General features: G+C 42.8%; 1 protein-coding gene and 2 long non-coding RNA genes across 3 annotated transcripts; all 3 read right to left on the bottom strand.

Moving 5' to 3' along the window:
* Nucleotides 1-29,334: 29,334 nt before the first annotated feature.
* Nucleotides 29,335-33,599, bottom strand: LOC129856993 (uncharacterized). The gene is made up of 5 exons (XR_008759846.1): nt 32,421-33,599; nt 32,177-32,205; nt 31,829-31,911; nt 31,489-31,530; nt 29,335-31,333 (listed from the first exon to the last, which is right to left on the bottom strand). It is a non-coding gene; the product is annotated as an uncharacterized LOC129856993 (long non-coding RNA).
* Nucleotides 33,600-35,207: 1,608 nt separating this feature from the next.
* On the bottom strand, nt 35,208-49,245 carry LOC129856992 (carcinoembryonic antigen-related cell adhesion molecule 2-like). The gene is made up of 3 exons (XM_055924830.1): nt 49,151-49,245; nt 48,244-48,567; nt 35,208-35,629 (listed from the first exon to the last, which is right to left on the bottom strand). The coding sequence occupies exons 1-3, from the start codon at nt 49,194-49,196 to the stop codon at nt 35,223-35,225; spliced, it is 777 nt and encodes a 258-aa protein (XP_055780805.1). The 5' UTR covers nt 49,197-49,245; the 3' UTR covers nt 35,208-35,222.
* A 3,700-nt stretch (nt 49,246-52,945) lies between these two features.
* Nucleotides 52,946-54,111, bottom strand: LOC129856994 (uncharacterized). Its single transcript, XR_008759847.1, has 3 exons — nt 53,363-54,111; nt 53,099-53,275; nt 52,946-53,008 (listed from the first exon to the last, which is right to left on the bottom strand). It is a non-coding gene; the product is annotated as an uncharacterized LOC129856994 (long non-coding RNA).
* Between the last annotated feature and the right edge of the window lie 17,978 nt (nt 54,112-72,089).

Below are 72,089 nucleotides of genomic sequence, written 5' to 3'. Positions count from 1 at the left end.
CAGGTTATACAATACACTTATGTTTTGTTCGAAAATGTGCATATTTAGAGCTGAAATCCGTGGTTATACATTGTGAAAACGTAGCATTTTTTTCCCAGAATCTCCGGATATATTTCTGACACTCACCTAATCTGACCAAATAACTCATCATAAACTTTACAAAAAAATACATGTCGTACAGCAAATGAAAGATACACTAGTTCTTAATGCAATCGCCATGTTAGAATTCTAAAAATAACTTTAGTACAACATACAGCTTACGTTATAGCGAGACAGCGCCTGCAATGAGGGCGGAAATTAGTACGAAATAACATCATAAATGGTTCCTACTTTTGCTGAGCTTCCATCAGAATCTTGTACAAGGGGTCCTTTGTCCAGAACAATCGTTGTTTGGTTTTAGAATGTCATTTTCTCCTGTTGAATTAGCAACCAAAGCTAGCCAAGTGGCGCGAAGCTGTCCATCTTCACCAAACGCAGAGAACGGAAGAAGCCAAAACTCCCGATAAACTTTCAATAATCTGATAAAACTATATTGAAAAAACATACTTTACGATGATATTATCACGTGTATCAAATAAAATCAAAGCCGGAGATATTAGCCGTCTATAACGAAAGCTTTTCAGAAGGCAATCCAGGGTTCCTTCCCGCGCCTTGCTGAACAAAGGAAATAGTCGCTCTGGATAAGAGCGTCTGCTAAATGACTTAAATGTAATGTAATGTAGTGGTCACGTCATTCCAAGAGCTCTTATTCGACCTCAGATCTAGCTAGACACCCCATTTCACCTCTCACTGCCTGTTGACATCTAGTGGAAGGTGTATGAAGTGCATGTACAGTGGGGCAAAAAAGTATTTAGTCAGCCACCAATTGTGCAAGTTCTCCCACTTAAAAAGATGAGAGAGGCCTGTCATTTTCATCATAGGTACACTTCAACTATGACAGACAAAATGAGAAAAAATTTCCAGAGAATCACATTGTAGGATTTTCTATGAATTCATTTGCAAATTATGGTGGAAAATAAGTATTTGGTCAATAACAAAAGTTTCTCAATACTTTGTTAGATACCCTTTGTTGGCAATGACAGAGGTCAAACGTTTTCTGTAAGTCTTCACAAGGTTTTCACACACTGTTGCTGGTATTTTGGCCCATTCCTCCATGCAGATCTCCTCTAGAGCAGTGATGTTTTGGGGCTGTTGGGCAACACGGACTTTCAACTCCCTCCAAAGATTTTCTATGGGGTTGAGATCTGGAGACTGGCTGTTATGCTGATGAATGAGGACCCAACAGCGACGTAATAGTAACAGAGTCTTTATTCCAGTATCAAACAAACAATGATTCTCCTGGATATATCAAAGGTAAATCCAAAACAGGAAACTGAAATCCTCTCGTCAGTAGAGAGGAACGACAGGAGACGCGACCACAGACTGCAGGTCGCTTCAGGAAGGCACAGGCCGTAGCTGACATAGACACCTGCTCACACGCAGCATCTGAAGAAGGCAAAAACACGACAGGGCGGAACAAGGACACAGGAACAGCAAACATCAAACAAGAATCCGACCAGGCAGAAGCGGAAAACAGAGGGAGAAATAGGGACTCTAATCAGAGGGCAAAATAGGGGACAGGTGTGAAAGAGTAAATGAGGTCGTTAGGAGAATGAGAAACAGCTGGGAGCAGGAACGGAACGATAGAGAGAGAGAGCGGGAGAGGGAGAGAGGGAGGAGGAGAGAGAGAGAGAGAAAGAGGGAAAGAACCTAATAAGACCAGCAGAGGGAAGCACAGGGACAAGACATGAAGATCAAAGACAAAACATGACACTGGCTAGGCCACTCCAGGACCTTGAAATGCTTCTTACGAAGCCACTCCTTCGTTGCCCAGGCGGTGTGTTTGGGATCATTGTCATGCTGAAAGACCCAGCCACGTTTCATCTTCAATGCCCTTGCTGATGGAAGGAGGTTTTCACTCAAAATCTCACGATACATGGCCCCATTCATTCTGTCCTTTACACAGATCAGTCGTCCTGGTCCCTTTGCAGCCCCAAAGCAGCCCCAAAGCATGATGTTTCCACCCCCATGCTTCACAGTAGGTATGGTGTTCTTTGGATGCAACTCAGCATTCTTTGTCCTCCAAACACGACGAGTTGCGTTTTTACCAAAAAGTTATATTTTGGTTTCATCTGACCATATGACATTCTCCCAATCTTCTTCTGGATCATCCAAATGCTCTCTAGCAAACTTCAGACGGGCCTGGACATGTACTGGCTTAAGCAGGGGGACACGTCTGGCACTTCAAGATTTGAGTCCCTGGCGGCGTAGTGTGTTACTGATGGTAGGCTTTGTTACTTTGGTCCCAACTCTCTGCAGGTCATTCACTAGGTCCCCCCGTGTGGTTCTGGGATTTTTGCTCACCGTTCTTGTGATCATTTTGACCCCACGGGGTGAGATCTTGCGTGGAGCCCCAGATCGAGGGAGATTATCAGTGGTATTGTATGTCTTCCATTTCCTAATAATTGCTCCCACAGTTGATTTCTTCAAACCAATCTGCTTACCTATTGCAGATTCAGTCTTCCCAGCCTGGTGCAGGTCTACAATTTTGTTTCTGGTGTCCTTTGACAGCTCTTTGGTCTTGGCCATAGTGGAGTTTGGAGTGTGACTCTTTGAGGTTGTGGACAGGTGTCTTTTATACTGATAACAAGTTCAAACAGGTGCCATTAATACAGGTAACGAGTGGAGGACAGAGGAGCCTCTTAAAGAAGAAGTTACAGGTCTGTGAGAGCCAGAAATCTTGCTTGTTTGTAGGTGACCAAATACTTATTTTCCACCATAATTTGCAAATAAATTAATAAAAAATCCTACAATGTGATTTTCTGGATTTCTTTTTCTCATTTTGTCTGTCATAGTTGAAGTGTACCTATGATGAAAATGACAGGCCTCTCTCATCTTTTTAAGTGGGAGAACTTGCACAATTGGTGGCTGACTAAATACTTTTTTGCCCCACTGTTTATCCATAGATTTCAAGCAAATGAATAGGAAGGCCCTGGAACAGAGCCTCGTTTTCAGATTTTTCACTTCCTTACAGGAAGTTTGCTGCAAAATGAGTTCTGTTTTACTCACAGATATAATTCAAACGGTTTTAGAAACTTGAGAGTGTTTTCTATCCAATAGTAATAATAATATGCATATTGTACGAAATAGAATAGAGTACGAGGCCGTTTAAATTGGGCACGATTTTTTCCCAAAGTGAAAACAGCGCCCCCCTATCCCAAAGAAGTTAACCTGTTGAGGATGGGGGCGCTGTTGTGGCTATTTATGCTAATCGTGTAATTTTTTGAAACGGCTTCCCACAAAGTTCTTGATCGTACAATATGCATATTATTATTATTATTGGATAGAAAACAGTCTATAGTTTCTATAGGAGTTGAAATTTTGTCTCTAAGTGGAACAGAGCCCATTCTACAGCAATTTCCCTGACATGGAGTCAGATTTCAGAAATTTTGGCCACTGTTCTGGAGTCAGTTAAAAGGGCACTGTTATTGCTATGACTATACGGACACTGCTTACGTCTTCCCCTGGATGTCTTTACGTGATGACGATTTGAATGGGGTCGATTGCGCGTTCACAGGCACTATAAATTAAAAAACCCTGAGGCTAGTCACTCTTTTGGAGCTGCGTCATGCGCCTAGAGGACACCGACCCGCACCTGTTCCAAGCATTAGTGGAGGGAGTAATATTACTCTGGTCATGTTTCTACTCGTTATGGGAGTTAAAAACATCATAAGGTAGTTAATTTAAAGCGTTTTATAGCAATTTATATCCGTTTAGTGCGATTTTGGGACATTTATTTCTGAAACGCTGTGAATTGCTGGGCACGCTTCCAGTTCATCCCGAACGCAGTTGGCATTTCCACATGGCAAGAGGACAGCTTTCCACCAAAAGACGATTGGACCCAAGAAAGGATCCTTTGCCCAAGATACCGATGGAAGAACAGCTCAAAGTAGGACATTTTTATTATGATAAATCGTGTTTCTGTCGAAAAATGTTAGTGGCTTCGGACGCCATGTTTTTTGACGTAGCTTCGCTTGGCGCAAGCTGTATTGAAAAGTAAGGATAATTTAAAAAATGTAATTCCGCGATTGTATTAAGAATTAAATTGTCTATCAATCCCTGTCCACCCTATATTTTTTAGTCACGTTTATGAGTATTTATGTATAAGAGTAGATCACTGTCTAAGTGGCGCACAGACTTTTTCTGACCAGCTGAGCTACATTTCACATTGTCTAACCATGATTTTGGTGGCTAAATATAAACATTTTCGATCAAACTCTATATGGATTGTGTAATATGATGTTACAGGAGTGTCATCTGAAGAATTCTGAGAAGGTTAGTGAAAAAATTTATATATTTTGGCGATGTTTACTTTTATCGCTCACTTTGGCTATAATCAATGCTGGGCTGCTATGTGCTATGCTAATATAACGATTTATTGTGTTTTCGCTGTAAGACACTTAGAAAATCTGAAATATTGTCTGTATTCACAGGATCTGTGTCTTTCGATTCGTGTATGCTGTGTATTTTTACGAAATGTTTGATGATTAGTAAGTAGGTAAACACGTTGCTCTAAGTAGTTTTTCTATTCCATTTGTGACGGTGGGTGCAATTGTAACCTATGCCATCTACCTGAAATATGCACTTTTTTCTAACAAAACCTATCCCATACCATAAATATGTTATCAGACTGTCATCTGATGAGTTTTTTTCTTGGTTAGGGGCTATAAATATCTTAGTTTAGCCGAATTGGTGATAGCTACTGGTGTTGGTGGACAAATAAAAGATGGTGGATTATGCTAATGTGTTTTTAGGTAATAGATGTACATCTTTACATATTGTGTCTTCCCTGTAAAACATTTTAAAAATCGGACATGTTGACTGGATTCACAAGATCTGTGTCTTTCATTAGCTGTATTGGACTTTAATGTGTGAAAGTTAAATATTTTAAAAAAATATTGTTTTTGAATTTCGCGGCACTGGTTTTTCAGTGGGGGTGGGGGGGGAGTGCCGCTAGCGCCACTCTCATCCTAGACAGGTTAAGACACTAACAGCTTACAGACGGTAGGCAATTAAGGTCACAGTTATGACTGACATCAATTCCCAGACGCCCAGTGTCCCTGCTCATCTGTGTGAACGTGCCTTAGGCATTCTGCAAGGAGGCATGAGGACTGCAGATATGGCCAGGGCAATAAATTGTAATGTGAGATGCCTAAGACAGCACTACAGGGAGACAGGACAGACAGCTGATCGTCCTCGCAGTGGCAGACCACGTGTAACACCACCTGCACAGGATCGGTACATCTGAGCATCACACCTGTGGGACAGGTACAGGATGGCAACAACAGCTGTCGAGTTACACCAGTAATGCACAATTAGTGCTCATTAGTGCTCACACTGTACGCAATAAGCTGAGAGAGGCTGGACTGAGGGCTTGTAGGCCTGTTGTAAGGCAGGTCCTCACCAGACATTATCAGCAACAACATCGCCTATGGGCACAAACCCACCTTCGCTGGACCAGACAGGACTGGCAAAAAGTGCTCTTCACTGGCGAGTCGCAGTTTTGTCTCACTAGGGATGATGGTCGTATTCACGTTTATCGTTGAAGGAATGAGCGTTACACTGAGGCCTGTACTCTGGAGCGGGATTGATTTGGAGGTGGAGAGTCCGTCATGGTCTGTGTCACAGCATCATCGGACTGAGCTTGTTGTCATTGCAGGCAATCTCAACGCTGTGCGTTACAGGGAAGACATCCTCCTCCCTCATGTGGTACCCTTCCTGCAGGCTCATCTTGACATGACCTTCCAGCATGACAATGCCACCAGCCATACTGCTCATTCTGTGCATGATTTCCTGCAAGACAGGAATGTCAGTGTTCTGCCATGGCCAGCGAAGAGCCCGGATCTCAAACCCATTGAGCACATCTGGGACCTGTTGGATCGGAGGGTGAGGGCTATGGCCATTCCCCCCAGAAATGTCCGGGAACTTGCAGGTGCCTTGGTGGAAGAGTGGGGTAACATCTCACAGCAAGAACTGGCAAATCTGGTGCAGTCCATGAGGAGAAGATGCACTGCAGTACTTAATGCAGCTGGTGGCCACACCAGATACTGACTGTTACTTTTGATTTTGACCCTCCCTTTGTTCAGGGACACATTATTCCATTTATGTTAGTCACTTGTTCAGTTTATGTCTCAGTTGTTGAATCTTGTTATGTTCATTCAAATATTTACACACGTTGAGTTTGCTGAAAATAAACGCTGTTGACAGTGAGAGGACGTTTCTTTTTTTGCTGAGTTTATATCCTCTTAAATATCATATAATATAATTTTCATGAAATCAGAAGTCCAATACAGCAAATGAAAGATAAACATCTTGTGAATTCCAGCCATCATTTCCGATTTTTAAAATGTTTTACAGCGAACACACAATATGTATTTATATTAGCTCACCACAATAGCCAAACACACAACGTCATGTTTTCACCATGTTTCCACCGCATAGGTAGCTTTCACAAAACCCACAAATAGAGATAAAATTAATCACTAACCTTGAACAACTTCATCAGATGACAGTCTTATAACATCATGTTATACAATACATTTATGTTTTGTTCGAAAATGTGCATATTTGAGGTATAAATCGTAGTTTTACATTGCAGGCACCATCACAAATAGCACCAAAACAGCCAGAATAATTACAGAGAGCAACGTGAAATACCTAAATACTCATCATAAAACATTTATGAAAAATACATGGTGTACAGCAAATGAAAGATAAACATCTTGTGAATCCAGACAATATTTCAGATTTTTTAAGTGTTTTACAGCGAAAACACAATATGTATTTATATTAGCTCACCACAATAGCCAAACACACAACGCCATTTATTCACCGCCAACATAGCTTTCACAAAACCCAGCAATAGAGATAAAATTAACATACATAATCGATAATATTTCAACCGGACGGTAACCTATTCAATACTACAGTTAAAGAAAATGTCGAACTACATCTCTCGCGCGCAGGAACTAATCTAAGGACACCTGACGCGTTTTGAAAAATCTCGCTCATTTTTCAAAATAAAAGCTTGAAACTATGTCTAAAGCCTGGTCACAGCCTAAGGAAGCCATTGGAAAAGGAATCTGGTTGATACCCCGTTAAATGGAGGAGGGGCAGGCAACGGAACAGGGATTTTTCCAAATAAAAGGCACTTCCGGGTTGGATTTCCTCAGGTTTTCGCCTGCAAAATCAGTTCTGTTATATTCACAGACAATATTTTGACAGTTTTGGAAACTTTAGAGTGTTTTCTATCCTAATCTGTCAAGTATGCATATTCTAGCATCTGGACCTGAGAAATAGTCCGTTTACCTTGGGAACGTTATTTTTTCAAACATAAAAACTCTGCCCGCTAGCTGAAAGAAGTTAAAGGTACAACCCTTTTTTTCAATTTTCGCCTGAAATGACATATCCAAATCTAACTGCCTGTAGCTCAGGACCTGAAGCAAGGATATGCATATTCTTGATACCATTTGAAAGGAAACACTTTGAATTTTGTGGAAATATAGGAGAAAATAACACATTAGATCTGGTAAAAGATTATACAAAGAAAATAATATTTATTTAATTTATTTTTTATACCATCATTTTCTGAAATGCGAGAGAAAGGCCATAATGTATTATTCCAGCCCAGGCGCAATTTATATGTTGGCCACTAGATGGCAGCAGTGTATGTGCAACGTTTTAGACTGATCCAATGAACCATTGCATATATGTTCAAAATGTTGTATCAAGACTACCCAAATGTGCCTAATTGGTCTATTAATACATTTTCAAGTTCATAATTGTGCATTTTCCTCAAACGATAGCATGGTATTCTTCCACTGTAATAGCTACTCTAAAGATTAACAAGAACGTAAGCTTTCTGCCCATATCAGATATGTAAATGTCCTGGGAAAATGTTTTGTTACTTACAACCTCGTCACATTAGCCAATGTTAGCTCAACGGGGGGACGAAACACACACACACACACACGCACACGCACACACACACACACACACACACACACACACACACACACACACACACACACACACACACACACACACACACACACACACACTGATCCCGGGGGGTAGAGGATATGTACAAATAAGCACAATGTTTATATGTACTAATTGACAAGAATCAAGGTAAGACCAAGATGCAGACTCGTCGAATTGACAGTGGTTTAATATTCCAACAGGGGCAGGCAATAGACAGGTCAAGTCAGGCAGGGTTCAGTAAACCAGAGGTGGGTCAACGGTACCGGACAGCAGGCAGGCTCAGGGTCAGGGTAGGCAGAGGTCAACAATCCAGAGGTGGGGCAAAGGTACAGGTCGGCAGGAAGGGTCAGTGGCAGGCAGAGTGGTCAGGCAGGCGGGCTCAGAGTCAGGACAGGCAAGGGTCAAAACCAGGAGGGCAAGAAAAAGGGAGACTGGGTGGGCTTGGAAACAGGAAACAAAGGGCTGTGAGACATAGGTTTGACTCTGGACACATGAAAGATGGGATGTATACGGAGAGGCAACAGAAGACGAACGAACAGCAGAGGGGCTAAAAATCTTGGAGATGGGAAATGGGCAGATAAACCGGGGGAGAGTTTGCGGGATTCCATCCGGAGGGAGAGATCCCGGATGGATAGCCATACCTTCTGCCTGAGACGATCACGGGGTCTGATGGGAATCCGCTTGTCGCCGATACCTGGAGATGGTCTTGAGGAGGGCCGACTGGGCTCTCCTCCAGGTACGACGGCAGAAGCGGACAAATATCTGGGCAGAAGGTACGCCGACCTCTTCCTCCTGCTCGAGGAAGAGTGGGGGCTGATACCCCAGGGAACACTCAAACGGAGATTGGCCCATGGCAGAGCAGGGAAGGGTGCTGCGGGTGTACTCGAACAACATAAGCTGCTGACTCCAGGAGGTGGGGTTGGCGGAGACCTGACAGCGCTGAGTAGTTTCAAGATCCTGGTTGGCTCACTCCGACTGGCCATTGGACTGGGGGTGGAACCCAGGTACAGGCTGGCCGACGACCCAATGAGGTCGCAGAACGCCTTCCAGAAACGGGACGAGAACTGAGGCCCCTGGTCGGAGACCATGTCCACGGGCAGTCCATGGATCCGGAGACGTGATGCACCATGAGCTGGGCCGAGTCCTTGGCAAAGGGTAGTTTGGGGAGAGGAATGAAGTGAGCGGCCTTGGAAAACCGGTTGACCACAGTCAGGATGGCAGTGATTCCCTCAGATGGGGGGAAATCCAGGGATATGTGGGACCAGGGACGGTGAGGGACAGGCAGCTGTTTTTTCCCCGGTCTGCCCAAGAACAGGTTCTTCATGTCAGACAGGTCCTTCAGCGCCTCCTGGAGAACCAAATGTTTGTGAAAGCCGAGAAGTGTGAGTTCCACCGCTCCACAAACTACTTTCTGGAATATGTCATCGCTGAGGGAAATGTCCGGATGGATCCTGGAAAGGTGAAAGCAGTGGTGGATTGGCCTCAACCTACATCCAGGGTGCAGTTGCAACGCTTCCTGGGTTTTGCTAACTTCTGCCTCCATTTAGTTCGGGGTTACAGCACCCTGGTGGACCCCCTCTCTGCACTCACCTCTCCCAAAGTATGGTTTACATGGTCTCCAGCTGTCGACAGAGCCTTTGTGGAACTGGAGCATCGGTTCACCACAGCACCCATCCTCATCCATCCGGACCCGTCCCGTCAATTTGTGGTCGAGGTTGATGCTTCTGATGTTGGAGTGGGGGCCATCCTGTCCCAGCGATCTGCCAGGACCAAAAGCTTCATCCCTGTGCCTTCCTGTCCCATCATCTCAATCCTGCAGAGAGGAACTACGATGTAGGCAACCGAGAACTCCTGGAGCAGAACAGCCATTCCTGGTCTGGACCGACCATCCAGGCAGGCCCGGTGGGCTCTCTTGTCAAAGAATGTGAAGCCTGACACCCTCTCCCGCCTATACAGTTCCTCTGCCATACCCTCAGTCTCCGAAACCATTCTCCCTACCTCATGCCTTGCAGCCTCAATGGGTTGGGGTTTATTGAGACACTGGTTCACAAGGCACAACGTTCCCAGCCTGGACCTGAAGGGGGCCCGGCTAACCGGCTGTTTGTCCCTAATTCAGTCCGGTCCCGGATCCTGGAATGGGAACATTCCTCCAGGCTGACCTGTCATCCCAGTTCCCGCCGTACCCTAGCATTCCTCCGACAACGTGTCTGGTGGCCCACAATAGTTCCTGACGTCTCTGCCTTCGTCGCCGCGTGCACAGTGTGTGCCCAGAACAAGATTTCACGGCAAGCTCCTTCTGGATTTCTTCAGCCACTACCGGTCCTCATCGTCCCTGGTCTCATAGCTCTCTTGACTTTGTCACTGGGCTTCCCCCGTCTGATGGCAACACCGTCATTCTGACAGTGGTGGAATGGTTCTCAAAGGCCGCTCATTTCATCCCACTCCCCAAACTTCCTTCTGCCAAGGAAAAGGCCCAGCTCATGGTGCAACACGTCTTCAGGATCCATGGACTCCCGGTGGATATGGTTTCCGACCGGGGTCCTCAGTTTTCGTCTCAGTTCTTGAAGGCGTTCTGCACCCTTATTGTGGCGTCAGCCAGCCTATCCTCCGGATTCCATCCCCAGTCGAACGGCCAGTCAGAGTGAGCTAACCAGGACCTGGAGACCACCCTAAGATGCCTGGTCTCAACCATCCCTACTACCTGGAGCCGACAACTGGTCTGGGTGGAGTATGCCCGGAACACCCTTCCCTGTTCAGCTACGGGACTCTCCCCTTTTGAGTGCTCCATGGGGTATCAACCTCCACTCTTCCCAGAACAAGAACCAGAATCAACTCTGCCCAGATGTTTGTTCCTGACCGCTGTTGACGTACCTGGAGAGGAGCACGGGTCGCACTGGCTGTCCACACGGGACTTGCCCCTTCGGGTAGTATGTCTTTCAAGTCAAACAGCGTGTTTTCCCGTACTCCTGCTTCTATTCTCTTTTGCTAGTCCTCCCGGTTTTGACCCTTGCCTGTTATCTGGACTCCATACCCGCCTGCCTAACCATTCTGCTTGCCCTGACCTCGAGCCTGCCTGCCACTCTGTACCTCCTGGACTCTGAACTGGTTTTGACCCTTTGCCTGTCCACGACCATTCTCTTGCCTACCTCTTTTGGATTGATTAATAAATATCAAAGACTCAAACCATCTGCCTCCCATGTCCGCATCTGGGTCTCGCCTTGTGCCCTTATAGTTTTAGGCCCCGAAGTGAACAGAATTATATGCTCGCAAACTCGATCACAAATGAGGGCTGAGGGGCTTAGTTTGCCAACTTCCCTTGCCTGGCTAATTGTTTGGACCAACGGCAAAGATGACCGTGGGGATTCCCCCAAGGGAATAAGGCGGGGGTAAGTGGAAGAAGGTGTGTCTTTTACGTGTTTGAAACGCAGCCTCTAGAGATGTCTGTTCGAAGTCCATGTTTACCGTTCTCCCTTTTTATATGTCAGACTTAGTTGTTGTTATGATCATAAAAATGTACAATTTATTTCCACTAACTGGAAAAATAATACATCCAATTTTGAGCTTTACTAGCAAACAATGCTGTTGCCAAAAATATGGGACCTGTTCAGCAGGGCACAACGTTACAGAATGGTCATGTATAAATGTTTTGTGTAGAGGCAATCGTGACTGCGGTACAAACAAACAATAACAACACTTTAAAATTGACCAGGAACATACCGATGAAGTATGACTTATTAACACACCGAGGAAGTTTTACTTATTAAACATACCGATGAAGTACGACATATTGAACATACCGATGAAGTATGATGTATTGCCAGCTAATGATTGTATTCCCTATACATATTGTATCAGTTTAGTGAACTGAGAATTGTTCATTTTACTGAACCAAATCTTAATATCAGTCAATTCTACTAGGCCTAACCCTGATTGCAGACTAACTTTGATACTAGGCCTACACATTTAATAATATTGATAAACCAATATTAACTGGGTACATTACAACAATTATAGTGTCACGGAGGCACGCCTTGTTGGCCTCCCTTGTCCCATTGCATATTGACAGGCTACCTGTATGACATCTATCATTGTGTCCTCCTGGCTCTGCCGACTGCCGTATCTGCTGCTTTCCTGATTTATTGTACAACTTGTAGATCTGTCATACTGCATGTAGATCAGTGGAGGCTCCTCAGAGGAGGAAGGGGAGGACCATCCTCCTCAGTGAAATTTCATAAAAATAATGAAACATTAAAGTTATCCTTTTAGATAAAACTATGCTAAATATATTCATATTTCACCAAATAATTGGTTAAAATACACTGTTTGCAATGAAGGTCTATAGTAACTTCAACAGCACTGTCTGGGCTAGCACCATGGTGTAGCCAGAGGACAGTTAGCTTCCGTCCTCCTCTGGCTACATTGACTTCAATACAAAACCTAGGAGGCTGGTATGCCTCACCCACTTCCATAGACATATATGGTAATTATGACCACTTCCGGAGGACGTCCTCCAACCAATCAAAGCTTTTGCAGTATGAACTGACATGTTGTCCATCCAATCATAGATATAGGATCAGAGTATGAACCTTTTGTGTTGTATTGGGATTGCGCCACAGAGCATTATGGGGTTCTATGTGTTGAGAAGCTTGGTGAGTAGGGTAGAGTGATGTTGAGCGTTTTTGGTAATTATTCAATTCAAATTAGTTTTTTAAATTACAGGAGATTGGTGGAGGTATATTATAAATAGTTTTCTTGAATTTAGAACTTTGACTACAAGAAATTTGACTACATGTGCCTTGCTAACTTCAGTAGCTAGCTAGCTACCAGCGCAAGTGTGTAGTTTTCTTTGCCCGAATGGTAGAATGGCCAACGCTGCCGAAAATGTTGTGGACTTTTTGTTGAAGAACCCCTTTCATTCTCTGGGGTACACTGAAAAGGTGTAAATTAAAAGCGAGGGTAAACCTCTGCCTGAGATCAGTTTCATGAAGAAGGATGAAAAGGTGAGGGCATTCCAAATGGTATCAAATGTATAGCTGGTTAACAGGAAGCCTATCATCAAGCCACCTGTAATTGCACGTTCCGAATGCTTCTGAGATGTTGAAAACAATTCCGAATGATTTGATAGCTTCCATCGCATCATCCATTAAAAGTTAGATTAGAAAGGTTGACGCAGCACATTTTTTCACGTGCGCTCAAGTAGGCGTTGCACTTTCCTCCAGTATTTAATTAGCAAAGATGATAACACATAATCACTCCGGACAGACACAATCAAAAACTCCTTACATAAATGTTGCAGCAGCCTAGGCTACACCTAAACATTAGAAATATGACATGCTGTATGGGATGAAAACAATACTTTTTTCCCGTCTGATCAACTGTAGGGTATTAATAAGAGCAGGTGCATACAGCCTAGGCACCCTGGGTAAACTAATTGGTAACGTTATGTATTTATAGTCCATTTGCGTGTCAGGAGAAAATTTTAACGTAATCAAATTTAGATTATATTCAAAATTGGGCTGGCTAGGCTGCATATACGTTTTTAATCCAAAAGTATTACCTGGAATTAATCAATCAACATAATAGTGATGGCAGATGTGAGTCATTATTTTTTATCTACAGTTGCATAGGCCTACATGATGCAAACATGCATAAAGCAAGCTCAGCCCTGTGAGTTCTATTGTCTATCAGTTGTTGTCTATGTGTCTGGGTAGAGTGTCACACCCTGATCTGTTTCACCTGTCCTTGTGCTTGTCTCCACCCCCCTCCAGGTGTCACCCATCTTCCCCATTATCCCCTGGGTACTTATACCTGTGTTCTCTGTTTGTCTGTTGCCAGTTCATCTTGTTTGTCAAGTCAACCAGCGTTTTGTCTCAGCTCCTGCTTTCCCTAGTCTCACTTTTTCTCACCCTCCTGGTTTTGACCCTTGCCTGTCCTGACTCTGAGCCTGCCTGCCTGACCACTTTGCCAGCCCCTGACCCTGACCCTGAGCCTGCCTGCCGTCCTGTACCTTGCCCCTTCTCTGGATTACCGACCTCTGCCTGACCTGACCCTGTTCCCGCCTGCCGTCCTGTACCTTTGTCCCACTACTCTGGATTATCGACCCCTGCCTGCCTTGACCTGTCGTTTGCCTCCCCCTGTTGCTGTAATAAACATTGTTACTTCAACACAGTCTGCATTTGGGTCTTACCTGGAACCCGATATAGAGGAAATCCCCCTCCTAATCTAGTCTAAATATAATGTATATGAACAAATATAAGGTAGCTGCAGTTTGAGAGGGTTTTTATCCCCCCCAGAGCCAGGAGTTTTTTAAAACCATGTGACTGGTCCCTTCATAGCCCATATAAAACCTTTTACAACTGATTAATCACCTTATAGGGTCTCGAGTTTTCCTAGTTTGGTTAACATATAAGGAAAAACTCCAGGCCCCAGGGGGTAAAAATTGCCCTACCGCTCTGGTACATATGGTGCCACCAGTCTGCTTGCAGTTGTCAGTTATCGTCAGGTATGTGGATGATCAGGGCTTTATTCAGGAACATTTCTTGGGCTACTTTGATGTGTCAAGTGGGCAAAATGCAGAGTCTGTGTTTGACTTTATGAATTTTGAGATGTCTGAGTTTAACTTCATAGAGAAACTTATTGTCCAAACCTAGACGGCGCAGCTGTAATGGAATGTATCTGCTATTTGTATTTACAGCTAAGTCCCCTAATGTTCCTTGATTTTAGAGGCGATGACTACTCCAATCCACTACCATTGTCAACTTTCTCCTGACATGAACTGAAGCCACGATGTCTCATGTGTCCGCTCATCCACTGGCACATTGAATGTTTCCCTTCCAAGCACTGTGAGTACCCCTATCAATTTTCTCTGATTACTGTATGTAGAGTCAATCACATACACAATCACATTATTACACATCAATGATTTTACTCCTTGCTTGGACTAACTCATTCTTAGCTCTTTTGTCTAACTGTTGTGGTGGAATTATTGAAATCAAAAGGAGAGACTTTTAGATTTCTTCAAAACAATCAAACTTTATTATTTCATTCCTGCAGTAATGGAGCTGGTCGGTAATCACCCCTGGAGGTACTGAGAACTCAACGAGCGGATTTGAGCCACAGCTTTTTATAGCAAAGTCCATCCTCCTGGATGTTCATGACAAACAACAGATGTATGGAATGGGTCACAAGGTTACTAATAATTCACAGCAAACAGCATCTGCTGTAAATACTGTCGTCATTGTGTAGAGACCAGGGTCATGCTCTGGAGTGTGGTATCACCCAAAGACATCGTAAATCCCCTGTCAGTGTTAATCTCCCAGAGACCCACTTTCAGTTCACACAGACACAATAGAGGTATAAGAACCCTCTATTCTGTTGCATAAAACAACCATTTGATGCAATAACAACATTATAACATAATGTTGTAATTTCTGGTCTGACACTGTGTAGTGTCTTGTGTTATTGTTTTTTGTCTTCCCAGTAAAATCCTGTCCTGCACTAGTCAAGACTCTGAACACCTCAACTCATGCCTCATACCCTCATTCAATCACTGCTGTGACCCCTATCCAACACTGTGTAAGTAGCCCTCTCATTCCCCTTCCTCATAATATTGTACTAGAAATGTATTTATTAAATGCTTTAGATTAAAATAATTAGTCTTTGATGATTTTTGAAACACACTTTGTGGTCTCCATGCGTTCCGCGCCTATACCATGAGTCTCCCATCCTCCTCAACTTTTCACGTCACCAGCCTCCACTGATGTAGATGTTTATGTTTATGCCAGTAAACAATAATATAGGATTATATGAGCTCCTAATAATTTTTCACAATGTCTTCACCACACATTGGAAAATGAAGAAGATTTATTATATGGAGATAAGTGGGTGGGTGGGGGAGGGGATGGAGAAGAGAGCGAGAGAGAGAAAGAATGAGAACTCCTTCACAGGTGTAAGTAGAGGAGTGGGTGATGGTGGGTAGGTGGACCCAGGTGCTCTGCCATTTTCTGCCACTGCAATGAAACCAACAACAACAAAAAACAAAATGGAAAAAACACATCAAGATTGGTCAAATGGAAGAGTCCAAGAAATACCTTTAATGTTTGAATTTTTTCCTGACTTACATAACTTTCATACTTCTCTGTTTTGGGACATGACAGGGGCACATGTGAATGCACAAATGGAGGGGTGAGGGAAGAGACTAATTTGGTATTTGTATTTTATTTCAGTCATCATTCATTTTATTCTTACACCTGATAGAATGCTCATGTATTTTAGCCTCAAACATAGCAATGCATGCTGTTGATAACTTAGTTGACTTTCACTGTCCTTGCTGGTACACTAATAAACAACTAAGATATTGTGCTGTACTATAGTGATGACAGCCCACATTTGCACTGTAGACAGTGGTCCATGTACCCAGTGGTGGAAAGAGTACTCAATTGTCATACTTGAGTAAAAGTAAAGATATCTTAATAGAAAATGACTCAAGTAAAAGTGAAAGTCACCCAGTAAAAAACTACTTGAGTAAAAGTCTAAAAGTATTTGGTTTTAAATATACTTAAGTATCAAAAGTAAAAGTATAAATAATTTCAAGTTCCTTATATTAAGTAAACCAGACGGCACAATTTTTTTTATTTAAGGATATTCAGGGGCAGACTCCAACACTCAGACATCATTTACAATAATTTACAAAGCATTTGTGTTTAGTGAGTCCGCCAGATCTGAGGCAGTAGGGATGACCAGGGATGTTCTCTTGATAAGTGTGTGAATTGGACCATTTTCCTGTCAAAATGTAACAGGAAATTAGTACTTTTGGGTGTCAGGGAAAATGTATGGAGTAAAAAGTGCATAATTTTCTTTAGGAATGTAGTGAAGTAAAAGTAAAAGTTGCCAAAAATATAAATAGTAAAGTGCACATACTCCAAAAAACTATTTAAGTAGTACATTAAAGTATATTTACTTAAATACTTTACGCCACTGCATGTACCATTGCACTTTTTTGGATCTGTCTTTTCTGGCACTCTGCAGTGCACCTCTTCCACTGTGAACTTCAATCTGAATGAACACACACAGACAGGATTGGTATTGAAACTCTTAGGTGGCACATACACATTATTTGCTGGTCCAAATTCACTCCCTAACCCTCCTCTTGGACCTGACCTAACCCTTAGATTTTTCTTAAGGGTCTGGATAGATATAATCAGGAAAGCGGTGGCGCTTACACCATATTGCTTACAAATTTACAAACATCGAAGGGTTAGGGCCAAGGAAAATAGTTAAGGAGTGAACTGGGACCGGCTGAGTCACTATGGGTAAATGTTATTTATTTAACCTTTATTTAACTTCTTATGGCTGCAGGGGCAGTATTGAGTAGCTTGGATGAAAGGTGCCCAGAGTAAACGGCCTGCTCCACAGTCATAGTTGCTAATATATGCATATTATTATTAGTATTGGATAGAAAACACTCTGAAGTTTCTAAAACAGTTTGAATTATGTCTGTGAGTATAACAGAACTCATATGGCAGGCAAAAACCTGAGAAAAAATCCAAACAGGAAGTGGGATATCTGAGGCTGGTCGATTTCAACTCATCGCCTATTGAAAACACAGTAGGATATGAATCTGTTTGCACTCCCTACGGCTTCCACTAGATGTCAACCAGCTATAGAAACTTGAATGAGGTGTCTACTGTGTTGTGCGGCTGAATAAGAGCTGAATGAGTCATGCTACTGGCAGAGAGACATTTCCTGGTCATGCGCATTTCACATGATATCCACTTGCGGTCCGTTTCTCCTCAAGACACAAAGGAATTCTCCAGTTGGAACTTTATTGAAGATTTATGATAAAAACATCCTAATGATTGATTCTGTACTTAGTTTGAAATGTTTCTTCGACCTGTAATATAACTTTTTGAAGTTTTCGTCCGAAGAAATGCTCGACCAGCACCAGCGTTTGGATGGGTGTACCAAACGCTCTAAATAAAGTAGCTAATTGGACATAAATAACGGACATTATCGAACAAATCAAGCATTTATTGTGGACCTGGGATTCCTGGGAGTGCATTCTGATGAAGATCATCAAAGGTAAGGGAATATTTATCATGTAATTTCTGGTTTATGTTGATTCCAAAATGGCGGCCAATTTTATTATATTTCTGAGCGCCGTCTCAGATTATTGCATGGTTTGCTTTTTCCGTAAAGTTGTTTTGAAATCTGACACAGCGGTTGCATTAAGGAGAGGTATATCTATAATTCCATGTGTATAACTTGTATTATCATCTACATTTATGATGAGTATTTCTGTTGAATCGATGTGGCTATGCATAATCACTGGATGTTTTTGGAACTAGTGAAAGTAAGGTGCCAATGTAAACTCAGATTTTTTTTATATAAATATGAACTTTATCAAACAAAACATGCATGTATTGTGTAACATAAAGTCCTATGAGTGTCATCTGATGAAGATCATCAAAGGTTAGTGATTCATTTTATCTCTACTTGTGCTTTTTGTGACTGCTATCTTTGGCTGGAAAAATGGCTGCATTTTTCTGTGACTTGGTGGTGACCTAACATAATCGTTTGTGGTGCTTTCGCTGAACAGCCTATTTGAAATCGGACACTTTGGTGGGATTAACAACAAGATTACCTTTAAAATGGTATAAGATACATGTATGTTTGAGGAATTTTAATTATGAGATTTCTGTCGTTTGAATTTGGCGCCCTGCACTTTCACTGGCTGTTGTCATATCATCCCGTTAACGGGATTGCAGCCATAAGAATCAGTTAAATCAGTTAAGAAATCCTACCCCGGCCAAACCCGGACGATGCTGGGCCAATTGTGCACCGCTCTAAGGGACTCCCAATCATGGCCGGATGTGATGCAGCCTGGATTCGAACCGGGTACTGCAGTGACGCCCCTTGCACTCAGATGCAGTGTCTTAGACCACTGCGCCACTCGGGAGCTGAAGACCAAAATCACACGGGGATAATTTTTATATATACGTGCGTGAATGAGCACGCTTACACTGGAAATAGAATGCATGGGAGTCAATGGCATGAATGCATGAGCGTCAACGGCATCACAAGTGTATAGAACGCCAAATTAGATTGATATTTTTCTCGAGGTACAATGCTGATAAAATGAGCTGATCAATTCTTGTGCATTGTTACCGAGTCTGGAATTGTGAAGTGCAGGTTAGAGTTTTTTGTCATGAATCTTGTTCTGGAGGCAGCTCTGCAGAGGGGTCGCTTGCTGGCACAGCCACAAAGTCATACAATCAGATTTTAAACCTAACCCTAACCTTAAATTAATGGCAATTCATTTCTACAATATAGCCAGCTGGCCTATCTAAGGGAGAATCGCTCAGTTTTGCCTCCAGGACAAGACTGAAGAAAATAAATGTCAACATATTTGTGATGTACAGTTGAAAAGTATCTATTTAGTGTAAATAAGTTCAACTGCTAGCCAATATTATGTATAGACTAGCGCTTATGAAAAACCATGTAGCAATATATGAATGAAATGTTATTATACATTTATAAACTGTATCGTGTTTCGAAATGATATATCACATCATCAGTGTCATTTTCTTGACTTTATCTCCTTTGTTGCTTACAGCTGTTTTGATTGTACAGTTCAAATTAAGTGGTTAAAAAGAATCAAATCTGTTTTAGAGATTGAGTGGGTTGTTTGTAGAATGGGAATTCTATAAATTTTTATGATTTTCCCAACTTTGCTTAGAAAAGCTTTATGGATGAAAATATATATTTTGAGCTGTAGGCTATGGTTTATCTGACAAATAGGCTACCTAAAGTATTTGAAAAAAATGCACCAGCTACTACTGTTTGTTTAGATCATGGACATGTAGCCTAGGCTCTGGCTGGAAAACTTGAGGAATGAGGTAACTCCAATTTCAAAACAGAATGCAACTTTATAATGGATTTGCCTGACATTACGCTGGCATACGCTACGCTGTATGTTTGAATTAATGCTTACTGCTGTTACATGTGGTTGACAGAGTCCCCCGTGTTATTTCTGCTTAAGGCTCAGTTTTCTGGCTTACCTGCCCTGATTGGTATCAGTTCTCTCCTCTATGGGGACCACGGTCACCTGCTCTGCATCCGTCACCATGGCCCCTCCTCACCTGCCTCCTCCATGGTGACCACAGTAACCTGGTTGGCTGGTTCACAAGTCAATACTAAAAACCATGCATACTATTAAATAATACTATTAAATAATAATAGTTAAATGACCAAAAAATTACAAATGACATATACAACAGTATATGTATACAACAGTATAACCAGTTTGCAATGGTTAAAATAATTTGGTTTCAAATGTGACTGGGAACATATAGAGACTTGTTAGGCTACTAATTTTCTATAACCATGTATGACCATAAGTCTGTGTACGACCAGTTACATTAAAATAATTGTGTTGCAAATGTGATTGGCTATATGCCTACACATCTACATACATCATAGGAATTAGAATTACTAGTGATGCCACTGTGGGATTCTGGGAAAAATAAAATGCCTAAAATGGCAAACACAGGTCCATAACTGTAGATGGAGACTCAGGCACTGTCCTGGAGCTTACGGTATTACGTCAAAGATATCATTTGAGAATCAACTGTTCATTTATTTGAATGGCAATTTAAGAAATTTAAGGGTGGTTCACACCAAAAAATCTATACAATTTCAGCCAATATTTATTCACTATAGATTTGATATCTTATAATTGTCTTTGTTATAGGTGAGTGCATGATCCACTCCAAAAACATGTGGGAATGTCAATCTACTGTTAATCAATTTACATTCACACCTGTATCAAGGATCAGAATAACATTTAAAGTTTTGAACTACCCAATTATTTTTTAAGTGTTCTACTCCGCTAGCTAGCACCTCGCCTAAACAGGTGTGCGTTTCTTCCACCTCGAGAAATGCCCAATTCTAGCATTTAATCCAATCTGCCTGTCTCACTCTAGGTAACTGATGCCTGAAACCAGAGAAACAGACACTGAAACATTTGTGTTAGTTTTCCCCCCTGCCTGCTAAAATACAAAAATATAAAGAGTCAGTTTGGAAGTTTTATATATTTTTGTGTGTAAACCATCTTTCATTTTTTGGACTATGCTGTTTATTGGTTTAACACACCAACATTTTGAGTTTGAGGTTGTGTGCGATGGTGCTATCTTTCTTAAAAACATACATACAAGCATACATGGTTAATATTTGCCATTTACCTTTGCTAGATCACATTTATCAATAAAACCGCTATTTGTTTAAAATAATATATACATAATCAAGACATGGGTGGAATAAATCATGTGTATCTTGAACAAATATAAATGAATCAAGGTTTTCATCACTATTGATTTATTGTTTATTGCTTTGAACTGAACAAATTGGAAGGACACATTTTACATACAGTATTTTATGGAAATGGTAAATGAGCCCCATTGAACACAAATTAAGGCTGGTCTACACACCACATGAGGGACAGTATTTTACTGTGTGTGTGTTGCAAATGTAGTTCTTGCACTTGATGCATGTGTACAGTGTCTTCCTGTCCTTCTTGGGTCCACACACATCGCAGCGCTCTTCTTGTTGCTACTGGCTGCAATCTAGAATGATGAAAACACTTAGTTCAGGAATCTTACTAACATCTCACTCACTCACAAATATAGTTACAGCAGGCCAAGGTAGGAGAGTCAGACACACACACATGCAACAACATCACTGACACTTACTTCCGGTATTGGAGTTGTTGGTTCTGTGGGTCGGGCGGATGAGGCACCAGCATCCTCCACCTGAATCGTCCTCACGGTGGCTGCAGAAGCTAGGGTCCTTGGGATATGTTGCCTCCTCAGGATTTGTGGTCTTACCAATGCCTTGCCCAGCTCCTCGAGAAAGAGCCATCTCCTCTGGAGCTTCCCTCTGTTCCAAACTGGGTTCAACGCCATCCAGATGACAAACGCGTTGTATGCCGAGATGTCCAAGATGTTGAAGAATATCACAAGCGGCCAGCATAGGGTTCTTCTTTTGCAGCTGTAGCCAGTCACCAACCTGTCTAAATTGTCCACCCCTCCTTTAGTGGCATTGTAATTTTTGATGTTCCTGGCCACAGATTCTTCCATCCCAATGCAGCGTACTCACGAGTACCCCATTTTTGGCTTTCTTTGGCACGTAGGACTCTAGGGACGTGTCAGCCGTGGACACAAACTTAGAGGAATAAATAGGCCTGTTCCGTGTATTCAACAGCTGAGGTGGGAGCTCTGGCTTGTTTTTTCATACAGTTCCTACCATCGTCAGCTTCCTCTTGAAGAGCTCCTGTTCCAGCTTGTGCGAAGTAAAAAAGTTATTGAATGTGATGTTGTGGCCACGGAGTCCCTGTGTCACGTTCAGAACACCCCGCATCCCTTGGTTCTTCTCAGGGGCTCCTCCATCTGTCTTCCCCGTATACACTTATATAATGAAGCAGCATCACAGGCAGCCCAGATCTTGATTCCATATTCTGTACTGCCTGAAGGGTCAGCGGCCCCTAAATGGCATTTAGCTAATCATCAACAGTAACTTTGGGCCCAGGGCTGTAAAACAGGGGATGGCGGTCCACCCACTTGTCCCACACTGACCTAATGGCAGCTAGCTTGTCTCTCTGCCACCAAGCTGGTCTGGTGTCTCGGTTATCGAAGCGGATAATTCTGGAAATAGTGTAGTTTTCCAGAGACATTGTTGCACAGAAAAGGTCTCTATCAGTTTCTGCATCCGACAGGGATTCTGTGGATTCCCCTTTGGATCTGGGTCTATTTAGTCAGATATCGTTTTGCCAAATACCACTGAAAAATAGGTGTTTGACGAATATTTATGTCACTATTTTAGTTGACAAAATTAACACTGACCTCAACACAAGTAATCTGTTTAACTTCACTGCGCTACGGATCCCTTTTACGGGATCACTTTCCTAAACAACCGCTAGAATTGCAGGGCGCCAAATGCATAAATATTAATAAAAATATTTATAATCATGCAATCACAAGTGAAATATACCAAAACACAGCTTGGCTTGTTGTTAATCCACCTATCGTGTCAGATTTTGAAAATATGCTTTACAGCGAAAGAAATTTAAGCTTTGTGAGTGTATCAATCAATGCTACAACAGCTAGCCCCAAGTTAGCATGGTCACGAAAGTCAGAAAAGCAATAAAATTAATCGCTTACCTTTGATAATCTTCGGATGTTTGCACTCACGAGACTCCCAGTTACACAATAAATGTTATTTTTGTTCGATAAATATTACTTTTATAACAAAAAAACGCCATTTGGGTTGCGCGTTATGTTGAGAAAACTACAGCCTCGTTCCGATCCTGAAAGGAAGATGAAAATTCCCAAACGTATCAGATTAAAAAATATTACAAAAAATATTTATAATCATGCAATCACAAGTGAAATATACCAAAACACAGTTTATTGTTAATCCACCTATCGTGTCAGATTTTGAAAATATACTTTACAGCGAAAGAAATCCAAGCTTTTGTGAGTGTAGCAATCAATGCTAGAACAGTTAGCCTTATATTAGCTTGGTTAGCTTGGTCACGAAAGTCAGAAAAGCAATAAAATTATTCGCTTACTTTTGATCATCTTCGGATGTTTTCACTCACGAGACTCCCAATAACACAACAAATGTTATTTTTGTTCGATAAATATTACTTTTATCACAAAAAAACGCCATTTGGGTTGCGCATTATGTTCAGAAAACCAAAGCCTTGTTCCGTTCGACAAATTCCAAAAAGTATCCGTAATGGTCGTAGAAACATGTCAAATGTTTTTCATAATCAATCCTCAGGTTGTTTTTAACAAACATAATCGATAATATTTCAACCGGACCATAACCTATTCATTAAGAGAGAAAAGGAAAATGGGGAGCTCCTCTCTCTATTCAGAGGACACCTGACTACTTTTGAAAAATCTCGCTCATTTTTCAAAATAAAAGCATGACTATGTCTAAAGCCTGGTCACAGCCTGAGGAAGCCATTGGAAAAGGAATCTGGTTGATACCCCTTTAAATGGAAGATAGACGGTCCAGGAAACACAGATTTAAAAACGTTTTTTATCACTTCCGGGTTAGATTTTCTCAGGTTTTTGCCTGCAGAATAAGTATTGTTATACTCACAGACAATATTTTGACAGTTTTGGAAACTTTGGAGTGTTTTCTATCCTAATCTGTAAATTATATGCATATTCTACGATCTGGGCCAGAGAAAATGTCTGTTTACCTTGGGAATGTTATTTTAAGAAAAACAAAAATGTTGACCCCTAGCGCTAAGAGGATAAGGTCACGATTGGTTGTGTGCATGGACAACGTTTAGTTTGCTCAATCCCAGTCAACGGGGGCATCATGGTTACGTGAGGGCTGTAGGTAATGCTTTTCTATAGAAGAAAAGCCTTCTTCTCTGTGGGACCAAATTTTCACTGTGAAGAGTTAATTTCACATGGTCAGATGTAGGCTTGCGTTCATTGGGAGTGTCTTTTGAACGATCCTATGCAGGCATTTTGTTTCTAGCTTCAACCGTTCTGCTGATGTCACTCAAAAGTACTCTAGGTCAGGCTTCAAGGGAGGCATGCCTTTCTGCCATGTAGTAGGGGAGGGGCAAATTCATTGGATTAAGGTTAGGGTTATGTCTAGGATTAGGCCCTAACCCTAGCTTTATGTCCACTCCGAGCTCAACCCTAACTGTAACCCTGATCCTAACTCTAGCTTCATGTCCACATCCCGGCTCAACCCTAAACCTAGCCTCAACCCTGACCCTAGCTTTCATATCAACTCCCTGCTCAACCCTAACTTCAACCCTGACCCTAACCCTAACCTTAACCCATGTCACTCAAAAGCACATTAATTCTAGGTCACGCTTCAAGAGGCCTACCTTTCTGCCATGTAGAGGAGGGAGTTGCAAATGAAATAACTGTTAATTGGATTAAAGTGGAACTGACAGCGTTTTAGCAACATCAAATGTTATTAAAATTTGATCATATACACCCCCAGGAAGAATATGACACCTTTTTTAAATTTTTTGACAAGCAAGAACTTAAATATGGTCAAATTCACATTTTCATAAATTCATAGAATGTTTTGGAATGACGTAGATTAAGACATTTGTGAAAATTATATAGCAATATACAGTGGGAAAGCGGCCATGTGTTTGAACAGTTAACCCGCACTAAATCCTCCTGTTGAAGTCACTCAAAAGCAAATTAACTCTTGGTCAAGTTTCAAGTGTGGCCTACCTTTCTGACCTGTAGTAGGGGGAGGGGCAAATTAATCAACTCCCACGTCAACACTAACTCTTACCCTGACCCTAACCCTAGCTTCATGTTGACTCCCGGCTCAACCCTCGCTTCATCTCCAAATCTTGGCTAAACCCTAACCCTAGCCATAACTCTAACACTAACTTCTCGTCCAAGTCCTGTCTGAACCCTAATTCCAAGAGCTGATCCAAGATGTGGAAGGCTAGGGTTTGGGTTATGGCTAGGTTTGAACCGGGATGTGAACATTTACATTTTTTGTAACCTTTATTTTTAACTTGGCAAGTCAGTTAAGAACAAATTCTTATTTACAATGACTGCCTACCGGGGAGCAGTGAAGCCTGGGTTAGGTTAAGGGTTGAGACATGAAGCTAGGGTTAGGTTTAGGGTTGAGTTTAGAGTTTGTCTGTCTGCCTACCTGCCTCCCTGCCTGTCTGTAAATTTCTGTCAGCCTGCCTCTACAGTGAGGGAAAAAAGTATTTGATCCCCTGCTGATTTTGTACGTTTGCCCACTGACAAAGAAATGATCAGTCTGTAATTTTAATGGTAGGTTTATTTGAACAGTGAGAGACAGAATATCAACAAAAAAATCCAGAAAAACGCATGTCAAAAATGTTATACATTGATTTGCATTTTAATGAGGGAAATAAGTATTTGACCCCTCTGCCAACAAGGGTTTTGCCACCAAGTACTAAGTCATGTTTTGCAATCACAGAGGTCAGATGTTTCTTGTAGTTGGCCACCAGGTTTGCACACATCTCAGGAGGGATTTTGTCCCACTCCTCTTTGCAGATCTTCTTCAAGTCATTAAGGTTTCGAGACTGACGTTTGGCAACTCGAACCTTCAGCTCCCTCCACAGATTTTCTATGGGATTAAGGTCTGGAGACTGGCTAGGCCACTCCAGGACCTTAACCTTTTGTCAATAGGGGGTGCTGTTAGCACTTTATTTTTTTTGACATTGCCAAATTAAACTGCCTAGTAGTCAATTCTTGCTCGTACAATATGCATATTATTGTTATTATTGGATAGAAAACACTCTCTAGTTTCTATAACCGTTGGAATTATGTCTCTGAGTGGAACAGAACTCTATCTACAGCACTTTCCCTGACAGGGAGTGAGATTTCAGAAATCTTGGCCTCTGGTCCCAGGTCAGTTTTAATGTCCCTGTGAATGCTATGAGGATACAAACACTGCCTACACCTTCCTCTAGATGTCAGTAAGTGGTGACAATTTGAATGGAGTCGATTGCGCAATCAGGGCCCGTATAAAACAGAAAAGACCGGAAGTAGCTTTCTTTTGGATCCTGCGCTGGACGCATGAAGGGCGTCGGACCGACCCCTTTCCAAGCCTTGGTTTAGCCAGTAATATATCGCCGGTCATGTTTTTACTTGTTATAGGTGTTAAAAACATCATAAGGTAGTTAATTTAAACCGTTTTATAGCAATTTATATCCGTTTAGTGCGATTTTGAGGCATTTATTTGTGACCCTCTTCCATGAGCTGGGCACGTTTCCTGTACATACCGAACGTTATTGGCCATTTCGACGGGACAAGAGGACATCTTTCGACCAAAAGACGATTAGACCGGAGAAAGGATACATTGCCCAAGATATTGATGGAAGAACAGCTCACAGTAAGAACTATTTATGATGATAAATCGCTGTTCTGTTGAAAAATTTTAAACGCATATATCGCCATTTTGTTATGTGTAGCTTCGCTTGGCGGACCCGGTATTGCACAGTAAGGATAATTTTTGAAATGTAAGTCAGCGATTGCATTAAGAACTAATTTGTCTTTCGATTCCTGTCAACCCTGTATTTTTTAGTCAAGTTTATGATTAGCTATCGATTAGACTAGATCACTCTCAAAAATAGCGCCCGACATTTTCAGGCCAGTTTTGCTACTATTCTCATTGTATAACCACGTTTTTTTGTGGCTAAATATGCACATTTTCGAACAAACTCTATATGTATGTTGTAATATGATGTTACAGGAGTGTCATCGGAAGAATTCTGAGAAGGTTAGTGAAAAAATTAATATATTTTGGTGATCATAACGTTATCGCTCCCCTTGCCTTGGATTCATGCTGGGGTAACGTTTGCACATGTGGTATGCTAATATAACGATTTATTGTGTTTTCGCTGTAAAACGCTTAGAAAATCTGAAATATTGTCTGAATTCACAAGATATGTGTCTTTCCATTGCTATGCTTTGTCTATTTTTATGAAATGTTTTATGATGAGTAAATTGGTAATACACGTTGCTCTCTGTATTTATTCTAGTCGAGTTGTGATGGTGGGTGCAATTGTAAACTATGATTTCTACCTGAAATATGCACATTTTTCTAACAAAAACTATCCTATACAATACATATGTTATCAGACTGTCATCTGATGAGTTTTTTTCTTGGTTAGTGGCTATCAATATCTTTATTTGGCCGAATTGGTGATAGCTACTGGTGGAGAGAAAAAATGGTGGACAAAGAAAAATGGTGTCTTTTGCTAACGTGGTTAGCTAATAGATTTACATATTGTGTCTTCCCTGTAAAACATTTTAAAAATCAGAAATGATTGCTGGATTCACAAGAAGTGGATCTTTCATCTGGTATCTTGGACTTGTGATTGAATGATATTTAGATGCTACTATTTACTTGTGACGCTATGCTAGCTATGCTATTCAGCTTTTTTACTGGTGGGGGGTGGGGGGTGCTCCCGGATCCGGGTTTCTGACTCGGTAGAAGTTAATGTGCTTTTTCTTGAGCCACTCCTTTGTTGCCTTGGCCGTGTGTTTTGGGTCATTGTCATGCTGGAATACCCATCCACGACCCATTTTCAATACCCTGGCTGAGGGAAGGAGGTTTTCACCCAAGATTTGACGGTACATGGCCCCGTCCATCGTCCCTTTGATGCGGTGAAGTTGTCCTGTCCCCTTAGCAGAAAAACACCCCCAAAGCATAATGTTTCCACCTCCATGTTTGACGGTGGGGATGGTTTCTTGGGGTCATAGGCAGCATTCCTCCTCCTCCAAACACGGCAAGTTGAGTTGATGCCAAAGAGCTCCATTTTGGTCTCATCTGACCACAACACGTTCACCCAGTTGTCCTCTGAATCATTCAGATGTTCATTGGCAAACTTCAGACGGGCATGTATATGTGCTTTCTTGAGCATGGGGACCTTGCGGGCGCTGCAGGATTTCAGTCCTTCACGGCGTAGTGTGTTACCAATTGTTTTCTTGGTGACTATGGTCCCAGCTGCCTTGAGATCATTGACAAGATCCTCCTGTGTAGTTCTGGGCTGATTCCTCACCATTCTCATGATCATTGCAACTCCACGAGGTGAGATCTTGCATGGAGCCCCAGGCCGAGGGAGATTGACAGTTATTTTGTGTTTCTTCCATTTGCGAATAATCGCACCAACTGTTGTCACCTTCTCACCAAGCTGCTTGGCAATGGTCTTGTAGCCCATTCCAGCCTTGTGTAGATCTACAATCTTGTCCCTGACATCCTTGGAGAGCTCTTTGGTCTTGGCCATGGTGGAGAGTTTGGAATCTGATTGATTGATTGCTTCTGTGGACAGGTGTCTTTTATACAGGTAAGAAACTGAGATTAGGAGCACTCCCTTAAAGAGTGTGCTCCTAATCTCAGCTCGTTACCTGTATGAAAGACACCTGGGAGCCAGAAATCTTTCTGATTGAGAGGGGGTCAAATACTTATTTCCCTCATTAAAATGCAAATCAATTTATAACATTTTTGACATGCGTTTTTCTGGATATTTTTGTTGTTATTCTGTCTCTCACTGTTCAAATAAACCTACCATTAAAATTATAGACTGATAATTTCTTTGTTAGTGGGCAAACGTACAAAATCAGCAGGGGATCAAATACTTTTTTCCCTCACTGTATGTCTGTCTGTCTGTCTGACTTAAATATTTGGCCGGCTGGCCAGCCTATTTACATTTCTATTAGGGGGGAGATCAGCTATAATATTGCAGATAGATTATAGCTTCTGTAGTAATTGTAATTGTAATCCAAAGTAATTGTCTGCATCATTTCCAATCCCCCATATATTTTTTATATATACATACAATATGTACATACAGTACCAGTCAAAAGTTTGGACACACCTACTCATTCAAGGGTTTTCTTTATTTGTATTATTTTCTACATTGTATAATAACAGTGAAGACATCAAAACTATAAAATAACACATATGGAATCATGCAGTAAGCAAAAAAAGTGTTAAACAAATCAAAATATATATATTTTATATTACTTCAAAGTAGCCACCCTTTGCCTTGATGACAGCATTGCACACTCTTGGCATTCTCTCAACCAGCTTCATGAGGAATGCTTTTCCAACAGTCTAGAATGAGTTCCCACATATGCTGAGCACTTGTTGGCTGCTTTTCCTTCACTCTGCTGTCCAACTCATTCCAAACCATCTCAATTGGGTTGAGGTCGGGTGATTGTGGAGGCCAGCACCGTCACTCTCCTTCTTGGTCAAATAGCCCTTATACAGCTTGGAGGTGTGTTTTGGGTCACTGTCCTGTTCAAATGATAGTCCCACTAAGCGCAAACCAGATGGGATGGCGTTTCGCTGCAGAATGCTGTGGTAGCCATGCTGTTTAAGTGTGCCTTGAATTCTAAATATATCACAGACAGTGTCACCAGCAAAGCACCCCCACACCATCACACCTCCTCCTCCATGCTTCACAGTGGGAACCACACATGCGGAGCTCATCCGTTCACCTACTCTGCGTCTCACAAGACACTGAGGTTGGAATGAAAAATCTCAAATTTGGACTCAGACCAAACGTCTAATGTCCATTGTTCGTGTTTCTTGGCCCAAGCAAGTCTTCTTCCTATTGGTGTCCTTTAGTAGTGATTTCTTTGTAGAAATTCAACCATGAAGGCCTGATTCACGCAGTCCTCTGAACAGTTGAGATGTGTCTGTTACTTGAACTCTGTGAAGCATTTATTTGGGCTGCAATCTGAGGCTGCTAACTCTAATGAACTTATCCTCTGCAGCAGAGGTAACTCTGGGTCTTCCTTTCCTGGGGCGTTCCTCATGAGAGCCAGTTTCTTCATGGCGCTTGATGGTTTTTGTGACTGTGCGTTGGGCTATTAACCGAAGGGTTGCTCGATTGAATCCCCGAGCTAACAAGGTAAAAATCTGTCATTTGATGGTTTTTGGAAATCTGTCCTTTGGTCTGATGCGTCCAAATGTGAGATTTTAGGTTCCAACCGCCTTGTCTTTGTGAGACACAGAGTGGGTGAACAGATGATTTCCGCATTTTTGGTTCCTACCTTGAAGCATGGAGGAGGAGGTGTGATGGGGCTTTGCTGGTGATACTGTCAGTGATTTATTTAGAATTCAAGGCACACTTAACCACCATGGCTACCACAGCATTTTGCAGCGATACCACATCCCATCTGGTTTGCGCTTATTTTTCTCTGTATTTTTAAAAATTTAACTAGGCAAGTCAGTTAAGAAAAAAATCTTATTTACAATGAAGGCCTGTGCGATAACTGCCTTGTTCAGGCACAGAACGACAGATTTTTACCTTGTCAGCTCGGGGATTCGATCGCGGGGATTCGATCGAGCAACCACTAGGCTACCTGCCGCTTAGTGGGACTATAATTTGTTTTTCTAAAGGACAATGACCCAGCACACATCCAGGCTGTGTAAGGGCTATTTGACCAAGAAGGAGAGTGATGGAGTACTGCATCAAATTAGCTGGACTCCACAATCACCCGGCCTCAACCCAATTGAGATGGTTTGGGATGAGTTGGGCCGCAGAGAGAAGGAAAAGCAGCCAACAAGTGCTCAGCATATGTGGGAACTCCTTCAAGACTGTTGGAAAAACATTCCAGGTGAAGCTGGTTGAGAGAATGCCAAGAGTGTGCAATGCTGTCAATGGTGGTTGAATGGAGGTCTTTTCCATTGACTTCTCTCACTGTTAGATTGAAAGTGAGGGAGAAAAGAAAGGAACATTAACTTCCATTTATCAGCTATAATACGGCATTAATACCATTTAACATATAACACATAAATCAGTTGTTTTTACAGTATTACAGTCACGTGGTGCCATGTGGTCTAACACAAACTTACCATTATCCTAGTATCATACGTACTCTTGAAGTCCTGCATTTCCTAATTTGGGATAAAGCTTACATTAAGAAAGGCATTACATAGAAGGAACAGCCACACCAACAGTTGCCATGACAAAATATGAAACCTCAAATTCCTGAACAAACTTTTACAACGATCATATGTTAATGAATAATGTAAATGGCTGTCATTGAGTCAAAATGGAAACTTCCTGGATAACACTATGATAGACAAACAGTCTTTGCATGCTGAATTTCTTATTAAGCAAAGTCATATTTATTACAGTAAGACTGTAATATAATACAGATATGCACATCCCAGGTAACCAGGTCTTACTCACTGTCAGGGGTAGAGGTGGAGATTGATTTTGTTGTGGGTTTTCACATACAGATGAAGGGTTCTCATATACAGGTTGTTGAGAACCTGTAAGAGATACACAAATAGAGGGGTTGTATAGATCCTGATATCTTGTCTGCATAAGCATTGTTACATTATTAAGCAATGTCATAGTGGTGTTGTACTATATCATGTCATTTGTCTGAATCCGTATCATAATTTTGTGGAAACTGTAAGTTGCTATGGATAAGAGTATCTGCTAATTCACTAAACATAAATGTGGAGTAAACAAACATTTAAAAAACATTATTAATTAGATGCGATAACAACCTGTATGATAGAGTATGCTTACCTCCTCGATGCATTGGCTCAGCATTGGTTCTGTATACAACAAGAAATAAACATGGACAGGTTGCTGTTTAGAAAGTTATAAGAAGATAATATTAAATTGCTTTTGACAGTTTACAGTGCTTGTGAAATACAACCAGGCTCTCTTTGTGACCAGTTTTAATCAATGTGGAAAGTAAGCCAACATTTTCTACAAACTACAGTGATAGAAAATATACTTGTTTGACTGAAAAGTTTTTTTTACTCACCCATTTTTCCTGATGAATAACACTGCAACACCAACTGCCCCTCCCACAACCAGCAATACTCTAATCACAATCCTAATGATGGCACCAGCAGGCAGAACTGGTGATAAAGAGCCCTCTGCTGCAGTGACCAGAGACAAAACCATGAGGAGATGAAAGGCTACACAGTGAACAGGAAGTACTGCACATGTCACACCCTGACCTTAGAGAGCCTTTTTATTTCTCTATTTGATTAGGTCAGGGTGTGATTTGGGTGGGCATTCTAGTTTTCTATTTCTTTGTTGGCTGGGTATGGTTCCCAATCAGAGGCAGCTGTCTATCGTTGTCTCTGATTGGGAATCATATTTAGTTAGTCACCCTGTTTTCCACCCTAGCTGTATAGTCCTGCAGAACTTTACGTTTGTTTTTATTTTGTTGTTTTGTCGGTGGTTCAATATTAAATTATCATGAACACTTTCTGCGATTTGGTCTCATTCATTCAACGACGGACGTAACAGCACAATACAGTACAAATGGGTAACAATTACACAAAGACAACTAAAGGAATTATTTCAAAACAAGTTTGAATTGCTGGAATAATACACTGCTCAAAAAAATAAAGGGAACACTAAAATAACACATCCTAGATCTGAATGAATGAAATATTCTTATTAAATACTTTTTTCTTTACATAGTTGAATGTGCTGACAACAAAATCACACAAAAATTATCAATGGAAATCAAATTTATCAACCCATGGAGGTCTGGATTTGGAGTCACACTCAAAATGAAAGTGGAAAACCACACTACAGGCTGATCCAACTTTGATGTAATGTCCTTAGAACAAGTCAAAATGAGGCTCAGTAGTGTGTGTGGCCTCCACGTGCCTGTATGACCTCCCTACAACGCCTGGGCATGCTCCTGATGAGGTGGCGGATGGTCTCCTGAGGGATCTCCTCCCAGACCTGGACTAAAGCATCCGCCAACTCCTGGACAGTCTGTGGTGCAACGTGGCGTTGGTGGATGGCGCGAGACATGATGTCCCAGATGTGCTCAATTGGATTCAGGTCTGGGGAATGGGCGGGCCAGTCCATAGCATCAATGCCTTCCTCTTGCAGGAACTGCTGACACACTCCAGCCACATGAGGTCTAGCATTGTCTTGCATTAGGAGGAACCCAGGGCCAACTGCACCAGCATATGGTCTCACAGGGGGTCTGAGTATCTCATCTCGGTACCTAATGGCAGTCAGGCTACCTCTGGCGAGCACATGGAGGGCTGTGCGGCCCCCAAAGAAATGCCACCCCACACCATTACTGACCCACCGCCAAACCGGTCATGCTGGAGGATGTTGCAGGCAGCAGAACGTTCTCAACGGCGTCTCCAGACTCTGTCACGTCTGTCACATGTGCTCAGTGTGAACCTGCTTTCATCTGTGAAGAGCACAGGGCGCCGGTGGCGAATTTGCCAATCTTGGTGTTCTCTGGCAAATGCCAAATGTCCTGCACGGTGTTGGGCTGTAAGCACAACCCCCACCTGTGGACGTCGGGCCCTCATACCACACTCATGGAGTCTGTTTCTGACCGTTTGAGCAGACACATGCACATTTGTGGCCTGCTGGAGGTCATTTTGCAGGGCTCTGGCAGTGCTCCTCCTTGCACAAAGGCGGAGGTAGCAGTCCTGCTGCTGGGTTGTTGCCCTCCTACGGCCTCCTCCACGTCTCCTGATGTACTGGCCTGTCTCCTGGTAGCGCCTCCATGCTCTGGACACTACGCTGACAGACACAGCAAACCTTCTTGCCACAGCTCGCATTGATGTGCCATCCTGGATGAGCTGCACTACCTGAGCCACTTGTGTGGGTTGTAGACTCCGTCTCATGCTACCACTAGAGTGAGAGCACCGCCAGCATTCAAAAGTGACCAAAACATCAGCCAGGAAGCATAGGAACTGAGAAGTGGTCTGTAGTCACCAACTGCAGAATCACTCCTTTATTGGGGGTGTCTTGCTAATTGCCTATAATTTCCACCTGTTGTCTATTCCATTTGCAAAACAGCATGTGAAATGTATTGTCAATCAGTGTTGCTTCCTAAGTGGACAGTTTGATTTCACAGAAGTGTGATTGACTTGGAGTTATATTGTGTTGTTTAAGTGTTCCCTTTATTTTTTGGAGCAGTGTACATCCTTCTGGTGCCTGACATTTCATCCATGGTAAACAACCTTCCTTTTCAAAACGCATTCAATCTGGATCAGAAAATGGAACATAAAAATAAAATCACACACAAGCTTCATTACAGCAAATAGGACAATCATCACACTGACAAAGAGCACCGTGATAGGGGTCAGCATGATGAAAATGTCTGTCTCCCCTAGAGCCCTTCCTACACCAGTGACAGAGTCCCCTCTTTGGTCACTTCTTACACACAGTGTTGAACATGAGCTCTATATCTGGGTCTTTATGCTCAGGATTGGTGTCCTCATCAGAGAAGTAGTCAGGAATAGGTCAGGGAAATCATTCAGTTTCCTTATCCTTAGTGTCATGTTATCCCTAGCTTCAAAATGTTCCATCACCAGCAATTAGCCACCCAACACATACAGTAGGCAGGCTGGATTCAATAGAAATATAAGCAACAGCTTAGAGCCAAATGGAAGAAGTGATAAAACATTAAGACATGCCACAGGACTGCTTTCATAAGCAGGTGTTAGTGATATGCAGAACAGGCATTAACGTTGTAACCTATGAATCTGATGTAATTAGCAATATGTGTAGTTATTCTTAAGCAGTTACAGTTAAGCAGACATGTACTGCAGGAAGCAAAATCAAGATATAACTACAGCACTGTATGCGAAGTCCATGGTGAAAGGTAAACATTTACATTTACATTTTTACAACGTTTACATAAATTAATTTCTCTGCATACAGATATATTAGACATGCAGGTTAGCGACTCACAGCTGATGATGAGGGTTAGATTCTGGCTGGGTTTACTGCTGACGGGGTTGGACACAATACACCTGTATGGCCCCTGGTCATACCGGGTCACATTGGCTATGGTGAGAGTACGGCCTCCATCACCAAGCTGAATTCCATATCTGGCTGTGACCTCAGAGCTGCCATTCAGCCAGCGGTAAGAGAAGGGGGAGGAGCCAGAGGACACAGAGCAGGAGAAAATGGCAGTGTCATTCAGTTCCATTAGATCAATGACGTTGGCCCTCAGGGTCACGTTTGAAATGGTCTCTGTGGGTGAGAGAGTAGATGACATCTGTCAATGTGTTTGTGCCAGTACAAATGCCTGTGTCTAAAGCAAGGTGTTCCAAGGTGTCTAAATTTCTAAAGCCATGATTGTGACATTGTAACAGTAACCTGAAAGCAGCACTGCTACCCTCACAATACTGTTGGCTGTCATATAAAATGTGGCTAGGATGTTGCCAGTCATTTGTTTGAATAAGGAAATGCCAAGCACCCCCAAACACACATTGCTGGTGAGTCACCCAAAATTCAACACCAAACCAAAAGGGGGCAGAGGTAAACGTGGTTGTGGTGAAAAGAGTACCTTGGTGGAGTGAGCTTTCATTATTTTACTGTGCTTTCTAAAATGGCCAGACTTTTCGGCCCACCTCTTCCCCAGAGATAAAGATCCACATCACGCTCTGTGCAGGTTTCTTTTCCTCTACGTTACACAGAAATGTTTGTGGTCACCCTCCCTTCACATTTCTCACTGTCAATTGTGAATGATAATTCTTCAAGTTTTACCGGTGAAACGTCCATGCAGCATCTGCATGCCAACCATTTGACCTTGATTAGTTTCATGGGAATATAAGAATTTCGATCTTCTTGAGTTAAAGTACAGCGTTGTTTTGAATTAGGCGTCTTTCTATATGAACTAGGGTACCAGTGCGGATTTCCTACACTGGACAACTTGTTACAGCTGTTGATACATCATTGATAATAATCACTAATTTGTTTGTCATTACATTAAGATATAAGGTAGGATCATAGCTACTGTATATTAAATTAAATTCATGGGTTGATTTAAAACCTTTATCATGGCTGGTGTCTTGACAGATGTCAAATCGTGTGAAAAAACATGAATTCTCTGTCCTTTCATTTATGGCAGTAAGTTGAAGTTATATCATATAAACTCAGCAAAAAAAGAAACATCCCTTTTTCAGGACCCTTTCACGACCCTGAAAGATAGTTCGTAAAAATCCAAATAACTTCACAGATCGTCATTGTAAAGGGTTTAAACACTGTTTCCCATGCTTGTTCAATGGACCATAAACAATTAATGAACATGCACCTGTGGAACGGTCGTTAACACACTGTAGGCAATTAAGGTCACAGTTATGAAAACTCAGGACACTAAAGAGGCCTTTCTACGGACTCTGAAAAACACCAAAAGAAAGATGCCCAGGGTCCCTGCTCATCTGCATGAATGTGCATTATACATGCTGCAAGGAGGCATGAGGACTGCAGATGTGTCCAGGCTTTGTAAATAAGAATTTGTTCTTAACTGACTTGCCTAGTTAAATAAAAGGTTATTTTAAAAATAATAAAATAAAAAGATTGTGGAGGCAAGGTCATCTGATGCAGAACTCCATCACGCTCCTTTTTGGTCAAATTGCCCTTACACAGCCTGGAGGTGTGTTTTGGGTCATTGTCCCCTTGAAAAACAAATGATAGTGGGACATAGTACAAACCAGATGGGATCGCTGCAGAATGCTGTGGTAGCCATGCTGGTTAAGTGTGCCTTGAATTCTAAATAAATCACTGACAGTGTCACCAGCAATGCACCCCCACACCTCCTCCATGCTACACGGTGGGAACCACACATGCGGAGATCATCTGTTCAGCTACTCAGCGTCTCACAAAGACACAGCGGTTGGAACCAAAAATCGCAAATTTGGACTCATCAGACCAAAGGACAGATTTCGAATGTCTATTGCTTGTGTTTCTTGGCCCAAACAAGTCTCTCCTTATTGGTGTCCTTTAGTAGTAGTGTCTTTGTAGCAATTCGACCATGAAGGCCTGATTCACACAGTCTCCTCTGACCAGTTGATGTTGATATGTGTCCGTTACTTGAACTCTGTAGCATTTATTTGGGCTGCAATTTCTAAGGCGGGTAAATCTAATGAACTTATTCTCTGCAGCAGAGGTAACTCTGGGTCTTCCATTCCTGTGGCGGATCTCATGAAAGCCAGTTTCATCATAGCGCTTGATGGTTTTTGCAACTGCACTTTAAGAAACTTTCAAAGTTCTTGACATTTTCCAGATTGACTGACCTTCAGGTCTTAAAGTGATGGACTGTTGTTTCTCTTTATTTGAGGTGTTCTTGCCATAATATGGACTTGGTCTTTTACCAAATAGGGCTATCTTCTGTATACCACCCCTATCTTGTCACAACAACTTTTTCCACATTGATACATTACAGACTTATTCTAAAATGGATTAAATAAAACATGTTCCTCAATCTACACACAATACCCCTTAAACAACAAAGTGAAGAGGTTTTTAAACAATTTGCATTTCTGCTGCCAAGGCAGCAGCTACTCTTCATGGGGTCCAACAAGATTAAGGCAGTTTATACATTTTTTAAAACATTACATGCACAGATTTCACAACACACTGTGTGCCCTCAGGCCCCTACTCCACCACTAGTACTAAATCCATGTGTGTGTATAGTGCGTATGTTATCGTGTGTGTGTGTTTGTATATATATATATATATATGCATGGGACTCAGTTCTGCTCAGGTGCATCATTTCCATTGATCATCCTTGAGATGTTTCTACAACCTGTGGTAAATTAAATTAATTGGACATGCCTTATAAAGGCACACATCTGTCTATATAAAAAGGTCCCACAGTTGACAGTGCATTTCCAAGCTACAAGGTCGAAGGAATTGTCCGTTGAGCTCCGAGACAGGATTGTGTTGATGTACAGATCTGGGAATGGGTACCAAAAACATATATGCAGCGTTGAAGGTCCCCAAGAACACAGTGGCCTCAATCATTCTGGCCACACAGCCAAACTGAGCAATCGGGGGAGAAGGGCCATGGTCAGGGAGTTGACCAAGAACCCGATGGTCACTCTGACAGAGCTCCAGAGTTCCTCTGTGGAGATGGGAGAACCTTCCAAAAGGAGAAGCATCTTTACAGCACACTACCAAATCAGGCCTTTATGGTAAAGTGGCCAGACGGAAGCCACTCCTCAGTAAAAGGCACATGACAGTCCGCTTGGAGTTTGACAAAAGGCACCTAAAGACTCTCAGACCACGAGAAACAAGATTCTCTGGTCTGATGAAACCAAGATTGAACTCTTTGGCCTGAATGCCAAGCATCAAGTCTGTAGGAAACCTGGTACCATCCCTACTGTGAAGCATGGTGGTGGTAGCATCTTGCTGTGGTGATGTTTTTCAGCGGCAGGAACTGGGAGACTTGTCAGGATCGAGGAAAAGATTAATGAAGCAAAGACAACGACCCTAAGCACACAGCCAAGACAATGCAGGAATGGCTTCGGGACAAGTCTCAATGTTTGAGTGGCCAACATCTCTGGAAAATAGCTGAGCAGTGATACTCCCCATCCAACCCGACAGAGCTTGAGAGTATCTGCAGAGAAGAATGGGAGAAACTCTCCAAATACAGGTGTGCGAAGCTTGTAGCGTCATACCCAAGACGATTTGAGGCTGAAACCGCTGCCAAAAGGTGCTTCAAAGTACTGCGTAAAGAACACTTACTTAAATGTGATTTCAGTTATTATTTTTAATACATTTGCACAAACTGTTTTTGCTTCGTCATTATGAAGTATTGTGTGTAGATTGTTTTCTCATCAATTTCATCCATTTTAAAATAAGGCTGTAATGTAACAAACTGTGGAAAAAGTCAAAGGGTCTGAATACTTTCCAAATGCATCGTAATTGTTTTAAGATGGTCATACCATGGATCTTTTAGCTATCTGATTTGGAATTTTAGGACCCCTTGTGGGGGACATAGAGCAAAACGGAGAACACCATCGTCTTTGTGAGAACCTCCCCTCACACATTAGTAGGCCAAACCTTTTGGATGCTACAGCCGTTTTTTGTGAGAAGACCAATTTTCAAGATGTCTCATGGTCTGCAAACACCGCTGTAGCTGGGCCACCTTCCTCCACAGATGTGGCGGATTGAGACGCAGCCCATTTCTCTAGCCTAAACTGACGGATGATGGGGATTCTTTTATTAGGTTACTTCCATTGTCACACCGGTGTGTCAATGAACTAGTTTTTCAAACAATACAAGGATCTTGAAGGAGCATCATTTAAATTTAATTTGAAATTCAAGTACTGGAATAGGCCTACCTTGAAAGTCTGACATTCTTAATTTGGTGATTGAAAAGTGTGGCAGCAGGATTACAAGATTGTTATGCACTATAGTTAGTACGAGTGTCTGTCTGTCTGTCTCTCTCACACACTTCACAGTGTGGGATCGATGGTTTCATTATTGCAATAATAAAATCAATATTAAATAAAGATGATTGCTGGAAGAAATGAGAAAGTCTCTCTTAGTACTACATTTCCACAACAAAACAAACATTTTAATTATTGAAGCCAATTTATAAATTCTCCTGCTCCCTTATAATTATCTGTGATTTCATTTTTGGTCCGTTTTTGAGAGAGATGTGGCCACTTCTGTTTTTCCCACTGTTTTCATTGAAGGGTGTTCCCTACTCTGTTGCGGTAAAACCGTGTGCAGTTATTATGAGGATGTCTAATGTTGGCTTCAACTTGGCTTTCCATACAAATCCTTCATAAAAATAAAACAAAAAAGAACCTGATTTTTGGTCACTTTCTCATAAAAACAGCGATGGTGAAATGAATGCTACCGCTATTAATGGATTTATTATGTGTGCCTGTGTCAGCCACACAGGCTACATAAAAATCTCCATGCATGCATCCAACAGGGATGCAAACTGGTGAGGGTCCAAAAAGGTGTCACTTTTTTTGTTGCACTGAAACATGCAAAAAACTCCCTGCTAGGGGGGGATAATAATAAAATACAGAAAAATAAATATCAGCTTTAAAATGCTAATTTCAAGTGACTGAGTCTAAATCCATCCTTGAAATGCAGATGAACTAATTAAACAAAGAATATGATCTATGTGACTGTGTGTAAAATAATGTAGCATCTGCGTCATCTGACCACTTCCGTATTGAGCAAGTCACTGGTACTTTCTGCCTCAGTTTTTGCTTGTAAGCAGGAATCAGGAGGATAGAATTATGGTCAGATTTGCCAAAAGGAGGCCGGTGGAGAGTTTGGTGTGCATCCCTGTATGTGGAGTAAAGGGGGTCTAGAATTATTTTTTTCTCTGGTTGCACTTGTGACATGCTGGTAAAAATTTGGTACAACTGATTTAAGTTTGCCTGCATTAAAGTCCACGGCCATGAGGAGCACAACTTCTGGATGAGCATTTTCTTGTTTGCTTATGGCCTTAGAGTTGGTTGAGAGCGATCTTAGTGCCAGCATGTGGTGGTAAATAGACGGCTACGAATAATACAGATGAGAACTCGTTAGAAAGTGTGGTCGACAGCTTATCATAAAGGTACTCCAACTCAGGCGAGCAATACCTCGGCACTTCTTTAATATTAGACATTACACACCAGCTGTTCTTGACAAACAGACACACCCCCACCCCTCGTCTTACCAGACGTAGCTTCTCTGTTCTGCCGGTGCATGGAAAATCCCACCAGCTCTATATTATCCGCGTCGTCGTTCAGCCACGACTCGGTGAAACATAAGATATTACAGTTTTTAATGTCCTACTGGTCGGATAATCTTAAATCGTAGGTCAACAATTTTATTTTCCACTGATTACATGTTAGCCAGTAGAACGGATGGCAGTGGGAGTTTACTCACTCAGAAGTAAACTCAGCCCGACCTGCGTCCCCTTTTCCTCCATCTTTTCTTCACGCAAATGACAGGGATTTGAGCCTGTTCTCGGGAAAGCAGTATATCCTTCTCGTCGGACTCATTAAAAGGAAAAAGCTTCTTCCAGTTTGAGGTGAGTAATCGCTGTTCTGATGTCCAGAAGTTATTTTCGGTCATAAGAGATGGTGGTAGCAACATTATGTACAGTTGTAGTCGGAAGTTTACATACACCTTAGCCAAATACAATCTCAGTTTCACAGTTCCTTACATTTAATCCTAGTAAAACTTCCCTGTCTTAGGTCAGTTAGGATCACCAGTTAATTTTAAGAATATGAAATGTCAGAATAATAGTAGGGAGAAAGATTTATTTCAGCTTTTATTTATTTCATCACATTCCCAATAGGTCAGAAGTTTACATACACTCAATTAGTATTTGGTAGCATTGCCTTTCAAATTGTTTAACTTGGGTCAAACGTTTCGGGTAGCCTTCCACAAGCTTCCCAAAATAAGTTGGGTGAATTTTGGTCCATTCCTCTTGACAGAGCTGATGTAACTGAGTCAGGTTTGAAGGCCTCCTTGCTCAACACATGCTTTTTCAGTTCTGCCCACACATTTTCTAGAGGGTTGAGGTCAGGGTTTTGTGATGGCCACTCCAATACCTTGACTGTTGTCCTTATGCCATTTTGCCACAACTTTGGAAGTATGCTTGGGGTCATTGTCCATTTGGAAGACCCATTTGCGACCAAGCTTTAACTTCCTGACTGATGTCTTGAGATGTTGCTTCATTATATCCACATAATTTTCCTTCTCATGATGCCATCTATTTTGTGAAGTGCACCAGTCCCTCCTGCAGCAAAGCACTCCCACAACATGATGCTGCCATCCCCGTGCTTCACGGTTGGGATGGTGTTCTTCGGCTTGCAAGCCTCCCCTTTATCCTCCAAACATAACGATGGAGGACATTTCTCCAAAAATTACGATCTTTGTCCCCATGTGCAGTTGCAAACCGTAGTCTGGCTTTTTTATGGAGGTTTTGGAGCAGTTGCTTCTTCCTTGCGGCCTTTCAGGTTGAGTCGATATAGGACTCGTTTTACTGTAGATATAGATAATTTTGTACCTGTTTCCTCCAGCATCTTCACAATGTCCTTTGCTGCTGTTCTGGGATTGATTTGCACTTCACACCATAGTACGTTCATCTCTAGGAGACAGAACGCGTCTCCTTCCTGAGCGGTATGACGGCTGCATGGTCCCATGGTGTTTATACTTGCGTACTATTGTTTGTACAGATGAACACGGTACCTTCAGGCATTTGGAAATTGCTCCCAAGGATGAAACAGACTTGATGAGGTCTACAATTTTTTTTCTGAGGTCTTGGCTGATTTCTTTTGATTTTCCCATGATGTCAAGCAAAGAGGCACTGAGTTTGAAGGTAGGCCTTGAAATAGATCCACGGGTACACCTCAAATTGACTCAAATTATGTCAATTAGCCTATTAGAAGCTTCTAAAGACATGACATAATTTTCTCAAATTTTCTAAGCTGTTTAAAGGCACAGTCAACTTCGTGTATGTAATCCTCCGACCCACTGGAATTGTGATACAGTGAATTATAAGTGAAATAATCTGTCTGTAAACAATTGTTGGAAGAATTACCTTTGTCATGCACAAAGTAGATATCCTAACCGACAAGAAATTTGTGGAGTGGATGAAAAATGAGTTTTAATGACTCCAACCTAAGTGTATGTAAACTTCCGACTTCAACTATACAAAATAATTTAAAAAATAAATTAACCAACGCAAAAAAAACTAACAAATAGCACAGTTGGTTAGGAGCATGTAAAACATCAGCCATCCTCTTCGGCGCCATATTTACATCGATCAAGTGCACAAGGCTGCGTGTGTACAAAAAAAAACATTTACTGAGTAAACTAAAAGAATCACCCCTTACTCACACAACTGTATGTCAAGTTCAACAACAAAAGCAATAGCTTTGGGCTACATTGGACGTTATTACATTGTACACTTTCTGCTGTGGTAATCTGTTCTACAATGTGCCAGCAGCAGAGCACGTGACCCTTGTTGACATAATTGATCTCTGTCAGGCAGAGACTACACCTGGCATACCCCTTTTTATCAACCGTATGGAAAAAGTGAGAAAGAGGGAAAGTGTGTGGTGTTCCTTTCACCTATAACATTAGTGGCATCCACCTTAAGCTCAGCTCCAGCTACACCTCATCCATGAATCCACTTGTTTAAAACTTCTTATGGCTGCAATCCCGGTAACGGGATCGATATGACAACAGCCAGTGAAAGTGCAGGGCGCCAAATTCAAACAACAGAAATCTCATAATTAAAATTCCTCAAACATACATGTGTCTTAAACCATTTTAAAGGTAATCTTGTTGTTAATCCCACCAAAGTGTCAGATTTCAAATAGGCTTTTCAGCGAAAGCACCACAAACAATTATGTTAGGTCACCACCAACTCAAAGAAAAATTCAGCCATTTTTCCAGCCAAAGAGAGGAGCCACAAATAGCACAAATAAAGATAAAATTAATCACTAACCTTTGATGATCATCAGATGACACTCATAGGACTTCATATTACACAATACATATATGTCTTGTTCGATTAAGTTCATATTTATATCCAAAAACCTCTGTTTACATTGGCGCCATGTTCAGAAATGCCTCCAAAATATCCGGAGAAATTGCAGAGAGCCACGTCAAATAACAGAAATACTCATCATAAACTTTGATGAAAGATACATGTTCTACATAGAATTAAAGATACACTTGTTCTTAATGCAACCGCCCTGTCAGATTTCAAAAAGCTTTACGGCAAAACACAATATTCAATAATCTGAAAACAGCGTTCAGCCACAAAATCAAGCCATACAGTTACCCGCCCAAATTGTGCAGTCAACAAAACTCATAAAAAGCTTTATAAATCTTCACTTACCTTTGCGGATCTTCGTCGGAATGCACTCCCAGGACTCCCACTTCCACAAGAAATGTTCGTTTTTTTTCGGTAATGTCCATCATTTTTGTCCAAATAGCTATTTTTGTCACGTGTTTGGTATACAAATCCAACGTCAGGAAAGCGTGTTCACTAAAACCTGACGAAATGTCCAAAAGTTCCGTAACAGTCCGTAGAAACATGTCAAACGATGTATTGAATCAATCTTTAGAAAGTTTTTAACATAAATCTTGAATAACGTTCCAATCGGAGAATTACATTGACTTCAGATGAGCGATGGAACGGAGCTCCCTCTTATGTGAACGCGCATGGTGAAAGAATGGTCACCTCATGGCAGTGGTGACTCATTCCTGTCTCCTTCGGCCCCCCTTCACAGTAGAGTCATCAGACAAAGTTCTACAGACTGTTGACATCTAGTGGAAGCCGTAGGAAGTGAAAACTCATCCATATCTCGCTGTAATTTCAATGGGAGCTTGGTTGAAAATCTACCAGCCTCAGAATTTCCACTTCCTGTTTGGATTTTTTCTCAGGTGTTTTGCCTGCCATATGAGTTCTGTTATACTCACAGACATAATTCAAACAGTTTTAGAAACTTCAGAGTGTTTTCTATCCAATACTAATAATAATATGCATATATTAGCAACTATGACTGAAGAGCAGGCCGTTTACTCTGTGCACCTCTGTGCACCTTTAATCCAAGCTACTCAATACTGCTCTGCAGCCATAAGAAGTTAACAAGCAATGCCTCATTTTCACCTAATTCTCTCATTCTGAAAATTAACCATATACTGTAGAGGGAAAACATTAGTTCATAGATAGCTAGTTAACTAGCTAGCTAACTACCATAACCCCACCGCCACCATGGGGTATACTCTTTTAGCTAGTTAACTTCTCTGGGATAATTAGTTAACTAGCTAACAGAACTCGATCCAGCTAGTAAGATACTTAACGCTAACAATTCTTGTTCCACCACACTTGCTCCCTCACCTCAAACTTTAAATGGCAGTTGATTTTCGGTAACAGCTCATGAAGTACGATTCATCACCTTCTCACCCCCCGCCTCCGTCGTCATGCATCTCACCTACCTCTTCGTTATCGTTCAAGGGACGTGCTACTAAACTGGCAAACTGCCTTTCCAGAGCACACGCTGATGCTGTAACTAGCAAACTGGTTGTCTCTTCTCTCTTCAGTTGCGTGCTGCATTCGGTTATGTGAATGATTGGCTGGGCCTTGGATACAGCAAGTATTGCTCCAAACGTGCATCACTCGTTCTCTTACAGCAAGTAGTGATCCAAAGCCCAAACGTTTCTCATCAGATCTACACAAATCATGTAGGTTACCTATTTTGGATTCAAAATGGCGAATTTTACCCGAAAGGTTACTAGTTTGCATCCCTGATCCAATCTATTTAGTCAGGCAATTTCCACATTCTCACATATTTTAGAAAGTAATAATAATTGGAATATTTATTTCAAATATTTGACTGAGTTACAGTTCATACGAGGAAATCAGTCAATTGAAATACATTTGTTAGGCCCTAATCTATGGATTTTACATGACTGGGAATACAGATATGCATCGGTTGGTCACAGATACCTTAAGAAAAACAAATAGGCCTCAGGATCTCGTCACGGTATTTTTGTGCATTCAAATTAGAGGTCGACCGATTATGATTTTTTTCTTTCTTTATTTGTAATAATGACAATTATAATAATACTGAATGAACACTTATTTTAACTTAATATAATACATCAATAAAATCTATTTAGCCTCAAGTAAATAATGAAACATGTTCAAATTGGTTTAAATAATGCAAAAACAGTGTTGGAGAAGAAAGTAAAAGTGCAATATGTGCCATGTAAGAAAGCTAACGTTTCAGTTCCTTGCTCAGAACATGAGAACATATGAAAGCTGGTGGTTCCTTTTAACATGAGTCTTCAATATTCCCAGGTAAGAAGTTTTAGGTTGTAGTTATTATAGGAATTATAGGACTATTTCCTTCTATACCATTTGTATTTCATTAACCTTTGTCTATTGGATGTTCTTATAGGCACTTTAGTATTGCAAGTGTAACAGTATAGCTTCCGTCCCTCTCCTCGCTCCTCCCTGGGCTCGAACCAGAAACACAACGACAACAGCCACCATCGAAGCAGCGTTACCCATGCAGAGCAAGGGGAACAACTACTAGAAGGCAGTCAGATTATATGCAACGCAGGACACGCTAGATAATATCCAGTAATATCATCAACCATGTGTAGTTAACTAATGGTTATGATTGATTGTTTTTTTTAAGATAAGTTTAATGCTAGCTAGCAACTTACCTTGGCTTACTGCATTCGCATAACAGGCAGTCTCCTTGTGGAGTGCAACGAGAGAGAGGCAGGTCGTTATTGCGTTGGACTAGTTAACTGTAAGGTTGCAAGATTGGATCCCCCGAGCTGACAAGGTGAAAATCTGTCGTTCTGCCCCTGAACAAGGCAGTTAACCCACCGTTCCTAGGCCGTCATTGAAAATAAGAATGTGTTCTTAACTGACTTGCCTAGTTAAATAAAGGTATACATTTTTTAAATAAAAAAAATACATCGGCAAATCGGCGCCCAAAAATACCGATTTCCGATTGTTATGAAAACTTGAAATCGGCCCTAATTAATCGGCCATTCCGATTAATCGGTCAACCTCTAATTCAAATTGCCATCGATAAAATGCGAAACCGAGTCAAAACTGAGACTGGGAGGGGGACAAAAGGTTTGAGGCCAAGTCAAGACCAGAACATTTTCAAAACCATGTGTAATTTTGTCATATCACTACCATAAGAGTTCAAAATGTCCATTATTTCTGTGTTCATACACTACATGACCAAAAGTATGTGGACAGCTGCTCGTCGAACATCTGATTCCAAAATCATGGGCATTAATATGGAGTTGGTTCCCCATTGCGGCCATAACAGCCCACTCTTCTGGGAAGGGTTTTCACTAGATGTTGAACTGTCATGACTGGCCTGCTCGGGCCAGGTTATCGTGGACCACAATCCTACATAGAGATCTCTCACACTCACCAGAGGGTAAGAGATCGAGAGGTATGGAGATGGGGGGGGGGCATGACAGAACTCTAGCATGAACTGACTTGTTGGAAATGTGGCATCCTATGACGGTGCCACGGTGAAAGTCACTGAGATCTTCAGTAAGGCCATTCTACAGCCAATGTTTGTCTATGGAGATTGCATGGCTGTGTGCTCGATTTTATACACCTGTCAGCAATGGGTGTGGCTGAAATAGACAAATCCACTAATTTGAAGCCAAACCTGACCAGTGGTGACAAGGCAGCTACTGAAAGACGTCCTCTAATTGCACCTCACTATTGCAAAAGAGTTCAGTTTTGTAAATTGCAACATTATGTTATGGTACTTTGCATGTCACATTGTGTTTCATTGCCGGAAACACCTGGACATTTGAAAAAAATAACTGCAATTCAAGTAAATAAAAATGTTCTCAAAGTAGAAGCCTATGTTCAAAAGTAGATAACCCAGGTACAACCTAAGAACAATCCTCTCATAAAAGGGGAAAACCGAGAACATACCATTTAAAAAATGTAAATGGTCAAATTATAAAGCATTGTGTTCAGCCAACAATGCTCAAAACCATTTCAAAACGGCAGGTGTTGACCCTGAACTGGTAGTTGACCTAAATGAGAGAGCGGTTGTTTTCATACGCTGTCTAAACCTTAGGGACCTCAGCCAGCCTTTTATTTTATTTATTTTATTTCACCTTTATTTAACCAGGTAGGCCAGTTGAGAACAAGTTCTAAGCCTTGCTTAGATCGTCTTAATTAGTTTGACACTTGATCAAAGAAAACACTGACGGTGCCGTTATCCAAGCATTGTGACAATTGTTCTCCCAGTATCACTCTTCGTGAACGTAACATTTGTGAATGTAACTTTATGTACATACCTTACCCTGCAACATTTGGAACTCACCATAGACAATCAGTGAAGTAGATCCCACCTGAGAAACAGCAGCCGTTCTTAGGGCCACTCTGTATGGCCCATTGTCAATCAGGGTCAGTTTCCTGAGCTCCAGAGATCCAGTGCTATTGTCCAGACTGATCCTACCAACATATCCCTCTCCGATCACAGGACCTAAAGAACTGACAAAGTCAACAACGGAGACAGGGGGTTCACGAAAAGTCCAGCTGATTGCAAAAAGTGTGGTTGGATTGATGGTGGTTTTGAAAATCACATTTCCTCCCAATGTTCCATTCACAGGTCCAGGTGGAAACACATCTTGACCAGCACAATATCCTGAGGAAACAAAAACAATGCTTGATTATAACGTTTTCAAAATAAACACAAAATTCAGCAGACAAAAGATATTAGTGGAAAGTTTCCAAATGCATTTTTTTTTATAGTTCTTACAGAATCATTATTTTACCAAGACAATTTTGGAAGTCACTGTAGAAGCCACTGTGCCTAGTAGAATAACTATATTTTATGCAAGCAAACATTAAGATGGACTAATGGGAATATGTGTCACCACATTAAAGGGATAGTTTACCCAAATTACAAAATTAAATTTGGTTTCTTTGCCATGTAAGTGGTCTATGGACAAGGTGTGACAGCAATTGGCCTTGGAGATAGATATTAACACAATTGCAACCATGTCTATGACTATTGACAAGAACCTGCTATTGATTGAAGAACAATTCCTACTGTCATGGGAGTAGAGAAGAATATATTACATTAACACAGAAAAAATGGTCCTAAAATTTCAGAAGGATCCAAAAAGGGTTTAGAAATGATGACGAAATGATGACCTCATGTTGGTGCTTTTAGGGTTATCCTATGTGCGGCTGTATTTTATTATGAGCAGCAGATAAGGTCTCACCTGAGAGTATTCCCATGGTAAGAAAGACAACTGCAGATGCCACCATCTCTTCTGACGTATCAAATGTCTGTGATTCAGACTGTAGTTTAGTTTCATAAAATAAATATTACGTAGGAGACAGGGGTGCAATAAATACAGATTTTGTTTTATTGCAATTATAATGCAAAAGCTTCTAACAATAAAAATCAAGTTCTGTTTAAACCTTACCCCAAAAAGTATTCTAACTTCTAATACATCAATCAGCTCTTGATATGTCTTCCCCAGAATCCCTGCTCCTTTCCCTATCTTTTAAATTGGGTTTTATACCGCTTAATTACCAAGTCCATGCCTCTGTTGACTACAGCCACACAAGACATCCTCCCCCTTCCTCTCTGCCTCTGACTGGGTTTTGCTGCTCCCCTGTTGCCTGTGGTTGAGGCCTCTTCCTGTCCTTCTTCTGCTTCTGCTTCTTCTTCATCTTCCTTGTCTCAGTATCACCATTTCTCTGACTGGAGACTGGAGTCACCAGGGGCCTGTTGCACAAAACTAGGATAAGGGATTAAGCCAGGATATCTTGGTGATCCTGGCTCAATTGATCCGTAATCCGGTTGCACTAAAGATGGATAGGGGGCAGGAGGATATGTTATGGTATAAATTACCATGGAGATTTATTCTGTGGAGCTAGCCTGCTCCAGACCAGGCTAAATTCCAGGATCTATTTAATCTCATCCCTATTGTCAGTCAGCAGTCACCACAAATGGAAACCAATAGTTATTTCACTGCTCACTATACATTGTTATCACATATAACTAGACCCACTGTTATTTAAACGTTTGTGATCATTAATTTCAATGATTTTGGATAAAAAATGATTTTTAGATGATGTTGCTATCATTAGATAATTTACAGTTTCCCATAGACTATAAGGCTATATATAAAATGATAGAATATTAGGGCCACAGAGGGGAAAAAAACACAAGTCATAATATTGTAACCAGTTGTTTTAAAGGAGGACAGTTGTTAAAATGACAGATGTGGGGCATTTCGTGAAATTGTACTTCAGTATGGTTTCATAAACAAAGACATGCTGATGTGCCAGAATATTAAGTATCACATTGTCATAAGTATCAAAACTGTAAAAACAATATGTAGCTTTTCTGCAGAAAGAACCAGCCTCATAAATTTATGACTTTATCCTTTTTCTTCAGTGTGGCCCTAGTAGTCATATAAACAAATACACATTCCATATGAATATAAAAACACAATGTGTAACATTATGTTCCTTTATTGAATAAGGACAAAACAAAGCAGGTAAACCATCAGCTCCTTTCGAAACTGAAGTCACAGTGACTCTACAAGATGGAAAGCACAGAATCCAAGCATATTATACAAAATGATACATACACATTCAAAGGTCTGTATATAACACACCCTGCATGTCTGCACACTAAAATAAATGCAGGACAAATCCATACACATCAACTGAACAGACAAATGAATGGATGCAGTAGCCTCCCTGCAGCCTTGTATTACACACAGTATACCGCACAAACATCATAAGAGGCCAAATTCGTCAAAAAACGAACCCAAAAAAAACCAAATTCCTCTGCCACCGCAGGACATATTTAACCAAAATTGAAAGCACACATACTAACTAAAATAATTCAACACATATTGGTCCCTCAGCAGCCGACCACTGTCGTCATCAGGGAAGATTGCCGGATTGTCCCAGTCCATGGCTGGTGGCACTCTGGGGGCCCTCTCCTTCCTCAGGCAGGCCACATTGTGGAGGACAGCACAAGCCACAGTAATATCACATGCCCTAACAGGGCTGACCCTTAATTTGTGAAGGCAGTGAAAGCGTGCCTTCAGGAGGCCAAAGGTCATTTCAACTCTGGCCCTGGTCCTGGCATGGGCATGGTTGTAGGCCTGCTGTGCTTCCTGGGGGTCTGTGAAAGGTGTCAGGAGAAAAGGCTGGCAGCCATACCCCCTGTCTCCCAGCAACACACCAGAGAATTCACCTGTCAACACAAAATCTCATCATTACTACCTCATAAACACAGTGATATTCTTGACACAGCCATGATGGTTATAAATAGGGGTTGTGTGGCTTACCTTGTGATAGGCACTGATAGATTTCAGAGGCCCGAAAGATTCTGGAGTCATGGACTGAGCCAGGCCATTTTGCCACAACATTGCTGATCACACAGTCAGCATTGCAGACCATCTGAAATCATAAGATGAGGAATATTACACCAATCAATGCACATCACTGGCAATGCAGAGTGTTCGTCAATGGACAATATCAAAAAGTTATGTTCACCTGAACATTAATGCTGTGAAAGGATTTCCTATTCACAAAATCGGCCTCATGGGCACCTGAGGGGGCTTTTATCCTTATGTGTGTGCAGTCCACTGCACCAATGACATTGGGGAAACCTGTCACACAAAGTAATGAGTATCCTACTATGTGTTAACAGTTGTCCTGTAATTTGTAGATCCTCTTACCTGCAATCCTATAGAACTCCTCTTTGATGTCACAGAGTCTTCTGTGGCCAGGGAAGGAGATGAAGACATCTGCTAATGCTTTGATAGCCAGACACACACTCCTTATTGTGCGGCAAATTGTGGCCTTGTTCAGCTGTTCTGCATCCCCCACTGAGTACAGGAAGGCTCCACTAGCAAAAAAGCGCAAGGCCACACAAACCATTTGCTCCACACTCAGTGCATGGCTCCGTGCAGTGCGGTGCTTAATCCTGGGACCCAGTAGTCTGCATAGATACCTGATGCCATCTGCAGAAAATCTGTATCTTTCATATAGATGGTCATCAGGGAAGGCCAGTGGGTCCAACCGGTCCCTGAAGACCCTTTCTCGCCTGAAGGCTCTCCTCAGCACAAGTGCTTCTTCATCCACCACATCTCGCACGAATGGGCATGCCATTGTCAGAGCAGAAAGGAACACACAATTTTGGGCCTTCATATAGGCTAGTGGCCACACCTGGTGCTGGGGGGGTGGGCAAAAGAGGGCGATGCCTTATAACGATGACTTGGTTGTACTGATTGCTGGGAAAATAAATAAAAAACTTAGAAAGATGCCACCGTCCTGTGTGCTCACAATAAGAGCTCATATGTCATGGCTCACTTGACTTTACGAGAATATACCTAATTTTTATTTTGAGCTGTGTCATCTTCTTGGAGCTGGGGGAGGAAAGAAAAATAATGATTAATACATTTGTGTTACAGTTAGCATACAGTGTACATTGAAGGCATATCTCACCTCCCTCTCAAGTTTTTTTATTTCAAGGTCCAGTTTCCTAATTGTCCTCTTTTTTATTTCGGACTCCAGTGCAAGATTTTCCATCTTTTTCTTCTTGTACTGAATGTCTATGTCTGCCAGTTCTATTTGGCGCCGGAGGTGGTTGCCATACAACTTTCTGATAGCTTGTGAGCTCTGTGAACACAATACAATTAGCGCAGCTGGAATTTGGCAGGATGTGGTGTCCTTTTATTAATACGCACTATGTTGCCAGGCTGGTTTTCCCACTGTATAGCATCTGGGTCCTGTAAAAGAAATTAGATTTTTTGATTTTGATGAGGACTCCTCACCATTGTAGAGTAAATAGTACTTTCACAGTCTTAACATGATACCTCATGCCTTCTGGAATCCAGAGAGATGGTCTCCTCCTCATCATCGTCTCCATCATGTGCTGTTGCTGCTGCACTGGGGCCTTCACCCTATCACATTTAATCGGATTCATATTGAAGCTAGTAGACAAGACATGCCAGGCCTACAGTATGCCTTTGATGGAGTACTCACTGGATCAGCATCGTCTGGTGCTTGTGCTGGTGGCTCTAACAGGAACACAGTGCTGCCAGACACTGCAAGGCAATAGGTAAACCAAAGTCAGACAGTCCAAATTGATTCAATATGAATGTGGTTGTATCCCATGTAGAGATGGAAGGACATACCTTGAATGAAGCGGGTGGCATCTTGGGAGGAACCTATGCTCGTCTCTTTCCCCCCAGGGATCCCCTCTAAGACGGGCCTGCCTTTATTTAGCTCCAAGGCCATGTCCTCTGCTGGGGTAAGGTCAGCCTTTGGTGACCCACCACCCGTGCCTTGTCTGTGGGTATTCTTTTTCACTGCTAAAACAGTACAGACAATGTGTGAGCAGGCACCTTCTGGGTACAATATATGCTTGTGCTTTGTTAAATATTAGTCAGGGACCATACCATTCTGCAGAATGTTCTTGTATTTGATTTTGACCTGCTGCCATGTCCGTTTTGGCCCGTTCATGTTTAATCTACACACACACACACACACACACACACACACACACATTTAATGGAGTCACACTGCAAAAAATTACTTGGTATTTTTGTCTTGTTTTCAGTAAAAATATCAAAAAATGTATCATAGCTTTATACAGTGTGATGGAGTTACTTTACACAATTTCACTCATATCTGCAGTGCATTTCAATTAAAAATTTAACCGTTTCATAATTACAGTACAACTGCATTTTTGGAGATGTGAATTAAATATTTGAATTGTAATTGTGATGTTTCAGCGGAGCGGTGAGTGTGTAATTGTGCACTACTTACGCATTCAGGCGGTCTGCAATACTTTGCCACGGTTTTTCTCTTTGCTTTATCACTGTGGCGGTGTTGCCTTTCTTCTTAATTATATATTTTACCTCCTCGTATGCCTCCATGAGGATTTGTGCTTCCGACGGGGAAAAGTACGCGGCTCTAGTTGCCATGGTAAATCAGTTAATCTGTGATCTGTGGCGGGGTCTATTTGAGTGAGCCGTGAGCGCGCACCTATCCAGGATTGGTTTCACCTGGCTTAATGAATCCGTGTCTGCTCATCCTGGCTTGGTCTTTGTGCAACCAATTAAGCCTGGACGCACATGTTTTGGCTTCATTGAGCTCAGCTGAGTCATTTATCCCGGATGTCTTAATTCTACTTTTGTGCAACAGGCCCCAGGTCATACTGACTAGGCTCATTCACAACGGCATCAAACTAAAGATGTCTGGGCACCAGTTTTAAATATGGCTGCCACCTAGCTCCATGGGGCCAACTTAAGAGTGATTTCCCATGGCCAAAACGGTTTACCTTGATTGCTGGAGGTGGTTTGGAAGACCAAACAAAATGAAAAGGTATTCTATTTATAGATGTTTGTGTCACGTTCGTCGTAACGTTGAAGAGAGGAGGACCAAGGCGCAGCGTGAAATGAATACATATTTAATAAACGAAGACGAAGAACACTTGACAAACTATACAAAAACAACAAACGACCGTGAAGCTATATAACAAATAGTGCTGACACTAAACACTACACATAGACAATCACCCACGAACTACCTAATGAATATGGCTGCCTAAATATGGTTCCCAATCAGAGACAACGATAGACAGCTGTCTCTAATTGAGAACCAATCTAGGCAACCATAGACATACATACACCTAGACTGAACACTGCCCCATAAACATACAAAAAACCCTAGACCAGGGGTGTCAAACTCATTCCACGGAGGGCCTAGTGTCTGCAGGTTTTTGGTTTTTCCTTTCAATAAAGACCTAGTCAACCAGGTGTGGGGAGTTCCTAACTAATTAGTGATGTTAATTCATCAATCAAGTACAAGGGAGGAGCGAAAACCCGCAGACACTCGGCCCTCCGTGGAATGAGTTTGACACCTGTGCCCTAGACAATACAAAACACATACATCCCCCATGTCACACCCTGACCTAACTAAAATAATAAAGAAAACAAAGTTAACTAAGGCCAGGGTGTGACAGTTTGGCCATACTGGTTCTAGATATATGCCAACATGCTGATCAAAACTATCCCTTTAATGCACTCTGCAATGAAAAATTAAAAACAGAACTAAAGTCAAGGTTGGACATCAGTCATGTATAGTGTGTGGTTCTTCGCTCATGGTTTTGATACGTTTTGTCTTGCAATTTGTAACTTAGCCCTGGCAGCCATATAGGGGCATTTTTTTCTATATGCAGTGTGTGTGTGACATTAGCGTGAGAGTCATTCAGAGATGTGTTGGAAATGTATGTCTGTATCTTTCTCAAAGGCTTTTCAATTATGTTGAATGCTAATTCAAATAATCAAAGCATGATGATGAGTTGGTTATTTGAATCAACTGTGTAGTGGTATGGCAAAGAACAAAATGTGCACCCAGGGGGGCCAGGACCGAGGTTAGAAACCCTGCCTTATTGGACAGTAGTGTTCCATTCAGAGCCCACTGAAACTGAGCAGGAGGACTGGACTCCAGGACAGAGTGAGGTCTGACCAGAGACGTTAGAGAAAGCAAGGTCTACTTATGCCCCCACCACACTTATTCCCCCACCACACGGTCTAAAGCTGGAAAGCATAATCACTGGAAAGCATAATCACTTATTCCCCCACCACACGGTCTAAAGCTGGAAAGCATAATCACTGGAAAGCATAATCACTTATTCCCCCACCACACGGTCTAAAGCTGGAAAGCATAATCACTGGAAAGCATAATCACTTATTCCCCCACCACACGGTCTAAAGCTGGAAAGCATAATCACTGGAAAGCATAATCACTTATTCCCCCACCACACGGTCTAAAGCTGGAAAGCATAATCACTGGAAAGCATAATCACTCAAGAGAGGGAGGGCCAAATTACAAAGACAGATACCTTGACAATTTTTTCCAATGGTAAACTGCCTGAGTAAGACATCTTAATTTATCCACCATGTCTGGTCTGATGTTGATCCATACAGTACATCTACATTTAAGTCATTTAGCAGACACTCTGATCCAGAGCAACTTACAGGAACAATTAGGGTTAAGCACCTTGCTCAAGGGCACATCGACAGATTCAAACCAGCAACCTTTCAGTTACTGGCCCAATATCTTAACGGCTAGGCTACCTGCCGCCCTAGAAGGGTTATCTAGAGTGGTCATCTAGAGGGATCACCTTTATTGTGGTGTTTTCTGGAACATCTGCAAAACATTTGAAAATAGTTGTAAGCCCAGTAAAACAGTGTCCAATCAATGTCATAGTCAAGACCAAGAGGCAAAGGTCAACCAGCTAGAGTGGTCAACAAGTGTAAGTCATATGAGCCTGTAGAATAACTTGAGGAGAGTATGTTGGATAAAACATACAGATGCATACAGTTTGTTAATGAAAATGGACCCACAGCTGAAAGTTAGGGTTAGAGGATGGCTGGTTTGTAACGATGTTCGTCTGAGGAAGAATGAGAGGACCAAGGTGCAGCGTGGTACGTGTTCATGATTATTAATAACACTGAACACTAGAACAAAAAATAACAAAGCGGAACAAACAAAACAGTCCTGTCTGGTACAGACACAGAGACAGAAAACAACTACCCACAAAACCAACAAGGAAAATGGCAACCTAAATAGGCTCCCCAATCAGAGACAACGAGAAACAGCTGTCTCTGATTTGGAACCAATTCAAGCCACCATAAACCTACAATCCCCTAGACCATACCAAATCCCAATAGATAGACAACACCCCTAGACAAGCCAAAAACCCCTAGACAAAAACAAAAACTAAACAAACCACCCTTGTCACACCCTGACCTAAACCAAAAAATAAAGATAACAAATATAACTAAAGTCACCCCCCCCCCCAAAGGTGCGGACTCCGGCTGCAAAACCTAAAGATATAGGGGAGGGTCTGGGTGGGAATCTATCCACGGTGGCGGCTCTGGCGCAGGACGTGGACCCCGCTCCACCTTAGGGGACCCTTGCCTCCGACCCCTGACTGGGGACCCTTGCAGCGGGCCCCGAACAGGAGGGCGACTCTGGCAGCTCCGGACAGGAGGGCGACTCTGGCCGCTCCGGGCAGGAGGGCGACTCTGGCCGCTCCGGGCAGGAGGGCGACTCTGGCAGCTCCGGACAGGAGGACGACTCTGGCAGCTCCGGACAGGAGGGCGACTCTGGCAGCTCCGGACAGGAGGGAGACTCTGGCAGCTCCGGACAGGAGGGAGACTCTGGCAGCTCCGGACAGGAGGGAGACTCTGGCAGCTCCGGACAGGAAGGAGACTCTGGCAGCTCCGGGCTGGAGGGAGACTCTGGCAGCTCCGGACAGGAAGGAGACTCTGGCAGCTCCGGGCTGGAGGCCGTCTCTGGAGGCTCCGGGCTGGAGGCCGTTTCTGGAGGCTTCGTGCCATGTCTCACCCCTGGGGGCTTCTTGCCATGGATCATCACTGGAGGCTTCTTGCCATGGATCATCACTGGAGGCTTCGTGCCATGGATCATCACTGGAGGCTTCGTGCCATGGATCAATTTCCGGATGAACCTCCGGAAATAGTTGGCGAACCCCATGAATCACTGGACTGCTTTCACGGAGTTGGGGATGGGCCATGACCTGACTGTGCTGACGCGTTGCTCCTCCATCTCCACTCCCTCCGTGGATATGAGTTAGCCCAAAAAGGACACGGTCAGCTGGAAAAACAAAAATTTCTCTTGTTTAACATATAGATCATGCTCCAACAGTCTTCCCAGCACAGACCTGACTAACAACCTGACTAACAACCTGACTATGCTGGGCGCGGTCAGCAGAATAGACCAAAATGTCGTCTATATAAACCAATGCCCCTCTTCCCAGCATGTCCCGAAACACTTCGTTAATAAAGGTCTGGAAGACTGAAGGAGCATTAGACAGGCCAAAGGGCATTACGAGATACTCGTAATGGCCCATGGTCGTGGAAAAGGCCATTTTCCATTCGTCGCCTGCACGAATATGCATCAGATTGTAGGCGCTCCTCAAGTCCAGTTTCATGAAGTACTGGGCCCAATGTATTTGTTTGATGATGGTTGGGATGAGGGGTAAATGATAGGTGAACTTAACGGTGGCTTTATTCAGTGTTCGATAATCAATGCAGTGGCGCAGTCCCCCATCTTTCTTCTTAACAAAAAAGATGCTTAAGGAGGCTGGTGACGTAGATGGGCTGATAAAACCCTGCTGGAGGCTCTCCTGTACGTAGGTCTCCATGGCCTCGGTCTCTGCATAGGCGAGGGGATAGACGTGTCCTCTTGGGAGGGCTGCATCAGACAGCAGGTCAATGGCACAGTCCCAGGGGCGATGAGGCGGCAGGCGTGACGATTATCCAGTGCTTGAACCGGAATGAGTGACTGTAGGGGATTCAAAGGAATGCGTAATGCAATGGCCAGTGCACTATCTAAAAGATTCCCAGCAGCTCCGGAATCAATCAAAGCTAATGGGAGTGAGGGGCTAAGGTGTTCAGGGAATTTAATGGGAAAACACACTGGTTGAGTTGACAGAAAAGGAGGGGAGACCTTGCATCCTACCTGGGTTGGAGCAGGGTAATTCCCTGGCTTGTCACCTCCTCACCTATTAGTGGATAGAGGGCAGGTCGGGGAGAAATGACCCTTTTCTCCACAATAGGAGCAGAGGCCCAGAATCCTCCTTCTCCTACGCTCTGGCTCGGGCAAATGTGCAGAGCCCACCTCCATTGGCTCTAGCCACAGAGCGGGTGTAGCCATGGGCTCCAGATTCCGCGCAGGTCTTCGTTGGGACCGCAGAAGGTTGTCCAACCAGATCGCCATGCTGATGAGCTGGTTGAGTGACAGGTTGTCATCACGGCAGGCTAACTCCATCTGTACCTCCTCCCGCAGTCTGCTGCGGAACACGGTGACCAGAGCCGACTCGTTCCATCCGGTGGAGGCCGAGATCGTGCGGAACTCCAAGGCAAACTCTGAGGCGGTCCTAGATCCCCGGAGTACTTGGAGTACGCGCTCACCTCCCTCTCGGCCCTCCACAGGATGATCAAACACCGGGGGGAAGAGAAGGGTGAAGCGCTTGTAGGACTCGACCTCTGGTCCGCCTGTTTCCCAGACCGCGGCACCCCAGTCCAGGGCCTGTCCGGTCAGTGCCAAGATGACATGGCAAACCTGTCTCTGCCGGAGACAGCCTCGCCGTAGCGTGCGAGGTACAGGTCTCATTGCAGAAGGAATCCCTTGCATCTTGCAAGCGCTCCGGGAGGGACAGGGGTATTCCGTGGACCGGCTCAGATGGGACAGAGGCAGGTAGTGGTGGTGTGGGGGCTGGTGCTGGAACCGGTGCTGGAGACGGGAGGGACTGCACATTCCCCTCCAAACGTAGGATGGTTACCGGCACGCTGTCCATGGCGCTGCCGAGTCTGGAGAGACAGTCCTCATGATGCTGGACTGTCTCTACAATGGTCGCCAGCTCTGCCTTTCCCACTCTCTCCATTTAAAGTAGTCGATTATTTTGTCACGCTGTATAATGATAGGAGACAAGCGCAGGAATACGTCATCGTTTTTTTTATTTCTCCACCCAAAATAAAGTACATCATAAAAACAATGGGGACGAAGCCCAAAACAAACACATATATAAATAAAACACAGGGATGTAACCCAAACAAAAGAGCGAGGTGTAAACCTCTAAATAATACATGGGATGAGACCTGTAATAACAAGTGCACAATAACACGTAGCATGAAAGCAGATTTTTATTCAAATTAAAAGCCCAATGAATATTCGCCTTTGTGTAATGATTTAACTCCCTCCGCTTGTGGGACATTTATTTTGAAGGCACGTATAAATAGCAACTGCTTGAGGACAGACAGTGAATGACAGTCTGACACATATGTCACAGTTACAAATAGAAGCTAGCTAGAAATTGTGTAAAAATTAGTTTTTCTAAGATTTCAAAGAAAAGGAAAGTAGGCAATGAATGTAGGATGTTCCAGCAAGAGTGGACATGGAGACATTTCTTTATTGAGGTATCAGGGAAAGCTGTGTGCTTAGTGTGCAAAGAGAGCACAGCTGTCTTGAAAGACTACAACTTGTCTTGACACTTCCAGACAAAGCATGCAGATACATATAGGAATATGTCTTCTGAGCAGAGGGCAAGTGCATCAAAATAGTTTCTCAGCTTTCTCAGTTGCAAAAGCAGCAAGGACTTTTCACAAAACTGCATTCAGCAAACGATGGAATTGTGAGAGCTAGCTATGTACTGTCCCACAAAGTTGCTAAACATAGCAAGCCATTCGCTGAGGGCGAATTCATTAAAGAATATTTAATTGACTCTGCAGCAATACTTTGCCCCGACAAGAAAGAGCAGTTTCAAAATATTTCCCTGTCAAGACGAACAGTGACATGGCGTGTTGAGGACATCGCAAAGAATATGGAACACTTGTCAATAGGGGGGCGCTGTTTTCACTTTGGAAAAAATCGTGCCCAAATGAAACGGCCTCGTACTCTTTTCTAGATCATACAATATGCATATTATTATTACTATTGGATAGAAAACACTCAGACGTTTCTAAAACTGTTTGAATTATATCTGTGAGTAAAACAGAACTAATTTTGCAGCAAACTTCCAAACAGGAAGTGAAAAATCTGAAAACGAGGCTCTGTTTCAGGGCCTGCCTATTCAACTGGCTTTTATTTATCGATATGCATGCACTTCATACGCCTTCCACTAGATGTCAACAGGCAGTGGAAGGTGGAATGGGGTGTCTAGCTTGATCTGAGGCCGAACAAGAGCTTTTGGAGTGACAGGTCCGGAATTTTTTTTGTCTTCGAAGGCGCGCTGGGGAGCTCGACATTGTCTTCTGAAAAGCGTTCGGTTTACACGGCGAATATCTCCGTCTCTGATTTTATTTGATACATATGATAATAACATCATAAAGTAGGTTTTTTCAACCGAGTTTTATCAGTTTATTCAACGTTTATTGGGACTTTTGGAGTTTTCCGTTCTTTGCATCAAGAGAGGATGGGAATGTTATCAACCTTGGCTAGCATTGTGGCGCGAATTCGTCAGAAGAAATGGACATTCTAAATCAAACAACGATTTATTCTGGACCAAGGACTCCTTGTACAACATTCTGATGGAAGCTCAGCAAAAGTAAGAAAACATTTATGATGTTATTTCGTATTTCTGTGTAAAATGTTGACTCCTATTCTCCGCCGTTTTGGTGAGCGCTGTCTCACAATAACGCAAGCTGTATGTTATGGTAAAGTTATTTTTAAAAATCTAACACAGCAGTTGCATTAAGAACCAGTGTATCTTTCATTTGCCATACAACAAGTATTTTTATGTAAAGTTTATGATGAGTTCTTTGGTCAGATTAGGTGAGTGTCCAAAATATCTCCGGAGATTCTGGTGAATCGATGCTACGTATTCACAATGTATAACCAGGATTTGTAGCTATAAATATGCACATTTTCGAACAAAACATAATTGTATTGTATAACATGATGTTATAAGACTGTCATCTGATGAATTTGTTCAAGGTTAGTGATTAATTTTATATCTTTTGCTGGTTTTTGCGAAAGCTACCTTTGCGGTGAATAAATGCGTTTGTGTGTTTGGCTATTGTGATAAGCTAATATAATTCTATATTGTGTTTTCGCTGTAAAACACTTAAAAAATCGGAAATATTGGCTGGATTCACAAGATGTTTATCTTTCATTTACTGTACACCATGTTTTTTTCATAAATGTTTTATGATGAGTATTTGTGTATTTCACGTTGCTCTCTGTAATTATTCTGTCTGCTTTGGTGCTATTTTTGATGGTGGCTGCAATGTAAACTATGATTTATACCTCAAATATGCACATTTTCGAACAAAACATAAATGTATTGCATAACATGTTATAAGACTGTCATCTGATGAAGTTGTTTCTTGGTTAGTGACTAATTTTATCTCTATTTTGTCGGTTTTGTGAAAGCTACCTATGCGGTGGAAACATGGTGAAAATATGCGGTTGTGTGTTTGGCTATTGTGGTTAGCTAATAGAAATACATATTGTGTTTTCGCTGTAAAACATTTTAAAAATCGGAAATGATGGCTGGATTCACAAGATGTTTATCTTTCATTTGCTGTATTGGACTTGTGATTTCATGTAAATTATATTATATGATATCCCTGTCCCGTTAGGCTAGGCTATGCTAGTCAGATGAGGAGGATCCCGGATCCGGGAGAGAAGCGGTAGAGGTTAAAAGACAAGGAAAAGGATTTCACCTATTTCTCCTTGGCCCTGGATGAGAGATGCACGTGACACGGCGCAGTTGTTGATATTCTTACGAGGCATAACCCCAGACATTGAAATTACAGAGGAGTTTGCTTCAGTGCAGTCAATGAAGAGCACAACCACAGGGAAATATTTATTGGAGGAGGTTAATAAGTGTGTGGCAAAGCTGGGACTGAGTTATCCAATGTGACCACTGATGGGTGCCCAAACTTGACGGGAAAAAACTTTAGGATACAATATGAAGTAGCTGAGTTGAAACCAGATCAGAAATGGATTTTCCTGCATTGCATTATTCATCAGGAGGTGCTCTGTAAATGTGTTCTGAAAATGAGCCATGTTGTGGATACAGTCACTAAAGTGGTAAAGAGCAAAATCTTTAAACCACAGGCAGTTTGTCTCACTGTTGTAAGAGACAGAGTCAGGTCATGCAGATCTCCCCTACCACACAAACGTGAGATGGCTGAGTTTGGGGAAGGTGCTTTAAAGGGTGTGGGACCTGAAGTCGGAGATTGCTGAGTGTTTGCAAATGAAAGGAAAATATGTGTATTTCCCTCAACTGCAAGATAAAGAATGGTTGGCTGATTTTGCCTTCACCGTGGACTTCATGGCCCTCATGAATGAACTGATTTCCAAACTACAAGGGAAGGGCCTTTTTGCAGATGTACAACCCTGTCAAAGCCAACAATCTCACCCACCTACCAACACTACTAGTCTGTTCCCTATCAGGTGACCAGCGGGAGAGGTATATATCGCTGCTGCGTGCTTTGAACGGTGAGTCTTCTCATCGTTTTGAGGATTTCCAAGTGTTGGAAAATGACATGCTGTTGGTTTCCTCTCCTTTCACCTTGTGGATAATGCTCCCACTGACCTGCAACTTGAGCTTATAGATCTTCAGTCTGATGCAGTGATTGGAGAACTATTGAAAACAATGTCACTGACAAGGTTCTATGCATCTCTCGATGAACAACATTTTCCAAAGATTAGGAGATGTTTGTACTGTTTGGGTCAACCTATGTATGTGAACAGACATTTTCAGTGATGAAATATAACAAGTCAAGGCACACAAAAATAATATATAATCTACATTATAAACTGGGTGGTTCGAGCCCTGAATGCTGATTGGCTGACATCCGTGGTATATCAGACCGTATACCATGTGTCACGTTCGTTATAGCAATGAGACCAAAGCGCAGCGTGATTTGAATACATCTTCTTTAACTTCTACTTGGTACTCATCCCGGATCCGGGAGCACCCTCATCAGTAAAAAAGCTGACTAGCATAGCCTAGCATAGCGCCACAAGTAAATACTAGCATCTAAATATCATGAAATCACAAGTCCAAGACACCAGATGAAAGATACACATCTTGTGAATCCAGCCATCATTTCCGATTTTTTTAATGTTTTACAGGGAAAACACAATATGTATTTCTATTAGCTAACCACGATAGCAAAAGACCCAACCGCATATTTCCAAATTTTTTTTACTGCATAGGTAGCTATCACAAATTCGACCAAATAAAGATATAAATAGTCACTAACCAAGAAACAACCTCATCAGATGACAGTCTGATAACATATTTATTGTATAGCATATGTTTTGTTCGAAAAATGTGCATATTTCAGGTATAAATCATAGTTTTACATTGCAGCCACCATCAGAAGTCTCACCAAAGCAGCTAGAATAACTACAGAAACCAACGTGAAATACCTAAATACTCATCATAAAACATTTATGAAAAATACACAGTGTACAGCAAATGAAAGACAAACATCTTGTGAATCCAGCCAATATTTCAGATTTTTTAAGTGTTTTACAGCGAAAACACAATATAGCATTATATTAGCTTACTACAATAGCCAACCACACAACAGCATTGATTCATGCACGTTAGCGATAGCGAATAAACCAGCAAAATATATTAATTTTTTCACTAACCTTCTCAAACTTCATCAGATGACAGTCCTATAACATCATATTACACAATACATATATGGTTTGTTCGAAAATGTGCATATTTAGCGGTACAATTCGTGGTTGAACAATGTGAATACTAGCCAAACAGCACAAAATAATCTGGATATATTTCTGACACTCACATCATCTAATCAAATAACTAATCATATACTTTACTAACAAATACAGGTTGGACAGCAAATTAAAGATACACTAGTTCTTAATGCAACCGCTGTGTTAGATTTTTAAAAATAACCTTATTACGACATACAGCTTACGTTATAGCGAAACAGCGCCCGAAATCTGGGCGGAATATAGTCTAAACATTTTTCGACAGAAATACGAAATAATATCATAAATGGTTCCTACTATTTGATGAGCTTCCATCAGAATCTTGTACAAGTTGTCCTTTGTCCAGAATAATCGTTGTTTGGTTGTAGAATGTCGTCTTCATCTGTGGAATTAGCTAACAAAGCTGGCCATGCGGCACGGAACTCCAACTCACAATAACGCATTACAAACAAAATACCGAAAATCGCAATCAACTGATATAAACTGCTATAAGTCGGTTTAATATAACTAGTTTATGATGTTTTTAACACATATATCAAATAAAATCAGAGCCGGAGATATCTAACGTCGATAACGAAAGGTTTTCAGAACGCAATCCAGGTGACCCTTTCGCGTCACGGTGAAGAAAGAAAAGAGTTATCGCATCATTCCAACCGGTCTTATTCGGCCTCAGATAGAGATATACACCCCATTCCAATTCTCACTGCCTACTGACATCTAGGGGAAGGCGTATGCAGTGCATGTAGCCCCATAGATTCCATGCAAATTAATAAACTGACCCTGGAACAGAGCCCTCGATTTCAGATTTCTCACTTCCTGACAGGAAGTTTGCTGCAAAATGAGTTCTGTTTTACTCACAGATATAATTCAGGTTTAAACGGTTTTAGAAACTAGAGAGGGTTTTCTATCCAATAGTAATAATAATATGCATATTGTACGAGCAAGAATTGAGTATGAGGCAGTTTAATTTGGGAACGATTTTTTACAAAGTGAAAATAGCGCCCCCCCCTATTGACAAAAGGATAACCCCATAAACATACAAAAACCCTAGACATGACAAAAAAACATTTATCACCCTTGTCACACCCTGACCTAACCAAAAATATTAAAGAAAACAAAGAATACTAAGGTCAGGGCGTGACAGTACCCCCCCCCCCCAAAGGTGCGGACTCCCGGCCGCACACCTAAGCCTATATGGGAGGGTCTGGGTGGGCATAACTCCGCGGTGGCGGTTCTGGTGAGGGACGTGGACCCCCCGCTCCACTTCTGACTTGGCCCACTTACGTAATGTCTCTGGAGCGGGAACCCTCACCACCGACCCCGGACTAGAGGACGCCACTGGACTGATGGTTGAGTCTGGAGTGAGTGGCGCCTCTGGACTGGAGGGAGACTCTGGCGCCTCTGGACTGGAGGGAGACTCTGGCAGATCCGGACTGGAGGGAGACTCTGGCAGATCCAGACTGGAGGGAGACTCTGGCAGATCCGGACTGACGAGCGGCTCAGGCAGCTCCTGACTGACGGGCGGCTCAGGCGGCTCCTGACTGACGGGCGGCTCTGGCGGCTCCTGACTGACCGTCGGCTCTGGTGGCTCCTGACTGACGGGCGGCTCAGGCGGCTCCTGACTGACGGGCGGCTCAGGCGGCTCCTGACTAACGTGCGGCTTAGGCGGCTCGTGACTGATGGGTGGCTCAGGCGGCTCCTGACTGACGGGCGGCTCAGGCGGCTCAGGACAGACGGGCGGCTCAGGCGGCTCAGGACAGATGGGCGGCTCAGGCGGCTCAGGACAGACGGCGGCTCTGGCGGCTCAGGACAGACGGGCGGCTCTGGCCTGGAGAGAGAACCTGGAGGGAGGAGACGGAGAGACAGCCTGGTGCGTGGGGCTGCCACAGGACCCACCAGGCTGGGGAGACCTACAGGAGGCCTGGTGCTTGGAGGAGGCACCGGAAGGACCGGGCTGTGGGGGAGCACCGAAACTCTGGTGCGCAGCCTTGGCACCACTCCCCCAGGCTGGATGACAACTCTAGCCCGGACCCTCCAGAGTGCAGGCACAGGTTGAACCGGGCTGTGGGTGAGCACTGGAGATCTGGTGCATACTACGCGCACCTCTCCCTTAGGCTCAATTCCCACATTCGCCCGGCACGAGCGGAGCGCAGGCATAGGACGCACTGCACCCTCCCAGCGCCCCGGAGACACAGCACGCAGAGCAGGCGCAGGATACCCTGGACCGAAACGGCATACCGGAGACCAGACACGCTGAGCCGGCACAATACGCCCTGGCTGGATGCCCACACTCGCATGACACTTTCGGGGGCTGTCCTATAGCGCACCGGGCTATGGGCGCGTACTGGCGACACCGTGCTCTTAACCGCATAACACGGCGCCTGACCAGTAACGAGCTGCTTACAATAAGCACGAGGAGTGGGCTCAGGTCTCCAACCTGACTCTGCCACACTCCCCGTGTGACCCGCCCCCCCAAAAAATGGGGGCTGCCTCTCGTGCCTGTTGCGCTGCCGTGCTGCCTCCTCATATCGCCGCCGCTCAGCTTTCGCTGCCTCCAGCTCTGCCTTGGGGCGGCGATATTCCCCAGCCTGTGCCCAGGGTCCTTTTCCGTCCAAAATATCCTCCCATGTCCAGGAGTCCAGAACTCGCTGCTGCCCGATACCAAGTTGCTTGGTCCTTGGTTGGTGGGTGATTCTGTCACGTTCGTTATAGCGATGAGACCACAGCGCAGCGCGATTTGAATACATCTTCTTTAATGAAGAAAGAACACTGAACAAACTATACAAAAACAATAAAACGAACGTGAAACTATATAATAATTGTGCTGACACAGGCAACTAAACTGTAACGCTCGTCGTTGGGAGAAAGAGAGGAGGACCAAGATGCAGCGTGGTGAGTATTCATAATGCCTTTTAATGGAAACGAATACTCAAACAAAACAACAAACTAACAATAAACGAGAATGACACGAAACGAAACAGTCCTGTCTGGTGAATTACACAAAGACAGAAAATAAACACCCACGAAACACAGGTGGAAAAAGGCTACTTAAGTATGATTCTCAATCAGAGACAACTAACGACACCTGCCTCTGATTGAGAATCATACCAGGCCAAACAAAAAAAACAACATAGAAAACGAACATAGATAACCCACCCAACTCACGCCCTGACCATACTAAAACAAAGAAATAACAAAAGAACTAAGGTCAGAACGTGACAGTACCACCCCCCCGCCCCCCAAGGTGCGGACTCCGGCCGCAAAACCTTAACCTATAGGGGAGGGTCTGGGTGGGCATCTGTCCGCGGTGGCGGCTCTGGCGCGGGACGTGGACCCCACTCCACCATAGTCATTGCCCGCTTCAGTGGCCTCTTTAGAGCGGCGACCCTCGCCGCCGACCTTGGACTGGGAACCCCAATAAAGGACCCCACTGGACTGAGGAGCGCCTCTGGACTGAGGGGCAGCTCCGGACTGAGTGGCAGCTCCGGACTGAGGGGCAGATCTGTACTGAAGGGCAGCTCCAGACTGAGGGGCAGCTCCGGACTGAAGGGCAGCTCCGGACTGAGGGGCAGCTCCGGACTGAAGGGCAGCTCCGGACTGAGGGGCGGCTCAGGCGCCTCTGGACTGAAGGGCGGCTCAGGCGCCTCTGGACTGAAGGGCGGCTCAGGCGCCTCTGGACTGAAGGGCGGCTCAGGCGGCTCCTGACTGAAGGGCGGCTCAGGCGGCTCAGGACAGACGGGTGGCTCAGGCGGCTCAGGAGAGACGGGCGGCTCAGGCGGCTCAGGACAGACGGGCAGCTCAGGCGGCTCAGGACAAACGGGCGGCTCAGGCGGCTCAGGACAGACGGGCGGCTCAGGACAGACGAGGCGCACTGTAAGCCTGGTGCGTGGTGCCGGGAACTGGTGGTACCGGGCTGGGAACACGCACCTCAGGGCAAGTGCGGGGAGGAGGAACTGGAGGCCTGGTACGTGGAGGAGGCACCGGATAGACCGGACCGTGGAGGCTCACTGGAGGTCTCGAGCACCGAGCCTGCCCAACCCTACCTGGCTGAATGCTCCCTGTAGCCAGGCCAGTGCGGCGAGGTGGAATAGCCCGCACTGGGCTGTGCTGGCGAACCGGGGACACCATGCGTAGGGCTGGTGCCATGTACCCCGGCCCGAGGAGACGCACTGGAGATCAGATGCGCTTAGCCGGCTTCATGGCACCTGGCTCGATGCCCACTCTAGCCCGGCCGATACGAGGCGCTGCTATGTACCGCACCGGGCTCTGCCTGCGCACCGGGGACACTGTGCGCCTCATGGCATAACACGGTTCCTGCCCGGTCCCTCTCTCCCCACGGTAAGCACGGGGAGTTGGCGCAGGTCTCCTACCTGACTTCGCCACCATCCCCGTGTGCCCCCCCCCCAAGAAATATTTGGTGCTGCCTCTCAGGCTTCCAGCTGCGCTGCCGTGCTGCCTCCTCATACCACCGCCTCTCGGCTTTAGCTGCCTCCAGCTCTTCACGAGGGCGGCGATATTCTCCAGCCTGTGCCCAGGGTCCCTTGCCATCCAGAATCTCCACCCAGGTCCAGGAGTCCTGCGATTTAGGCCGCTGCTGCTGCTGCTGCCCGTTTCCACGCTGCTTGGTCCTTTGGTGGTGGGTGTTTCTGTAACGCTCGTCGTTGGGAGAAAGAGAGGAGGACCAAGATGCAGCGTGGTAAGTATTCATTATGCCTTTTAATGAAAACGAATACTCGAACAAAACAACAAAACTAACGATAAACGAGAATGACACGAAACGAAACAGTCCTGTCTGGTGAATTACACAAAGACAGAAAATAAACACCCACGAAACACAGGTGGAAAAAGGCTGCCTAAGTATGATTCTCAATCAGAGACAACTAACGACACCTGCCTCTGATTGAGAATCATACCAGGCCAAACGAAAAAACCAACATAGAAAAACGAACATAGATAACCCACCCAACTCACGCCCTGACCATACTAAAACAATGAAATAACAAAAGAACTAAGGTTAGAACGTGACATAAACATAGACAATCACCCACGAAATACTCAAGGAATATGGCTGCCTAAATATGGTTCCCAATTAGAGACAACGATAAACAGCTGCCTCTAATTGAGAACCAATCTAGGCAACAATACACATACAAAACACCTAGACTTGTTACAACCCCATAAACATACAAAAACCCTAGACAGGACAAAAAACATATATCACCCTTGTCACACCCTGACCTAACCAAAAATAATAAATATAACAAAGAATACTAAGGTCAAAGTTAAAAAACCTGGGGATTTTCAAAACCTGCAACCAGTTTCTTGTCAGGGGGAGAGTATTTTATTGCTGCCACGTCGCCTCAAATTTCACAGTGTTTGAAATCACTGTTTGAGGATGTTATCGGATAGAACTTTTTAACTTTATATATTTTCTACAAAACTTAGAAATGTGCCATTTTCACATGTAGACACTGTTATTGTTCTAATGATAAGGAAAATGAGGTTGAAAATTAGTGGAGTTGCCCTTTAACAATGTAACGCTTCTGGAACTTCCTTGTTGAATATACACAGACACACACACTCTCTCTCTTTCTCTTACTTTCTTTTCCCTCTCGCATAAGTTTGGTTATGTTTTATATTCATTAGTAAAGTGAGTACACATCTGTCTCTGAAGCACAAAGATGCAGTTATACAGTACATCACATTTACATTGAGTTCACAGAATGCAAATTAGAGGTCGGACCAGTGACAGTCTCATGAACTATTTTGAAAGGGAGACAAAGCGTATTAGTGTTTATTTTTATCCATATATATGATGACTCATATAGGTTGTCATCATAGCAGAGTGTTTATTATCTATCAAAGCTCAATAATGATTGGAAAAACAGAATTATGCAGAGTTCAGTTTTAGAGCTCTCTTCATTCAGGGCCTGCAAAACATACCAGCCACCCATTAACCTCATCTAACTCTTCATTTAACAGAATCTCACATCAATATTTTTTTATCCATTTAATCCTTTATTTATAGATGTGATGCCATTGAGATAACAAGTCTCTTTCACCTGTTTCAAGTAGGCAGCAATCTTTTTATATATATATACTGAACAAAAATATAAACACAACATGCAACAATTTCTAAGATTTTACTGAGTTATAGTTCATATAAGGAAATCAGTCAATTTAAATAAATCCATTAAGCCCTAATCTATGGATTTCACATGACTGGGCAGGGGTGTAGCCATGGGGAGCCAGGCCCAGCCAATCAGAATGAGTCTTTCTCAACAAAAGGGCTTTATTACAGACAGAAATACTCCTCAACATCCCCCACTCCCACCCGCCGTCAGACAATCCCACAGGTGAAGAAGCCGGATGTGGAGGTCCTGAGCTGACTTGGTTACACGTGGTCTGTGGTTATGATGCCGGTTGGACGTACTGCCAAGTTCTATAAAATGACATTGGAGGCAGCTTATGTTAGATAAATTAACATAAAATTATCAGGCAACAGCTCTGGTGGACATTCCTGCAGTCAGCATGCCCATTGCACGCTCCTTCAATACTTGAGACATCTGTGGCATTGTGTTGTGTGACAAAACTGCACATTTTAAAGTAGCCTTTTATTGTCCCCAGCACAAAGTGCACCTGTGTAATGATCATGCTTTTTAATCAGCTTATTGATATGCCACACCTGTCGGATCGACAGATTATTTTGGCAAAGTAGAAATGTCCACTAACAGGGATGTAAACAAATTTGTGCACAACATTTGAGAGAAATAAAAAATGTTTGCGTATGGAACATTTCTGGGATTGTTTACTTCAGCTCATGAAACATGGGACATTTTACATGTTGTGTTTATATTTTTTAGTTCTTTGTGTATTTTGTATTCATGTAACCTTAATTTTGATAATTTTGAGTCAAGGTTTATTTTACAGATGAGGCCTGTATACACATCAATACGCACACCAATATTCACATCAATATTCATATCAATATTCATATCAATAACAAAAATCAAAACACAATCATATAAAACAAACACATTATTCAGTAAAAAGGTCCTCAGTCAGCCTTTTGAATTTCCCTAGAGATACCAATTCATCCAATTATAGAGAGCTTTGGAGTTTTTTTCACAAGTAAGGTGCAAAAAATGTACTTTCATACCATACTTACAGTGGGGAGAACAAGTATTTGATACACTGCCGATTTTGCAGGTTTTCCTACTTACAAAGCATGTAGAGGTCTGTAATTTTTATCATAGGTAAACTTCAACTGTGAGAGACGGAATCTAAAACAAAAATCCAGAAAATCACATTGTATGATTTTTAAGTAATTAATTTGCATTTTATTGCATGACATAAGTATTTGATCACCTACCAACCAGTAAGAATTCCGGCTCTCACAGACCTGTTAGTTTTTCTTTAAGAAGCCCTCCTGTTCTCCACTCATTACCTGTATTAACTGCACCTGTTTGAACTCGTTACCTGTATAAAAGACACCTGTCCACACGCTCAATCAAACAGACTCCAACCTCTCCACAATGGCCAAGACCAGAGAGCTGTGTAAGGACATCAGGGATAAAATTGTAGACCTGCACAAGGCTGGGACGAGCTACAGGACAATAGGCAAGCAGCTTGGTGAGAAGGCAACAACTGTTGGCGCAATTATTAGAAAATGGAAGAAGTTCAAGATGACGGTCAATCACCCTCAGACTGGGGCTCCATGCAAGATATCACCTCGTGGGGCATCAATGATCATGAGGAAGGTGAGGGATCAGCCCAGAACTACACGGCAGGACCTGGTCAATGACCTGAAGAGAGCTGGGACCACAGTCTCAAAGAAAACCATTAGTAACACACTACGCCGTCATGGATTAAAATCCTGCAGCGCACGCA

Source organism: Salvelinus fontinalis, chromosome 6 (genome assembly GCF_029448725.1).
Source record: "Salvelinus fontinalis isolate EN_2023a chromosome 6, ASM2944872v1, whole genome shotgun sequence".
NCBI lineage: Eukaryota > Metazoa > Chordata > Actinopteri > Salmoniformes > Salmonidae > Salvelinus > Salvelinus fontinalis.
Note: the sequence above shows the minus strand (reverse complement) of the source record. Positions and strands in the feature narration are given on the sequence as shown.

Excerpts from the sequence above, each read along its gene's own strand:
- LOC129856992 (XM_055924830.1), bottom strand. The coding sequence starts at position 49,196 with ATGGTGGCATCTGCAGTTGTCTTTCTTACCATGGGAATACTCTCAG. Across the intron at positions 48,568-49,150 it reads TACCATGGGAATACTCTCAG|GATATTGTGCTGGTCAAGAT; the intron begins GTGAGACCTTAT and ends TTGTTTCCTCAG. Across the intron at positions 35,630-48,243 it reads TACTTCACTGATTGTCTATG|AGACCATTTCAAACGTGACC; the intron begins GTGAGTTCCAAA and ends TCTCACCCACAG.